The following is a 72,089-nucleotide window of genomic DNA, read 5'->3' as shown; positions in this document are numbered from 1 at the left end:
TCTCTTCAGGGTAATGCTCTAACCTGCACAACCATGAAAATCAAGTGGGGTACAAAACTTCAGTACACCTGCCCCCCTCCACACACACACTGGATACGGAAGTTGTGGTCATTATAAATGTCCACATGTCCACGTTCAAAGTCAAAATGACTTTCTTTCAGGTTGAGGAGATGGGTCTGTGCAAAATGAAAATTTTCACCCTTCGCTGAGAGTTTTTCTGGCTTTCTTGGCTCTGGACATAGTAGCAACTTTTTTGCTATTCGTGGTTTAGACTTGATTTTATTTTCACCTTTCCTAAACATTTTTACTCGTGGTCTCTTCCACACTGTCACAGACACCAAGACACAGAGGCTACAATATGGGTTCTGTGACTTCCTCCCCAAAGGCGTTTTTAACCCACTAAACAGAGACCTTCAGATGCAGCATAAGACTTGCCTCATTTTTATTTATTAATGTAGAATTAATCTTAATTGGATTGTAACTTATTTTAATTAATATAATTTAATTTTTAATTTAGTTTTTCATTTAATGTACTAAATTAACTTTAGTATAGTTGAATATGTGTTGGTAAGGTACTTAGATAAATTTATTTTATTACCCTCAATTAATGAATTTTATATAATTCAATTTTATTACAGTTTGATGTAGGAAAATAAGTTTAAGGCAATATAGTTCAAGTTTAACTGAAATTTAATTACTCAAATTAAATTTAATTTAACATAATTGAATTTGGATTTATTAAATTTAATTTGGTTTAAAACAATTTAATATTAATTTAATGTATTAAATTCAATGTCTTGTGTATTTTTTTTTTTTTTTTTTTTGCAGTACACGGGCCTCTCACTGTTGTGGCCTCTCCCGTAGTGGAGCACAGACTCCGGACGCACAGGCTCAGCGGCCATGGCTTACGGGCCCAGCTGCTCCGCGGCATGTGGGATCTTCCCGGACCGGGGCACGAACCCGTGTTCCCTGCATCAGCAGGTGGACTCTCAACCACTGCGCCACCAGGGAAGCCCTTGTGTATTTTTTAATTTCAATTTAATTTTGGTTTAATTTAGTATATCACATTTTATTTCATATGGTTTTATTTAGTTCATTCAATTTAATTTTACATATTTAAATTTTAATTCAAATTCACCTTAATTCATTAAACTAAAATTTTATTATGTAATTAATTACACTGAGTTAACTAATTTTATAGTCAATTACTATATTTTTGAAATATAATTTATTAAATTAAATATGATTTATTTAATTAAGAAAAAACAGTGACAAAACATAAATTACCCAAATCATGAATGCAAAAGAGCCATCAGTACAGATCCTACAGATATTGACTAGAGAATATTATTCACACATTTATACTGACTTAATGTAATATATTTGACTGCTTAGATAAAATGCACAAATTCCTTGTCTTTAGTAAGACAATTTACCAAAATAACACATGAGGAAATAGAAACTTTGAGTAGCCATATAGATACAAAATTATTTGAGTTTCTGATTAAAAACCATCCCACAAAGAAAACTCCAAGTCTGTCGGGAGCCACATAGGAAGTGCCTTTGAGTTACAGCACAGACGAGACCCGTAGTGTCAAGCAAAGTTGATGCTATCGGGTACAAATATGGAGAGGCAAAGTTCTCCTCTGCAAAGCTGATGCTGTCAGACACATATATGGAAAAGCAAAGCTTCCTGAACATAGGGTTTTTTACACTCCCCCTACCCTGTTGAGGCCTCCTGGTGGCTGGTGCCTTGCAATCGGTCTCTCTTGCCCAGTGTTGTAAGCTGGGCCCTCTCTGGAGGAGAAACCTGGGTTCCCGAAGACATGTGACCAGAGCCGGGGCCCCGCCAGTTGGCGAGGGAATCCCAGGGCAGGTGCTGGGCGTGGAGGCCACGGGGGCATAGGCTACCAAGGTGACAGAGAACTAACCTTCTCTGGGGGCACTGCACCTCGCACACCTCACATCTCCCTGCTTGGCCCCGGAGGATGGCTGGTTAGCCAGAGACGGGTAAGATTCCTCAGGGAAGGAACAACCTAAGACAGGCACAGTCGCAGAGGGGCCATCAGGAGAGAACTTGGGGGCCAACAGAGGTGGGGCATAGACCCTCACCCCCCAACTTTGCAGGAGCCTGAACCCTGTCCCCATGGCTGCTTCGCTTCCCACGCCCAGCTCAGATGGGAACCCAGGTAGCAGACAAGAGACCTAGCCAATGGCAACTGCTCTCCCGCCGCAGCAGGGCTTTGTTTCCCATTTCCTCCGTGGACCACAGCTTTCCTCTGTGTGGTAGCAAGGCTTTGCTCTGTGTGGTTCCCCTTGTCTTCCCCTGCCTTTGCCTAAAGTGATTTTGTAGGATTGCTATTGGGGTTGGGAAATATTCCCAGTTCCGATGGAGGGTTTAAGGAAAGATCCCAACTGAGGGAAAAGCCAAGAAGGATTGTAATCACTCCGGCTCCCTTGATGACTACACCTGAGATCCCCACTCCCGGGCCAAGGCATTGGGCTCGGGGAAATACGACAGGAATGTTTTTGTGGCAAGAACCTACTTTACAAAGTAAATTGGATGAGTTATGGCCTCCCTGGGGAGTTAAAGATATACTAGGAAATTCTTGGGTTTGGTGGCGGGGAAGGTTTTTATTACAATGGGTATATGCGAAATTAGATAGGGTAAGCTTTAAGGCAAATATATATAAGCTTTACTGCTCTTTTTATAAGAATAGATATAAGGGACAAATTATATTTTGTAAATATTTTGCAAAGGACCTTGGTGACAGATTTAAGGTACAATGCCCTCCACAAAGACCCCCTAGGGTTAGTACGTTTATAACACCTTGTTTTGATGTTAAAGGTAAAATGTTACGGCCTGAAGGCATTTACAGATTGTAAAAGAGTAATGTGTTTGAGTTTGTGTTTTGTGTAACCAGCTAACTAAACAGAACATACAGGTATAAGAACATTTACTTCTGGGAAGAATAATGGAACCGCAGATAAAGTTCCTGACCTAGATGTGACCAAGATGTACCTAACCACAGGGGATGAAAGAGACTATAGAGATCAGAAGACTACTTGACCATAAAAACCTGTTTAACCTGTTGATGTAATCTGCTGACGAAAATGACCTTTGTTTTATGGCTTTGTACCTTTGTTTTTGATCTTTGTTTTATGGCTTGTAAGGGGTTTTTGGCTAGGGAACTAAATTGTTAAGATTGAAAGTGAGATTGCCTCACAGTATAAAAGCTTCGGAATTATGAAAATAAATTTGGCAGATCCTTGCATCCTCTGAGGTGTCTTGTGTTCTGTCCACGCCGACTCCGTCTCCCCTTTCGGTGAAACCTGTTCAGCTGGGGCTGGTCCCCGGCAAGTGGCGCCCGCACAGGGACCTGAAGGGGTAAGTATAATTTTTTCTCGGACGGATAGGAGTCTCACCGTAGGGTGCTGCAGACCCCCAGTTAGGAATACTGGTTAGGAAGGTGAGTAAGGCGGTGTCAAGATGGGACACACTGAGTCCAAAGAGAGGCTCTTATTTATTGATATAGTTAAACATATGATAAATGGAAGAGGAATTAAGGTAGCTAGTAAGCAACTAACTCAGTTTTTTCAGTTTGTACAGGAACAATGCCCATGGTTTCCAGAACAGGGAACAGTTAATATAGAAACCTGGCAAAAGGTGGGACAAACTTTGCAAGTATATTACAGTCATTTTGGACCTGAGAAGGTTCCAGTAGATACTTTTACTTTATGGAACCTTATTAGAGAGAGCATTGCTCCTTTGCCTGAAGGTCAAAAGAACCCATATAAGTATCCTGCAGAAGTAATAGATGAATGTACTCCGTTATTTTCCCAAAAAATATCAAAAAAAACTGAGGTTATGGCTGCAGCTTTAAAAGACTGTAACCTTAATGATAATGACTCAGAGGAGGAAAATGAGTCACCTATTGATACTAAGTCTAATTTGTTAAAGAATCCTCCTTTTGATGATGAATTGCCTCCTGCAGATCAGGATGATTTAGATGCTGCTGCATATGATTATGAAAGAAGGAAATATGAACCCCATGGTGCTTTTTCACTGCAAGAAACTAAGAAAAATAGGCCTAATTTACAGGATATGCGCCCTTTGGGTCGTTTACCGACCGCCCCACCGGCACCTTTAAGTTCTTCATTTCTCCCTTTAAAGAGATTAGGACATTCAACTTTAAATGTTAAGGGCCTACCACCTCCACCGCCTTTAAAGGCTAGGGGCCCACCACCTTCGCCACCTTTTAATAAAAGCCAAGACAAATATAAAAAGCATAGAAGAATAAAAGGTGACGATGATGATTATGCTTTTGCCGCCTGCTTTCCAGTCATTTATGAGGATGGTTTTGATGATGATGATGTATATTGGGATCCCTTGCCTTTAAAACTTTTAAAAGAACTTAAAAAGGCCTGTGTAGATTATGGACCGTTGGCACCTTATACCATGACTCTTATAGATGCCTTGGCAAATAGATGGATGACTCCATATGACTGGATTCAGGTTACGAAGGCCTGTTTATCTGGAGGACAATATTTGCTTTGGAAGACAGAAATATAAAGAAATTTATTTAATACATTATATGGACGATATATTATTGGCTCATAAAGATAAGGCCTACTTACATCAGGCATTGCAGGATATGATGGAAGCTTTACAGGAGTATGGATTAAAAGTTGCTCCAGAGAAAATTCAAACTGAACCTCCTTATAATTATTTGGGCAGATTAATACAGGAATTTTCCATTCAGCATATACCTTTTCAATTAAGAACTGATCATTTGGTTACTTTAAATGATTTTCAAAAGTTTTTAGGAGATATAAATTGGATAAGGCCTTTGTTAAAAATTACTACTGTGGAATTAAAACCTTTGTTTTTGATATTACAAGGAGATTCTAACCCCTTATCCCCTAGAGAGTTAACTGCAGAAGGAAAATTAGCCATAGAAAAAATAGAAAAAGCTTTAAAAAATGTTTTTATTAAAAGATTGGATTATACCAAACCTTGGGATTTAATTGTTTTAAGGACTCCAGTTATTCCTACAGGATTATTATGGCAAAATGGACCACTAGAATGGATACATTTGGCAGCTAGTCCAAAAAAGATTGTTGCCTCATACCCTTTTATGGTTAGTTTGTTAATTATTAAAGGTAGAAAGAGAAGTAGAGAGTTATTTGGAAAAGATATGGATAACATAATTATACCTTATAATAAAGATCAATTAGAGGCCTTGCTGCTGTTAGAAGATTCATTAGGAATAGCTCTGGCCTCATTTAGAGGTCAAATTTTATTTCATTTGCCTAAAAGTGTATTGCTACAGTTTTTTAAGGAACATATGGTGGTTTTTCCTACATATTATAAGATAAAACCTTTGGAAGAGGCTATATTAGTATTTACTGATGGATCCTCTTCAGGGAGGGCAGCCTATATTATTAATAATGAAAAGAAGGTATTAAATACAGAAAATTGCTCAGCACAGCAATCAGAAATTATGGCAGTTATAGAAGTAATGAAATTAACCAGGGATAAAAAGATTAATTTATATACTGATTCCTTATATATAGTTAAATTATTTCCAGCAATAGAAACAGCGGCCTTTCCTGAAAATAAGAGTACAATAATTAAATTGCTTAAGAGATTACAAAAAAGTATATGGGAAAGAACACAGCCTTATTATATAGGCCACATTAGAGCTCATTCTGGATTGCCAGGGCCTTTAGCAGAAGGCAATGCCTCTGCTGATGCCCTGACTAAAATTTTTATAGTAGATGAAAATAAAGTACAAGAAGCAATAAAATCTCATCAGCTGCATCATCAAAATGCTAATGCCTTAAGATATCAGTTTGGCCTAACCAGAAAAGCGGCAAGGGAAATAGTAAAAAATTGCTCTGTGTGTCCTACACAAACTAATGTACCTCAGCAAGGAGTAAATCCTCGAGGTTTACGAGCTAATGATCTATGGCAAATGGATGTGACTCATATACCTAGTTTTGGAAAGCTGTCCTATGTACATGTTTGTGTGGATACCTTTTCACATGTAATTGTAGCCTCAGCTAGGACCGGAGAGGCCTTTAAGGATGTGTGCCAACACTTGATGTTTTGTTTTAGTTATTTGGGAATTCCCCGAAAGTTAAAAACTGATAATGGCCCTGCTTATGTTTCTAAGTCTTTTCAGCAATTATGCCAACAGTTTGGCATAGCCCATAGTACAGGAATTCCTTATAATCCACAAGGACAAGCTATAATTGAAAGGACCAATCAGGTATTAAAAAATATGATTTATAAATTGCAAAGTGGAGATTTAAAATATTTTTCTCCTCATCATTTACTTAACCATTCCATGTTTGTATTAAATTATTTAAATATGAATGATAAAGAGAAAACTCCTATGATGAGACATTGGGAGATAAATGAAGAAAATATAAAACCAAAGGTATTATGGAAGGATGTTTTAACAGGAAAATGGAATGGACCAGATACATTATTAACTAGTGGTAGAGGATATGCTTGTATTTTTCCTCAGAATTTTGATTCACCAATTTGGATTCCTGATCGATTAATCAGACACCCTGAGGTGGGGAATTTATTAAAGCATCTTTCAGAAAAAAAAAAATTTGCTGCCGAGATGGCGGAACCACAGTCACAAAAAGTGCGATCAGATAGTTCTGTGGCTGCGACGAAGCAACTGTCGCTTGAATCATCTTGCGATAAGGAGGTACAAACTTCTCCAAAAATTTTGGAGAAGAAATCTCGTTCACGAAAAAGAAGGTATGCTGTCTCCACCACTGAAGCGGCTCCGATTACCTGGGGAGCAATTAAAAAGCTTTGCCTGCATGCTGAAAATGCTGTAAATGCTCAAGGATTGCCTTTGACGACTGCTAATTTTTTTGTGGCTATGCTTAGCTTGCTTTCAGTTCAGGTAAGTGCCAACGGTACGTATTGGGCTTACTTCCCTGATCCTCCTATTTTGCATGCATGTACTTGGACAGATCCCATTATTCCAGTAACCTCCTCATTCCCTGAATTGACCGATGGCATTCGAGGAATACAGGGCTATAAACAATTTGTAATCAATTTTAATTACTCATTTACAGGTCAGACTGACTTTCCTCCAATATGTTTTTTTGTTGGCTCAGGGTCAATAGGAAATAATCAAACAAAGAATGGATGTTTGTCAGTAGTTGATGCAGGATTCTTGACAGACTCTCCTAAGAAGCCAATAGGAAGAGATAAGACTACAAGATATTTATGGTCATTGTTAGGGAAAGTTGTAGGACAAAATCAAGTTTATGTTAATAAATCTTTGCCTAAAGTTGTTCATCCTCCTAAATATGATGATTGTAATGAGACTGCAGGGGAAGCTACAAATGAATGGATTTGGATAAATATTAAAACTGGATATCCTTCATGGATATATTGTATGTATAATAAAGAGAATAAAATAATCATTCCTGGAACCAGATATTATATTTCAGATTGGAGTATTAATCTTCCTGAGGGAGATTATAGAATATATTTAAAAAGCGGCTTGATATACCCATGGAATGATTCCTATATTCCCCGTCCATTGAAGGTAAATAGATGGAATAGTCATGGATGGGTGGCTCCTATTTATACCTTTGTTCATGAAAATAAAACCTATTATCAATCTCAGCTATGGAGATTACCTTTAACCACTCATAAAATAACGCTAGTTAGAGCTACTACCCATATGGAAGAGTACTATATTCAAACCTGTGTGTCATCTCCATATTCCTTATTGCTTTCTAATGATAGTGAAAAGTTGCAGATTATGCAGTATAATATGAGGTTTTATATTACTTGTCAGCAATGTATATTAACCACCTGCATTGTTCCTGAGATGAATGTGTCAACCATAATGGTGTTAAAAAGACCAGCTTATATTATGCTGCCAGTAGCGCTTAATGAATCTTGGTATACAGATATAGGGGCAGAAATTATAAGACAGGTTGGAGAGCTCATACGGCCAAAAAGATTTGTAGCTACTTTGATTTTGGGAATTTCCACCTTAATAGGAATATTAAGCTCTTTTACTGTTGCAACATATGCTTTAGTGAAGGAAGTACAAACAGCACAATATGCTAATGATTTATCAAAAAATATATCCTTGGCTTTGGCAACTCAAGAAGCAATAGATAGAAAGTTAGAAACTAAAGTTGATGCCCTTGAAGAAGCAGTTTTACATATTGGTCAAGAACTTACCGCTTTAAAAATTCGCTTATCTTTAACATGCCATAAAAAATATTCTTGGATATGTGTTACTCCCTTAAAAGTAAATCATTCTGAATATTCCTGGGAAAAAATTCAGATGCATATTTTAAATATATGGAATTCTAGTGATCTAGGAATTGATTTGGAACATTTACATAAACAAATTCATGATATTGCAGCCTCTCAATATGATATGAACCCCTCTAAGGCTGCTGCAGAATTTTTACAAAATTTACAGAGTTATTTTAAGGGTAATTCCTTTATGCATATTTTAATAAATTATGGGGCTGCCGGAGTGGTTATAATTTTGCTTCTTATTTCTTTTCCAGTCATTATCCGATTAATTCAAACTGCCCTTCAAAGTGTATACAGAACCAAAGTGGAATTACATACTGCCTTTTTAAAAAATAAAAAAGGGGGAGATGTCGGGAGCCACATAGGAAGTGCCTTTGAGTTACAGCACAGACGAGACCCGTAGTGTCAAGCAAAGTTGATGCTATCGGGTACAAATATGGAGAGGCAAAGTTCTCCTCTGCAAAGCTGATGCTGTCAGACACATATATGGAAAAGCAAAGCTTCCTGAACATAGGGTTTTTTACACTCCCCCTACCCTGTTGAGGCCTCCTGGTGGCTGGTGCCTTGCAATCGGTCTCTCTTGCCCAGTGTTGTAAGCTGGGCCCTCTCTGGAGGAGAAACCTGGGTTCCCGAAGACATGTGACCAGAGCCGGGGCCCCGCCAGTTGGCGAGGGAATCCCAGGGCAGGTGCTGGGCGTGGAGGCCACGGGGGCATAGGCTACCAAGGTGACAGAGAACTAACCTTCTCTGGGGGCACTGCACCTCGCACACCTCACATCTCCCTGCTTGGCCCCGGAGGATGGCTGGTTAGCCAGAGACGGGTAAGATTCCTCAGGGAAGGAACAACCTAAGACAGGCACAGTCGCAGAGGGGCCATCAGGAGAGAACTTGGGGGCCAACAGAGGTGGGGCATAGACCCTCACCCCCCAACTTTGCAGGAGCCTGAACCCTGTCCCCATGGCTGCTTCGCTTCCCACGCCCAGCTCAGATGGGAACCCAGGTAGCAGACAAGAGACCTAGCCAATGGCAACTGCTCTCCCGCCGCAGCAGGGCTTTGTTTCCCATTTCCTCCGTGGACCACAGCTTTCCTCTGTGTGGTAGCAAGGCTTTGCTCTGTGTGGTTCCCCTTGTCTTCCCCTGCCTTTGCCTAAAGTGATTTTGTAGGATTGCTATTGGGGTTGGGAAATATTCCCAGTTCCGATGGAGGGTTTAAGGAAAGATCCCAACTGAGGGAAAAGCCAAGAAGGATTGTAATCACTCCGGCTCCCTTGATGACTACACCTGAGATCCCCACTCCCGGGCCAAGGCATTGGGCTCGGGGAAATACGACAGGAATGTTTTTGTGGCAAGAACCTACTTTACAAAGTAAATTGGATGAGTTATGGCCTCCCTGGGGAGTTAAAGATATACTAGGAAATTCTTGGGTTTGGTGGCGGGGAAGGTTTTTATTACAATGGGTATATGCGAAATTAGATAGGGTAAGCTTTAAGGCAAATATATATAAGCTTTACTGCTCTTTTTATAAGAATAGATATAAGGGACAAATTATATTTTGTAAATATTTTGCAAAGGACCTTGGTGACAGATTTAAGGTACAATGCCCTCCACAAAGACCCCCTAGGGTTAGTACGTTTATAACACCTTGTTTTGATGTTAAAGGTAAAATGTTACGGCCTGAAGGCATTTACAGATTGTAAAAGAGTAATGTGTTTGAGTTTGTGTTTTGTGTAACCAGCTAACTAAACAGAACATACAGGTATAAGAACATTTACTTCTGGGAAGAATAATGGAACCGCAGATAAAGTTCCTGACCTAGATGTGACCAAGATGTACCTAACCACAGGGGATGAAAGAGACTATAGAGATCAGAAGACTACTTGACCATAAAAACCTGTTTAACCTGTTGATGTAATCTGCTGACGAAAATGACCTTTGTTTTATGGCTTTGTACCTTTGTTTTTGATCTTTGTTTTATGGCTTGTAAGGGGTTTTTGGCTAGGGAACTAAATTGTTAAGATTGAAAGTGAGATTGCCTCACAGTATAAAAGCTTCGGAATTATGAAAATAAATTTGGCAGATCCTTGCATCCTCTGAGGTGTCTTGTGTTCTGTCCACGCCGACTCCGTCTCCCCTTTCGGTGAAACCTGTTCAGCTGGGGCTGGTCCCCGGCACAAGTCCAGATTACTTCACTAGTAAATTCTGTCAAATATTTAAGGAGGAAAAATATAGCAATCCTAAATAAAGTCATTCAGAAAATAGAGTAGGAAGGAATACTCCTCAATTCCTTTTAGGAGTCATTTCCCTAATACCAAACTAGACAAAGACATTACAAGAAAAGAAAATGATAGACCAATATACCCCATGAATATAGATGCTGCAAAATTTGAGGAACAGCCTCCAAGAGACCATCTTTACTTCTCACATCATGGCAGAGTTTAAGGGCCTCCAAGAGCATGCTTACTTCTGACACCAATTGCAAGTCTGGGGGTCCCCAACTAATTTGCTAGAAGGACTTACAGAACTCACTGAAAGTTGTTATATCCACTGTTACCACAGGAAGAAGATACAGATTAAAATCAGTCATAGGACAGAGTCCGGGAGGGCTCCAAACGCAGAGCTTCCAGTTATCCTCTCCATGAGGAATCATGGACAGGGTTAGCTGCTTCCAGGGACGATGTATGACAATATGCATGGAGAACTGTCTACCAGGGAAGCTCACCTGAGCCTTGGTGTCCAGAATCTTTATTGGGGTTCCATTACATAGGCACTGTTGACTGCCTGTGTGCCTGATCTCAGTTTTTAGCCCCTCAGGAGGTCAAGCTGTTACCATGTGACCCAAAGTCCTCACCCTAAATCACCCTGTTAGACTTATGGCCAGCCACAACCCTAAATCACATTGACTGTCGAGTGACTAAAAATCCGCAGGAAAACAAAGAGACTCCTGTGAGGAACAGCATTGACAGGCTTCATTAGCTATTACCACCTTAAGCCAAGGAGGGCAAAGGGCAGACCTCTCTCTGGCCAAGGTTAAATTCTTTACTACATAGGTGAAAAAGTCATTAACAAAATGTAAGAAAATTGAAGCCAGCAATTTATAAAAATGATAACACACCATGAGCAACTGTATTTATGCCATGAATGATCCCAGGAATGCAAGATTGGTTTAAGATTTGAAGTCTCTTGGAGGGATAGTTATACCACGGCACCCTGTTTACCTTCTACATCACCATACAGGCCAAGTAAGCAAAGCTTAACTGCAGTGTAAATGAGTCTTGGTAGAATGCCCTGCATCCCCCCAAACCAAGGGAGGCAAGCAGCCTTAACAGAAATAGCCAAAAGACCATATTTCATCCACCTTCTCAGTTGCAGTTGACTTCAAGACTTCATTTCTTCTCCTCTTTGGATATGGCTGCAGGTTATAGAAGCCCTTGGCTTAAGTTTAGAGCTGACTCTTCAGTGAAAGAATGACCACCGTTCTAATTATCCATTATATGGCTCCTCTGTTTTAGTGTTTTCCATGGGACTAGGGATGCAGGCAATTGATATCATGATGATTGTGCTTTTGCTAACTGCAATGAACTGTCTGAATGTATTTGGGCTTGTTGTGTCCTAACCAACTGAGTCTATGGAAGCATGGTAAGCAACGGAACAGCTATAGTAGTGATTCATGTAACCTCATTAACCACCACACTAGTGCTTAAGGAACGCTTGTCCACTTGACAGTTTGGGGCAGTGAACACTAAGACTCCCTGGGATCCAGTCACAAATGCTCTTGCCTAAGTGGTGGGTGATGGGGGATTAAGTGTCCCCCATTGTCCAACCTGTTAATGAATGTTTACAGACTGGGCAGCAAGAAGTAGGATTGAAAGAAGTCACCTGACTGGTGCTTTGGTGGTTGTTCACTCCCCTCCAGTGCAAGAGAAGAAAGCAATGTCATCAGGATAATGGGAGAGCAGACCCTGCTACCTAGGTCAAAAGGCAGTGTAGGCTATGGGTAGTGAATTAGGGGATTGAAAAACTGAAAATAGATAATGTCTGCAATGAGGATATAGAGCTTTGGGTAGACTAAGAATGTTATGAGTTTGTATGCTTAGCGTGAGCGGGCAGCTGCAAGAAGCTGCAAGTATATGCACAGCCTTGCTTACTGGTGCTGAGCTACTCTCTCCCTCCCTGATCTCTGCTTTACTCTGACCTTAGCTGCTTTAAAAGGAAAAATGTCAAGTAAACTGGGGAATTCCGGGTAGAGGAAGGACTCAAATTTTTACTGAGTTGGATTTGTTGGATACAGGTGCCCAAGTCATCATCCTACCATGGTGGATGGGGGTGGGTGGTGGTTGAGGCACAGGGGTAGCTGATTGTACCAAGGCCTGCAGGACTAAGCTGTGGCATGTGAGGAGGAAGAAAGAGCAAGCCTCGCAACCCAGGTGCTCTCCAGACACTGGGAGATACACAGGGGTGGAGGACGCATCCAGTGGGCAAGGAGCCAAAGCATAAAAAGGCTCCCCAGTTGCTCCAGCCAACCTCTACAGCCTAGCCTCCACCGTCCTCCAGCAATCCTCAGGCTCTCAGCCAGAATGTAACATGATCTCCTGATAGAATTTGGGCAAAACTTACAGTGAAAAGGGGAAAAAAAATTAAAGTTACCATATAGGTGAGGGCCCTGGGACAATTAATCTACTGTTGCTATAGCTTCCTCTGCCAAATATATAATAAAATTGATGTGTTCTATGCTTTAACTATAAATGCTCATAAACTACCAGGAAACATTCCCCCCTTCGGGGTAGAGCTAAAGGTAGAGAAGTATTATGGGACAAATTCCCCTGCCGTTGGCACCAGTGCAAGGTCAGGATATAGCACAAGTGCTTCTACCCCGATTCCAAAGCTTTCTCTTAATAGATGATAACCTGTTGTTTGGCAAATCAAAGGCTCAGTGTCAAGAAAGTCTCACTTTTGGGCTTCCCTGGTGGCGCAGTGGTTGAGAGCCCGCCTGCCGATGCAGGGGACACGGGCTCGTGCCCCGGTCCGGGAGGCTCCCGCGTGCCGCGGAGCGGCTGGGCCCGTGAGCCATGGCCGCTGAACCTGCGTGTCCGGAGCCTGTGCTCCGCAACGGGAGAGGCCAAAATAGCGAGAGACCTGCGTACCCCCCCAAAAAAAAGAAAAAAAGAAAGAAAAGAAAGTCTCACTTTTGCATGAAAACCTGGCAACTATGCTACAGCCGCTGTTAAAGCTGTCAGCTATGTAGAATCAAAAGCAGATGTCGTCACTGTGCTCCATGGGAAGAACTCAAAAGGCATTTTCATAGTTGCAACCAGTACTTCCCTTCAGGAACCCGTTTTGTTTTGCTTTGTTTACTGATTCTTGGGCTGTTTGGTCTGCCACTTAAGAGTACAGACTGGCAGAGTAAGACACTCTTCTCTGGGGCCATGAACAAACTGCAGCTGCTAATCAGACCTTCTGGTCACTCATGTAGATGCTCACAGTAAGGGATTATTCTCTGATGAGATTGACTGTAATCAAGCTGCTGATCAAACTGCACTGCTCAGATCACCACCAGGCACTGCAGTGCACCCACCATCTGGGATGGGCACAAAGAAAAAGACTTTGCCCCATCTGCTCCTGATGGATTGACTACATAGAACTCTTGACCCGCTTTTAGGGATACCAAGGATGACCCACCACTCCTGACACTTTTCAGCTTACAGTGAGATTCCAGTCTAATCAGCCAACTCTAGCCATACCATTTGGCCCAAGAATTAATTGGAACCCTCATACATTGGTGGGAGTGTAATATGGTGCAGCTGCTTTGGAAAAGATTTTGGCAGTTCCTTCAAAAGTTCAACGTAGAACTACCATTTGATCTGGCAATTCCACTCATCCAAGATAATTAATTATCCAAGATAATTAAAAATGTACGTCCAGGGCTTCCCTGGTGGCGCAGTGGTTGAGAGTCCGCCTGCCGATGCAGGGGACACGGGTTCGTGCCCCGGTCCGGGAAGATCCCACGTGCCGTGGAGCAGCTGGGCCCGTGAGCCATGGCCTCTGAGCCTGCGCGTCCGGAGCCTGTGCTCCGCAACGGGAGAGACCACAACAGTGAGAGGCCCGCGTACCGCAAAAAAAAAAAAAAAAAAAAAAATGTACGTCCATACAAAAACTTGTAGATGAATGTTCATAGCAACAAATAACCAAAAAGTGGGAACAATCGAAATGTCCATCAACTGATGAATAGACAAACAAAATGTATTATAGCTCTACAATGTAATATTATACCATTACATAAAAGAATGAAGTAGTCATACACCATGCTATCAATACGACATGCATGAACCTTGAAAACATTGCTAAATAAAAGAAGCAAACACAAATGGTCACATATTGTATGATTCCATTTATATGAAATGTCCAGAATAGGCAAATCTATAGAGACATAAAGTAAACATCTTTGTTTTGTTGCCAGTCTTGAGGGAAAGTATTCAGTATTTTCCTATTAAGTATGATGTTAGCCGTGGGGTTTTTTGTAGATGCCTTTTATCAGGTTGAGGAAGTTCCCTACTATTCCTAATGTGTTGAGTGTTTTGTTTTTGAATCATGAAGGTCTGTTGAATTTTGTCAAATGCTTTTCTATGTCTATTGAGAAGATTAATATTCTATAAGTATTGATTTATAAAGATTAATTTTTTATGTTAAGCCATGCTTGCATTCTTGGGATACAACCCACTTGATCATTGTGTATGATCTTTTTTATATGTTGCTGGATTTGATTTGCCAGTAATTTATTGAGGATATTGTGTTTTATATTCATAAGGAATCTTGATCTATAGCTTTATTTTCTTGTGATATTTTTGTCTGGTTTTGGTGCCAGAGTAATACTAGCCTCTTTTGATAAGTTGGAACTGTTACCGCCTCTTGTATTTTTTTTGAAGAGTTTGTGAAGAATTGACATTACTTAATCCTTAAACATTTGGTAGAATTCACCAGTGGAGTCATGTGGGCTGGGCTATTCTTTGTGAGAAGTTTTAAAAATTACTAAGTCTCTTTGCTTGTTATAGGTCTACTCAGATTTCCTATTTCTGTTATAGTCATTTTTGGTAGTTTGTGTCTTTCTAGGAATTTGTCCATTTCAACTGAATTATCTAATTTATTGGCAATGATTTATACTATTTTTTAAAATAATCATTTACTTCCGTAACATTGCTATTTCGCTTCTGATTTTAGTAATTTGAATCACTTTTCTCTTGGTCATTCTAGCTAATTTGTCATTAAAGAAATCTTTTCATGGGAATTCCCTGGCAGTCAAGTGGTTAGGACCCCATGCTCTCACTGCCAAGGGCCTAGGTGCAGTCCCTGGTTGGGGAACTAAGATCCCACAAGCCGTGTGGTGAAAAAAAAAAACAACAAATCTTTTCAAAGACCTAGCTCTTTGATTTTGCATCTTTATTAACTTACACTTTAATCTTTATTATCCTTCCTTCTGATCACTATGGGTTTAATTTGCTTTCCTTTTTCGATTTATTTTAATCTGAAAATCTACATTGTTGATTTGAGTGTAATGGACTCTAAAAAGAAAAACTATATAAGTGGGCAATCAAAACTCAGTTTCCAGTAAAGCACACAATAAGATAGGCAGTAATGTGGAAATTCTAGGAAGCATGCCTCCAATTTGATAGAATGCTCAGCCTCATGGTTGGGTAGGGGAATAAAAGACCCAAGCTGGCTCTAAGAGACCCAAACCACATTATTAACTCACTCTTCTTTTACTTTCCATGCTTACCCCTGGGAAACTGGGCTACTGGAATTTAACCGTGGCAAATAAGAGCAAGGTGTGGGTGAGGACTCAGATCTGGTGCTTCCTTTACCAGCTGGCTATGTTGTCCGATTGTGAGCAGTTGTGGGTATTGTTGACAATGATCATGCTTATGAAAGCTCTAATTTTATCATTGGCAACAAATGCCATCAACTGTTTTATTTGAAGTGATGGTCTCACTATTGTAGATTGTTTATTGATTATTTGCCTCTGACAGTTTTGAAAGCAGGAAGTGTGAGTCCGCCAACTTGTTATTCTTTTAAAATATTGTTTTGGCTATTCTGAGTTCCTTAAATTTCCATACAAATTTTATGATCAGCTTGTTTAATTTTTCAAAGAAGTGAGCTGGGATTTTGATAGGGGTTGTGTTGAATCTGTAGATCAATTTGGGGCAGTACTATCATAGTAACAATATTAAGTTTTTCCATCTAGAAACATGGGATGTCATTCTTTCCCCTTAACGTGAGCCCTGACTGCAGGTCCAGCTGGGCTAGTCTGGGCCCAGGAATTGGAGGCAGCTGGACAACTTTCTAGGGTCTAAGGCCCAGGTCATTAACTCCCTTCTTTCCCCTTTCCCTTCCCATGTCCAGCTCCCTGCCCCCCAACTCCTCAATTGCCAGGGTTGCCAAGTAGAGAGTGTCAGGCCTTTCACCCCCCTGTGCCCCAGAAAGCCAAAACGTTATCTTTACATTTTCAGAGCCCCTGGTACGTCAGCCGCCGCCACACTGGCAGGATGTCACAAATTGCAGCGACCAGTGAGGAGCTTCAAGGTTCGGCGTCCTGGTTGCCCCGGGCTACCAGCTCCAAGAGGAAGGTGTGCGGCGCTGTGTCTGCGTCTGGCCGGAAGTGGGCAGCGTGACCATGGGAACCTAGAACGCCGAGACCAGGTACTTCCTCTTGGCTCGAGGCTTCGAGATTCTCTCCTCCACCTCTCTGGATATTTTCGGGGTTCTGCCCGGAAGGCAAACCATGTTCTAGTACGTCTTTCCCCTTGGCAAAATCGAAGGTCTAAATACAACTCCAATTTATACAACTAATTGTATCTTATAATAGGTATAAAGGTTTGGTTAGATCGCACCTGGTACCATGAGTGCACAGCTCGGGCTTTCTTAGCACGTCGGGAAGATTTGTGTTATTTTGTTGTTTATTGTACTGGCTTAAAATGGGGGTGGGCGGGCAGGAGTGCCCCTCCCGGATCAGGCGGAGGAGAGCGAAGGTCGTGGTAGCATCCCTTCCCCGCCTCCCACAGCAGCCGCGGCTCCTCCCCCCGCCGGGTCCCCTCCGCTGCCTGCGGGTGCCTCGGCTTTGGCATCGGCGGGAGGGGCCCCAACCGGAGACCTCGGGCACTCCAAGAGCTCCACAACACGCCAAGGAGCCCCGGAAGTCGAGTCCCGCGTGAGGTCCGTCCGCCCTCTGCAGGTTTGTCCAACGTCTGAAACCGCTCCTGGGAGGATGGGTCTTCATATTGGAAATCCTGCATCCCCCGGCGATCAGCGCGTACCTGGAGCTGGAGGGGCCTCGGCTCAGCGACAGGAGGCCCGGGCTGTGCCCGAGCCCGGCACTCTCCTGGGGAGACTCTTCCAGACACTACCCACCGGCAGGGTAGCTCTCAGCCGAGCCCCGGGGACCGGGTGGAGGCCGGGCGTCTTCCTGGCCGGGTCTGCAGCCGGCCGCCGGGCGCCCTTCACTCTTACGGAGAAACCCATGTCGACATAACGGAGAGTTTAACTGAGCTACTACTCCTGGGTATTGCTGCCTCCTCATCCATTTTGTTTGGCCAAGTGGTTTGCAGGGACCTTAAACTGACACTAGCCCCCTCATGCAAGCGCACACCCTCCATGGCAGCCACAGAGTCCCAGGCAAACAGAAGTTCCTGGTATGCCTTCCCCAACAGCTCTTTTGATCAACAGTCTCCCCCGCTTCCCAGCGCCTGTATGCCTTATGCACCCCTTAGATAGAACTCCTGCGGCTTACCAAAATTCTGGTTTGAATTGACCTATCGGATCCTAGCCTGGGAAGCCCAAAGCACTCCACCCAGGGACCCTAGCAAGGGCATGTGCCCCCGTGTCCTGCCTTCTTGCACTCTGCCTTGACCTGACAGCTGCTGTAGAGATGAAGTGTACTTTCTCCAGGACCTGTGAGTAATAAACTTCTCTAATTATTCTTGTGGTCCTGTTGTCACCAACCTGCACCCTGTGCCTCACTTAACAAATGTTAATTTAACAAAGTCACAAGACAGTGCCACTCTCACCCCCGTCAAGGACTCACCCCTCTGCCGCTGCCTAGGGAGAGCCAGATCACAGAGCCCTGGCCCAACCAGTTCAGATCCGGCGACAGGCGGCATGAAGAGCATGTGGCTTGGGAACTGGGTTGACCTCAGTAAGCCAGGAAGTGCATCACGGGTCCCTGGGGACCGTGACACAAGGAGAAGCAGGAGTCAGAAAACCTGCATCACTGGCTGGCTGGAGTTTGCAGCCCATCAGGGATAGGTGTCACCTGGACAGGGGACGTGAGGCTGCTTCCTTGGGTGTCTGACTGCGTTTGTCAGCCGCCATCCTCCCTACCTTCTGTGGGCCATGAGTACTAGGATAGAAAGAGGAATCTCATCAGCAGTGGGAGATCTGCTGGAGGCCGCTGTGTGATAATTGTTATTCTCTCCCAGGCACCACCTTTCAAACCACAACTGAATTAAAAGTTACTATCACCACTTGCCAGATTGTCTTTTTTTTCTAGTATTGTGATATGACTTTGTTTCCCTCCTGTGTCCCCGACTGACCCTTTTCTTCTCTTGATGATTTAGGAAGATAAAACAAATGTTTGCAAGTTTCAGAATGTTTATGGTAGGCTACCATGTTATGTCTCTGCTTTGCGCTGTTTTAAAAAGTGTAATTGTCCCAACATTCTTTTGATCTCAAGCATAACAGGGAATTGTGTGAAAACAAAACAAAGAACAAAAAAAAAATTCTTGTAATTTCTTTGAAATAGTTTGGAACAGTTTTTACTGTTTTATCTTAATATAGATAGTGTTTTTGTTTGCATTTCAAAAAACAAATGTAGCTATAAAACATTGTATTGTTTGTTCTTAAATGTATTATGTAATCTTTATGAATTTACAATATATGTGCTTATATTTGCTCATTAAATAAAGGATATTTTGAAAAATCATTTGTAATACTACAAAGAAGAATGGCAAATACAAAGGTTACTGTTTTCATTTCATAAATATTTTCCTTTGATCTGACAAAAACGGGAGAGGAGGGAAGTCACTGACGTTTTTTCTACCATTATAGTATTTTAAGATTAGTTACAACTCTTCCTTGATAAGGTAACTGTTTTTAATCTCAGCATTGTACAAGCAACTTCTTCAATCCATCAGGAAGAATCTTTGGGCCAGACCCTTCCTTTTAGGGTGTTTGGAACTCCTTTGTTGCAACATGTTAATAATTACACTATTTATAATTTCATCTTTACCAAAATGTCATATAAAAGGAAACTTTTTACATGGGCCTCTTTCACTTGGATTAATACTTTTGAAATCCATCCAAGTTGTTGCATGTATCAATAGTTCCTTCTTTTTAATTGTGTTAGTATTCTTTGTATGAATGTACCATATTTTATCTATCTACTGAAAGGCATTTAGGTTGTTTTCAGGTTTTGGTGGTTATGAATAAACTTGCTATAAATATTTGCATACAATTTTTTACGTGAACATAAATTTTCATTTTTCTTGAGTAAATACCTACTTGGGATTGTAGGGTGATTTGGTAAGTTTTTTAAAACTGCCAACTTTTCCAGAGTGGCTGTACCAGTCTCATGAGCAATGTATTTTATTTATCTCATTGTTTTTTGGAAAACATCTTTATTAAGATATAATTCACATGTCATAAAATTTACCTGTTTACAGTGTACAATTCAATGTTTTTTGTATATTCACAGTTGTACAACGATTACCAAAATCAATTTAGAACATTTTCATCACCTCAAAAAAGGAACTCTGTACCCATTAACAGACATTCCCCACTTCCCTTCAACCTCTCCATCCCTAAGCAATCACTAATTTACTTTTTGTTTCTATAGATTTGCTTAGACTGGACATTTCATATTAATGGAATCATACAATATGTAGACTTTTGTGACTGGTTTCTTAGCAAAATTTCAAGGTTCATTCATGTGGTAGCATGTATTAGTACTTCATTCCTTTTTATAGCCAAATAATATTCCATTATTTGGATTACCACATTTTACCACTCATTCGTTGATGGACATTTGGGTTGTTTCCACTTTTTTAGCAGTTATGAACCGTGCTGCTATGAATATTTGTGTACAAGTTTTTACATAGACATATGTTTTCATTACTCTTGGGTATATACCTGGGAATGGAATTGCTGGATCATATGGTAACTCTACCTTTAATCATCTGATGAACTGCAAGGCTGTTTTCCAAAGTGGCTGCATCATTTTACATTCCCACCAGCAATGCATGGGATAATTGTGACCTCCTGTGTCTTCCATCATACTGTACACATTGCAGAATCAATGTGGGGCTAAATCAGTATGTCTGTAATTGCATAAATGCAAATGGAGGGGTTACTAGAGTGTTGTACTGGTTAGGCAGAAACAAAGGAATTTGGGTGCTTATACCAACAATTCTACAGTGCTATGCAGAAATTATCAATATTCTATGGCAAGCAGCATTCCTTCCTCCAGTTTCCAGGTCTGCAGGGTCAGTTCCGCCAAGCATCTCTCAGGGTAGAACTGGTCACATAAAGCAGTCATAGAAGGCTGAGGGACATAGGCATGAAATCCACAGCTCCATCACATACCACAGACCACACTCCAAGAGATGCAGAACTAGTTCCATATCTCAAGCTGGTTAACAGCCAGCTCAGAGCCCAGATCTCCTGCCTCTCAGCCCTGTCTCTTGGGACATAACCTCTCAGCCCTGTCTCTTGGGACATAACCTATCACAAGTGGACAGCATCCCCGACCCCCCTCCCCGATGTACCTTGGACACTGAAGGACATTCAAGACCTCAAATTATGATTTTCCAGAGACATAATTTATATGTTGAGTCTGACTAGTGGGGTATATTTCTTAGGAGTAGGGTACGTAGTGAACTCACCTGCCAAACCGCCCTAGTGAACCAGAGCACAGTCCCCTCTTAACTGGAGCCCTGACTGCGATCCAGTTGGGTGCGCTAGGTTGGGCCTAAGGATGGGGAAAGCCGGAGAAATCTAAGGGTCTCGCACACTCCCGCCAACCCCCGAGTTTTACCATGATAACCATTGGGAGTGGGGCCCTACACCTCCCGCTGCAGGACGCCTATCAGCGCCCTGCGCTCAGAGGGGATACTTTCCAAGTAAGAGACCGGAAGCGGCTCTGTCTCCATGGGAACCGAAGACTCCAGGACTCGCGACTTCCTTGAATGGCTGAGTCTGCGCAGTTCTCACCTCACCATTGGTCACGCCCATAGGCTCCGTTCCTCGCTTCCTCTCAGGTTCTGATGGAAAGGTGCAGACGCTCAGGAAATCGATTATGGTACTACCATAACAGTCCTTTCCCATGAGAAACTCACGATGTAGTTGGAGAGACGATATAAAAGCAAACACTTTCATTAAATTGTTAAAAGCGCATCAATAATAAAGGAACGCAAATTTCAGAAAAATATGACCTAGTCTAAACGGATCAAGGAAGATTCCCTGCAGAGGTAATTATTGACTTAAATTTTGAAAGATGATTCGAATTATTCACAGAGGATAAAAAGATTTTGTGGGCCGAAGGATATTCTGGACAGAAGAACGTGTTGAACAGAAACTCAGAGGTATCAAAGAGCATGCTTGTACTGGTAGGGTGCGGTTGGAGGCACACAGAAGTGGCAACCTCCAGAAACAGCTGTTCGGGTGGGATTAACTGCTTGGCTAGAGAGGCTGGTTGCTGAGGTAGGCAGGAGCCAGGGCAACCGGTATGTCATACCAAGGAACCTGGGCTTTCCTTTGAAGATGATAGGGAGCCATGAAGGCACTTTTTTCAGGGGGAAAAAAAAAGTGAGTCCTGCCACAATCACCGTGCTCACCCATGACCATTGTGTATCAGACATTCCTGATCTGGTTCCCCTCCTGTCAGCTGAACTCCAATTCTGACCCTGTTTTCCGTTCTTTTCACTTAAAAATTTTTTTTATTTATTTTATTTAGTTTTGGCTGCATTGGGTCTTCGTTGCTGCCTGAGGGCTTTCTCCAGTTGCGGTGAGCAGGAGCTGCTCTTCCTTGCAGTGCTCAGGCTTCTCATTGCAGTGGCTTCTCTTGTTACGGAGCAGGGTCTCTAGGCGCACGGGCTTCAGTAGTTGTGGCGCAGGGGCTTAGTTGCTCTGCGGCATGTGGGATCTTCTTGGACAAGGGCTCGAACCCATGTCCCCTGCATTGGCAGGCAGATTCTTAACCACTGTGCCACCAGAGAAGTCCCTGACCCTGTTTTTCTAATCAATAACAAATCTGAGTGTGATGAGGATATTGTTGTCAATTCCAAATTTGTCATGAACATCTATGCGGCAGGCCAGATGAAAGGGCAGGACCTCCAGGAGCTGGTCAAGAACAGAACAGCACAGTAGATCATGGGCCAGATAATCCAGACATTTCATTTTGGATGATAAATAGCTTAGCAATAGAATGTACAGGGATAGCGGATCCTGTATTGCACTGCCCTGTGGGACATATTCCCCCAGCTGCAGGTAGTGTTGTTAGAAAATTCACCAAGAGGCTTTATTGAGGGTCTAAAACATGCACTGGGAAAAATGTTCATGGAAAACAATGCTAAAAGCAAAATGATTAAAGGCTGGGATATTTAGTTGTATAGAATGATTTACTGATTGGCTGATTAATTGATCTGAGCTGGGTTTTTGTTTTGTTTTTGTTTGTTTGTTTTTTAAATTCAAGGGGGAGGAGGTTAATTACATAGGAAACAGAGGGCAGAATCTGATGGGCAAAGTCCAGGACAATGAGGGGGACGTTGGTCCTTAAGGGGAGGTTGTTTGTTTTTTTGCTATTGAGCTGCATGAGCTGCTTGTAAATTTTGGAGATTAATCCTTTGTCAATTGCTTCATTTGCAAATATTTTCTCCCATTCTGAGGGTTGTCTTTTGGTCTTGTTTATGGTTTCCTTTGCTGTGCAAAAGCTTTTAAGTTTCACTAGGTCCCATTTGTTTATATTTGTTTTTATTTCCACTTCTCTAGGAGGTGGGTCAAAAAAGATCTTGTTGTGATTTATGCCATACAGTGTTCTGCCTATGTTTTCCTCTAAGAGTTTTATAGTGTCTGGTCTTACATTTAGGTCTTTAATCCATTTTGAGTTTATTTTTGTGTATGGTGTTAGGAAGTGTTCTAATATCATTCTTTTACATGTAGCTGTCCAGTTTTCCCAGCACCACTTATTGAAGAGGCTGTCTTTTCTCCATTGTATATTCTTGCCTCCTTTATCAAAAATAAGGTAACCATATGTGCGTGGGTTTATCTCTGGGCTTTCTATCCTGTTCCATTGATCTATATTTCTGTTTTTGTGCCAGTACTATACTGTCTTGATTACTGTAGCTTTGTAGTATAGCCTAAAGTCCAGAAGCCTGATTCCTCCAGCTCCGTTTTCCTTTCTCAAGGTTGCTTTGGCTATTCAGGGTCTTTTGTGTTTCCATACAAATTGTGAAATTTTTTGTTCTAGTTCTGTGAAAAATGCCATTGGTAGTTTGTTAGGGATTGCATTGAATCTGTAGATTGCTTTGGGTAGTATAGTCATTTCACAATGTTGATTCTTCCAATCCAGGAACATGGTATATCTCTCCATCTGTTTGTATCATCTTTGATTTCCTTCATCAGTGTCTTATAGTTTTCTGCATACAGGTCTTTTGTCTCCTTAGGTAGGTTTATTCCTAGGTATTTTATTCTTTTTGTTGCAATGATAAATGGGAGTGCTTCCTTCATTTCTCTTTAGGATCTTTCATCATTAGTGTATAGGAAAGCAAGAGATTTCTGTGCATTAATTTTGTATCCTGCTACTTCACCACATTCATTGATCAGCTCTAGTAGTTTTCTGGTGACATCTTTAGGATTCTCTATGTATAGTATCATGTCATCTGCAAACAGTGACAGCTTTACTTCTTTCCAATTTGGATTCCTTTTTCTTCTCTGATTGCTGTGGCTAAAACTTCCAAAACTATGTTGAATAATAGTGGTGAGAGTGGACAACCTTGTCTTGTTCCTGATCTTAGAGGAAATGGTTTCAGTTTTCACCATTGAGAATGATGTTGGCTGTGGGTTTGTCATATATGGCCTTTATCATGTTGAGGTAAGTTCCCTCTCTGCCTACTTTCTGGAGGAATTTTATCATAAATGTGTGTTGAATTTTGTGAAAAGCTTTTTTTGCATCTATTGAGATGATCATATGGTTTTTCTCCTTTTTTTTTTTTTTTTTTTTTGCGCTACGCGGGCCTCTCACTGTTGTGGTCTCTCCCGTTGCGGAGCACAGGCTCCGGACACACAGGCCCAGCGGCCATGGCTCACGGGCCCAGCCGCTCCACGGCATGTGGGATCTTCCCGGACCGGGGCACGAACCCGTGTCCCCTGCATCGGCAGGCGGACTCTCAACCACTGCGCCACCAGGGAAGCCCCGGTTTTTCTCCTTTAATTTGTTAATATGGTGTATCACATTGATTGATTTGTGTATATTGAAGAATCCTTGCATTCCTGGGATAAACCCCACTTGATCATGGTATATGACCCTTTTAATATGCTGTTGGATTCTGTTTGCTAGTATTTTGTTGAGGATTTTTACATATATGTTCATCAGTGATATTGGCCTGTAGTTTTCTTTCTTTGTGACATCTTTGGTTTTGGTATCAGGGTGATGGTGGCCTCGTGGGATGAGTTTGGGAGTGTTCCTCCCTCTGCTATATTTTGGAAGAGTTTGAGAAGGATAGGTGTTAGCTCTTCTCTAAATGTTTGATAGAATTCACCAGTGAAGCTATCTGTTCCTGGGCTTTTGTTTGTTGGAAGATTTTTAATCACCGTCTCAATTTCAGTGCTTGTGATTGGTTTGTTTATATTTTGTATTTCTTCCTGGTTCAGTCTCGGAAGGTTGTGCTTTTCTAAGAATTTGTCCATTTCTTCCAGGTTGTCCATTTTATTGGCATAGAGTTGCTTGTAGTAATCTCTCATGATCCTTTGTATTTCTGCAGTGTCAGTTGTTACTTCTCCTTTTTCATTTCTAATTCTATTGATTTGAGTCTTCTCCCTTTTTTTTGAGTCTGGCTAATAGTTTATCAATTTTGTTTATCTTCTCAAAGAACCAGCTTTTAGTTTTATTGATATTTGCTATCATTTCCTTCATTTCTTTTTCATTTATTTCTGATCTGATCTTTATGATTTCCTTCCTTCTGCTACCTTTGGGTTTCTTTTTTTTTTTCTTATTTCTCTAATTGGTTTAGGTGTAAAGTTAGGTTGTTTATTTGAGATGTTTCTTGCTTCTTGAGGTAAGATTGTATTGCTATAAAGTTCCCTCTTAGAGCTGATTTTGCTGCATCCCATAGGTGTTGGGTCGTCGTGTTTTCATTATCATTTGTTTCTAGGTATTTTTTGATTTCTTCAGTGATGTCTTGATTATTTAGTAGTGTATTGTTTAGCCTCCATGTGTTTGTATTTTTTACAGTTTTTTTCCTGTAATTGATGTCTAGTCTTATAGCATTGTGGTCAGAAAAGATACTTGATATGATTTCAGTTTTCTTAAATTTACCAAGGCTTGATTTGTGACCCTAGATATGATCTATCCTGGAGAATGTTCCATGAGCACTTGAGAAGAAAGTGTATTCTGTTGTTTTTGGATGGAATGTCCTGTAAATATCAAGTAAGTCCATCTTGTTTAATGTATCATTTAAAGTTTGTGTTTCCTTTTTTATTTTCATTTTGGATGATCCGTCAATTGGTGTAAGTGGGGTGTTAAAGTCCTCTACTATGATTGTGTTACTGTCGATTTCCCATTTTATGGCTGTTAACATTTGCCTTATGTATTGAGGTGCTCCTATGTTGGGTCCATAAATATTTACAATTGTTATATCTTCTTCTTGGATTGATACCTTGATCATTATGTAGTATTCTTCTTTGTCTCTTGTAATAGTCTTTATTTTAAAGTCTATTTTGTCTGATAATGAGAATTGCTACTCCAGCTTTCTTTTGATTTCAATTTGCATGGAATATCTTTATCCATCCCCTCACTTTCAGTCTGTATACAGCAGATATATGGGTCATGTTTTTGTATCCGTTCAGCCAGTCTATGTCTTTTGGTTGGGGCATTTAATCCATTTACATTCAAGGTAATTATCGATATGTATGTTCCTATTACCATTTTCTTAATTGTTTTGGGTTTGTTATTGTAGGTCTTTTCCTTCTCTTGTGTTTCCTGCCTAGATAAATTCCTTTAGCATTTGTTGTAAAGCTGGTTTGGTGGTGCTGAATTCTCTTAGCTTTAACTTGTCTGTAAAGGTTTTAATTTCCCTGTCGAATCTGACTTAGATCCTGGCTGGATAGAGTAATCTTGATTGTAGGTTTTTCCCTTTCATCACTTTAAATATGTCTTGCCACTCCCTTCTGGCTTGCAGAGTGGAGATAAATGAAATATAGAATAGAAAAATAATAGAGAAAATCAACAAAAATAAAAGTTAGTTCTGAGGAAAGATTAACAAAATTTAGGTAGAGAGTGTGTGTGTGAGAGAAAGAAAACACAAATAACTAAATCAGAAATGAAAGTGGGGACCTTACCTCTAATCTTGCAGAAATAAAAAGGGTTGTCAGAAAATACTATGAACAAATTTACACCAACAAATTAGATAATCTGTATGAACTAGACAAATATCTACAAACACAAAAATTACCAAAATATCTCAAGAAGAAATAGAAAATCTAAAAAGAACTATAATAATTAAAGAAATGGAATGAATAATTAAAAAATCTCCCAGGTAGTTGCCAGCCGCTGGGGAGGAAGGGAATGGTGAGTTATTGCTTCATGGATGCAGAGTCTCACTTTGGGAAGATGAAAAAGCTCTGGAGATGATGGTGGTAATTGTCACAGAATAATGTGAATGTATTTAATGCCACTGAACTCTATATTTAAAAATGGTTTAAATGGTAAATTTTATGTTATGCATATTTTACCACACAAAGAAAGTGTGAAAATTCTTTTTAAAAAGTTTCCCAACAAAGAAAAGTCCAGGACCACACGATTTCACTGGTAAATTTTACCAAACTTAAAAGAAGAATTAACACTAATTGTTCTCTAACTCTTCCAAAAAATAGAAGAGGCAACACTGTCTTAGTTATTTGTGCTGCTATAACAGAATACCATAGACTAGGTGACTTATAAACAATAGAAATTTATTTCTTACAGTTCTGGAGACTGAGAAGTCCAAGATCAAGGCACCAGGAGATTCTGTGTCTGGTGAAAGCCTGCTTCCTTGTTCATAGGTGACAGTCACCATGCCGTGTCTTTACATGGTGGAAGGAGCAATGGCACTCTCTGGAGCCTAAGAGCACTAATCCTGTTCGTGCGGGCACCACCTCTTGATCTAATCACCTCCCAAAGGCTTCATCTCCAAATATTGTTACATTGGGAATTAAGTTTCAAGATATGAACATTAGGAGGGACACATTCAGTCTATAGCAACTTCATAACTCATTTTAAGAGGCCAGCAGTCCTGATACCAAAGTATAACAGGAAAAGACATCACAAGGAAACTACATACCAATATCCCTTAAAAATATAGATGCAAAAAATCCTCAACAAAATACTAGCAAACTAAATTAAACAGCATATTAAAAGAATTATACACCATGATCTAGTGGGACTTACTCCAGAGATGCAAGGGTGGTTCAACAAAAGAAAACCAACCAATGTAATATGCCACATTAATAGAATGAAGAGGAAAAAATGGTCATCTCAATTGATGAAGAAAAACATTTGACAAAATCTAACACTTTTTAGGCTTCCCTGGTGGCGCAGTGGTTGAGAGTCCGCCTGCCGATGCAGGGAACACAGGTTCGTGCCCCGGTCCGGGAAGATCCCACATGCCGCGGAGCGGCTGGGCCCGTGAACCATGGCCGCTGAGCCTGTGCGTCCGGAGCCTGTGCTCCGCAACGGGAGAGGCCACAACAGTGAGAGGCCCGCGTAACGCAAAAAAAAAAAAAAAAAAAAAAAAAAAATCGAACACATTTTCATGGTAAAAACACCCAGAAAACTAGGAATAGAAGGAAACTTCCTCAACATGATAAAGGGCATAGCTTTGAAAAAAATCCACAGCTAGTATCATAGTAAATGGTGAAAGACTGAAAACTTTTCACCTAAGATCAAGAAGAAGACAAGAAATGGCCACTCTCACCACTGTTTTCAACATTCTACTGGAATTTCAGAGTTATTAGGCAAGAAAAAAAAATCCAGATTAGAAAGGAAGAAGTAAAACCATCTCTATTCTTTGATGATACAATGTTATATATATAAAATACCAAAGAATTCACAAAAAATAAACTATGAGATATAATAAACAAATTAAGCAAAGTTGCAAGGTACAAGGTACAGGATCCACTTTTTAACCTGATAAAGTGCATCCATAAAAAAAAATCTATAGCTAACACCACACTTAAATAGTGAAAGACTGAATGCTTTTTCCTTAAGAACGGGAACAACGCAAGGATGTCTGCTGTTGGGAAACGCAGTCACGTGCAGCTTCTTGCCCCTTGCACAGTTGTATAAGAGAGGCCTTTGACCTGGAACATTTCCTAGCAAAGAGATAAAGAGCCCTCACAGCCCAAGCTAGGCATATCTCTTTGCTTGGGAATATCTTTCCCTGTTCCTGGCTTAATGCGTACATCTTTGTTCTGCTTATGGGTGTGTGTCCTATAGCACCTGGCCAACCCCATTGCTATATCTGTTCTTGGAGGGGAGGTAATGGATTCCAGCACAAGAGGGGTGCATGCAGACCATTTCCTTGTGTCAGCTGCTGGGCAAGCCCTGCTGGCTATGAGGGACAGACACTTACTATTGAAGCTGATCTTGCTCTGTCTCTTCTCTACGTGAGGAAAGCATTGTTCCATCCGGCGCCTATGAGAGTCATGTCTTTCTCTGCTATCCTGACATTTGCAAACCATGAAGGGTTGACACCCTGGGATTTTTGCTGCTAGCCAACAGGTGTCACTTGCTCAACATCTGCTCTTACCATTCCTGTTACACATCATACTTACAGCCTAGTCAGTAAAATGAGAAAATAAAAAGAAGTAAAAGGCATACAGATTGGAAAGAAAGAAATAAAACTTCCCTTATTCTCAAACAACATGATTTTCTATGTAGAAAATCCAAAAATAACTTTAAAAAAAGGCTTCCATAACTTATAAGTAGTTTAGTAACACTACAAGATAAAGGGTCAACAGACAAAATTAATCGTGTGACCATATGAACATCATACCAACTTGAAAGCAAAAAAATTTAAATAATACCATTTAAATAACTCCAAAATAATGAAACACGTAGTATAAATCTAACAAAATATGTGCTGTATCTGTATGCTGAAATCTACAAAGTGCTAATGAGAAAAATAAAAGAAGATGTAATTAAATGGAGAAACATGTCAGATACGTGGGTTAGATAATTCAATATATTTAATATGTCAGTCATTCCCAAGTTGAGCAACACATTTAACACAATTCCAGTCAAAGTATCAGCAGAATTTTTGGTGTATATATACACAAATTTATTTAAAAATTTTATGGAAACAAAGGAACTAGAATAGCCAAAACAATTTTTTAAATTTATTTATTTTTGGTTGCATTGGGTCTTCGTTGCTGCGTGGTGTGCGGGCTTCTCACTGCGGTGGCCTCCCTCGCTGCAGAGCACGGGCTCTAGGTGCTCAGGCTTAAGTAGTTGTAGCACGTGGGCTCAGTAGCTGTGGTGCTTGGGCCCAGCAGCTCTGCTGCATGTGGGATCCTCCCGGACCAGGGCTTAAACCAGTGTCCCCTGCATTGGCAGGTGGACTCTCAACCACTGCGCCACCAGGGAAACCCCAAAACAATTTTTAAAAGAAGAAATTTGGTGGGTTCACACGACTTCATTTTAAGACATGACACTATAGTAATTCAGACAGGATGGCATTAGTGAAGGGATAGACATATACATCAATGCAACAGAATAGAAAGTCCAGAAATAGACTCACTCAAATACAGCCAATTGATTGTTTGCAAAGATGCAAAGGCAATTCAATGGAGAAAAGATAGTATTTTTCAACAAATGATGTTGGAACAGTTGGACATCCACATGCAAAAAAAGAAGAACCTCAGCCCAAACCTCACATCTTATGCAAAAAGTTACTGAAAATGTACCATACAACTAAATGTAAAACATGAAACTATAAAACATCTAGAGGGAAACATAGGAGAAAATCTTTATGACCTGGAGTTATGCAAAGAGTACTTAGACATGACATCAAATTAAGATCCATTACATAAAAATGTAGAGAAACTGAACTTCATCAAAACTCAAAACTTTTGCTCTGTGAATGACATTGTTCAGAGGATGAAAACACAAGAAGGGCTGGGAGAATATATTTTAAAAACACATATCCAACAAAAGACACCTATCTAAAATATATAGGGAACTTTCAAAACTCAAAAGTAAGAAAAGCTAAACAACCCAATCTTAAAACACAGGCAATAGATTTGAACAAACATTTCACCAAAGTTGAATTTCTCTGTGACATCTCCTCAGGTGTCAGTGTTTCACCTGTATTTTAAAATGACTGTTTTAAAATTAAAAAATTTTTTTCCTCGTTTGGTACCTACTGCTGCTGTTGTCACAAGATTTGGTATCCATGGTGAGTACTATGAATGGTGACTGTATCCTTTCACCCACAGTGCCAACAAATTTCAAAAAATAGCCATTATATATTTAAAAGGGAGATTATGGTTTAGGTAAGGTTGGATCAGAGCTGGGATTATGGTTAGGTTTGGGTAAAAGTCATAATAAGTGAGAGAAGAGGAAACCATGAGCAGAGGGTGTTTACAGAGAATGCTGGAAATGGTCCACATTTACGCATTTTATCCTAGGAGTAAGCACGTGGACCTACGTTTGTTTCTGACAGGTGGAGTAATGAGAGTTTTCATTTTATTCTTTATACTCTTCTGTGTTTTTCAAATTTTCAATTAAAAACATGTGCTCCTCTTATAGTAGAAAAAGCGAGTGCTAAAAAGGAAGATAGTGAAGTTTAATTTCATAAACTTTTAGAGCATGTTGACTGCCCATCTGTGGCCAAGATTCCCTAAGTTTGCATTATGTTTTGCTGATGCCCTCAAAAGAACGGTGTGCCCTGACATCTAGTGACCATGTGGCAAGGGAGCCTTCCAACCAGCATTCCGGTAAAGCCAAAGTCTGTTTTATCAAGTTTGAAGAAGACAACAAATATACTGTGTTCTAGGTAAAGCTTTGATTTGGTTGAAGCCTTAGTGATACCAAACACAGATAAAGTATTCTGTTTTGTGATAATATCTCATCTTTTTTGCATCATCTGGGAATACAGTTTTCCACTCAAAGCTTAACTCTACATTACTACATAAACATTAAATGAACATTCTCACTCAATTCTTAAACTGAATATATTGGACACAACAACCTATCCTCTGGAGTTCAGGGTCTTTTGAAATGATACATAGCTCCATCATCAGGAAGAACCCAGGCTTAGTTGTAGCTAATCAGTAAATCCAGGGCATGGCTGTAGCAGTTTCTTACAGTTACGCCCTGTGTTGGTTTGCTAGAATTGCCATAACAAAGTGCCAGGCTGGGCGGCTTAAACAACAGAGATCTGTTGTCTCGCAGTTCTGGAGGCTGGAAGTCTAAAATCAAAGTGTTGGCAGGTTTGCTTCCTTCTGAGGTCTGTGAGGAAAGGATTCCTTCCATGCTTCTCTCCTTGGCTTGTGGCTGGCCATCTTCTACCTGTGTCTCTTCACTTCATCTTCCCTTTCAAGGGATCTGTGTCCAAATCTCCCCCTTTTAATAAAGAAATCAGTCATATTGGATTAGTGCCCACTTAATGACCTCAGTTAACTTGGTTACCTCTGAAAGACCCTATCTCCAAGTAGGTCACATTCTGAGGTAGTGGGGTTAGGACTTCAACATATGAATTTGAGGGGTGGGGTACACAATTCAACCCATGATACCTCCCAATGTTACATTTCAGAAGGAGACCAGTTAGCCTCAGGTTGGTACCTGCAAATCCTCAGCTCCTTGGTTCTTCCCCTCTTCCTTTTCTTCTCCCTCAATAGTGTTTAACCCTGAAGCACATTAAAATTATCTGAGGAATTTTTTAAAAATTCTAATCATGAACCATACCCATAGATCAGTTGAATCAGAATTGCTGGAGGAAATTTGCAAGGAAACCTAACCCAAATGAAGGGGTTCAGGAAGGCTTCGGATAGAAGCGGATTTATCTGCTGAATTTTGAAAAATGAATGGAAATGCTTGAGGTAGAAAATAAAGAGGGACATAGCCAAGAACATCGTGAGCAAAGACAAAGGGGGTCAAATAACACGGATGGGCTGGCAGGGTCTGCGGGTGTCTTGGCAGGGCGCATACACAGGGGCACGGGTGTATCCCTACAAACAAGAGGTACTGGGAGATGAAGCTGAGGAGGCAGGCAGGGCCCAAGGGTGGACTTGTGCATCAATTTCAGCATTTCAGAAAGGGAGCCTTGAGAGCCACCATGATCACTGCGCTCACTCCTGACCATCCCGTCCTTGCCTCCTCTATTTGGCTGCCCTCCTGTCAGCTGAATCACAGCTCTGATTCGACTTTTGTAAACAATAACAAGTGTGAGTCAAAAGATATGAAGAAGAATGCTGTTGTCACATCCAAAGGTGCCATGGATGGCAGTGAGTCAGGGTAGAGTGGAAGGGGCAGGACAACAGCTGGGCAAGACTCATGGAGCATAATGGATGATGGGGAGATCTGGACCCAGACAAACAATGGGGTGGATAGTGCAGAAATGCATTGTGTGGAGGGGAGAAGGAAGGTGAACAGCTGGGTCCAGGCATTGAGGTTAAAGACATGATAAGGACCCATGCTGGGTACAAGGGAAAAGGCAGAGGGGAAAGTCTGGGCTAGTGAAGGTCCTGGGAGCAGCTTCATTGGGATGTGGTGAAGGGGAGTAGAGCCACCCCACTGATGAATGCACAACTGCTAAGCTCTGGAGGGCCGAGCTTTGCTGCTCCAGGCACTGGCGTGGCGCAGGCACACGTGGGCTGGCGTGATTGTGCTGCTTGCTGTGAGTGCGGCCAGGAGCCCTCATCTGCAGTTCAGACTCCTGAGTGACCTCTCTCTCTCTCCTGAGTGAGAGATTCCTGGTGTAATTTGACCATTTTCTAGATTATCCAGGAAGTTTATCTGGAGGTTTGGGGGATATAGTAAATCCTAAGAGTGCTCTGATGATTTCTGATAAATCTTTGAGGCAAAGATTGAAAACTTTGCAATTTATTATAAGCACCTTTGAAATGCATGAGTTATTATTAATTTAGATTTAAATAAGGCTTACACAAGATTTGTAAATGTACCTGTTATACAGAAGGTACTTCAGTATGTTTGGTTGCATCCACGCAGACAGAAGTTTTCCAAAACATGGCAATTACCTCATCATACAGACTTGGACATCAAAATGACAGTTAATAAAATGAAATTCTAACTGAGTTTTCCTTTTCATTGCTACGTTTTTCTTAAGGAGAAGAACTTTCAGAAGGTAAGCAAGAAAAACACCTTAGTTCCAGGAAATTAGAACATATTCAGCAAAATGAACACACTGATATAAATGATACCCAAACAGTCTTTTCTGGCTTTCCTGTGCCCTGTTATTAGAGATCTGATCGGCAGCCATTTCCACAATTGATTGATTCTGGAAAATGTGGCAAGATTTACTCTTCTCTATCTCAAGAATCGGACAACTGCCCACTTTGTAAATATCAATATAATAATATCCTTTAAGTGCTTTGGGGAAAGTGTCTATCAAATAAAAGATACAGTTATGTAACATTACAGTACCCAATTTCAAATATTTATATATAAATATTGATGCCTGTTCTAAGAAATATTTTACCAAATTCACAAAGTATGTCAATATATGAATGCCGTAATCTAACTATGTCCTGACTGCCTTCCGCTTGCCCCTCAGTAACCACTCTCCATGGCCTTCCATCCAGCCCTGGACCCAGGGGGCCTGACCTATACAGACTACTTCAAGAGTTTCCTTTGCTTTCTGACTTCAGGATGGATGTAGCCAATGGGGCTGGGAAGATCCACAGGTGGGAGGACAGTAGAGGCAGGTACTTATTCTCCCAGCTTCCTTCCTGCCACGTTCCTGACAGGTGTGCTCTGAACCTAACCAGAGGCCACAGCTCCTGCCTGGTGGCACCTCCATAGAACTGTCTCCCCAGGCTCATGTGACCGTTAGTATTCGTGCTTAGAGATAATAACTGGTCCTTGAGTTTGTGAACGCCAGGGAACCTCGCCGTCACTTGTTACCTTCTGTAATCTCTTTTGCGGTACGCGGGCCTCTCACTGTTGTGGCCCCTCCCGTTGCGGAGCACAGGCTCCGGACGTGCAGGCTCAACGGCCATGGCTCACGGGCCCAGCCCCTCCGCAGCATGTGGGATCCTCCCGGACCGGGGCACAAACCCGTGTCTCCTGCATCGGCAGGCGGACTCTCAACCACTGCGCCACCAGGGAAGCCCTGTGGGTAGCTTTTTAATTAAATTCTTCTCCAATTACCCCGTTTGCGTTTTCAGTCTGATTCTTGCCAAGGTATTGAATGATACAATGTGGTTATTCTCCTCCTCTGTGTGAACTAAGCATATGCCCAAAAAAGTGCTAAAACACAACCTCTAATTGTGAAAAACTGGAGAAATTGTGTACTACAAATGTGCTCTATTAATATTTCTCTCTTCTTCCTTTTAAGTACTGATAGAAACCAATGCTCCAATTTCCAGGCAGCTCTGAGTCTCTCTTGAGGTCAGGTCACCCACAGCCTACCAGGATTCAAGGGATTATGCATACATTGCTAGTGTTTGCATTGGACATTTTATACCCCTGTATGCAGCAACCATTCTCTAGAATATGTGAATGAGAAAGAGGATGGATTTTCTTATTATTGAAAAATTATTAAGTAATATCTTTCATTTGTGTCCTTGTCCCTTCCTCTAAATAGGCAGCTGATCCTCTCATCTTATCCTACTATTACATATACACATTCTGTCACATTAAAATGCTAGAATCTAGGGATTTCCCTGGCGGTCCAGTGGTTAATACTGCACTTCCACTGCAAGGGGCGCAGGTTCGATCCCTGGTCTGGGAACCAAGATCCCACATGCTGCAGCTGAAAAAAAAATAATAATTAAAAAAATTTTTTAAATGCTAGACTCTAGAAGCCAGAGATATAAAAGATTAGCTTCCTAGTCTCAGTTGGAGACTGCCAACCTTGCTATGGACTGAATTGTGTCCCCTGAAAATTCATATATTGAAGCCCTAACCCAACATTGTGACTATTTGGAGATATGACTTTTAGGAGTCAATTAAGGTTAAATGAAATCATGAGGCTGGGGAGCTTAATTTGATAGGATTGGTGGCCTTTATAAGAAGAGGACGAGATGTCTCTCTCTCTCTCTCTCTCTTCCTCTCTCCCCATCCCCGCCCTACCCCAACCCAACCACTCCTGCCACTGGAGGACACAGAGAGAAGGTGGTTGTCTACAAGCCAGGAAGTGGGTTCTCATCAGGAAGCGAATCAGCTGGCGCCTTGATCTTGGACTTCCCAGCCTCCGGAACTGTGAGAAGTAAATGTCTGTTGTTTAAGACACCGAGACTATAAATTTTGTTAAAGAAGCTCAAGCTAAGACCGTGCGTCCTTTATTTATGTGTATTGAAAATGCAGGGACAAAAATCCTATCACAGCAGTAACAGTGGCTATAACCACTGCTAGCCTACTTGACATATTTGCTTCCAGTCCAAACCCCACCCTCACCCCGTTTAAAGAAAGCCCATACTGGTTTACTTTTTCATTAAAATGACAGATGCTTACATATAAAGATTTAAAGAGTACATCAAAAGGCAAAAGTGAAAATTAAAATGTTACACAAAGGGCAAAATCTCGAACCACTACTCTGGGTGCTGGGTGGGGTCTTCGCGGCTGGCCCCTCCCAGCATGGACCCTCTGCCCTGTGAATGAGCTGGAGGAAGGGCCATTGGGGCCCTAGTAGTCTCAGCCTGCCAAGCCTGGGGTGGAGCCTCTTCGTAGGGAGGGGCTGCGTAGAGGAAGGGGATCCCCCAACTTTTTGGTCGCTCTCACCAGAAATTCAGCCTTTTCAACTCAGAGCTGGAGGGAATGAGCAATACTGGTGGCTTGTCCTGCTGGTGAGATACTGCGTTCCCTGATAGAAACCCGAGGGGAGAGCGATCCCCACTGTCTTCTTGGCCACAACTGCCTGGAGTAGAGCTTCCATCAAGCTGAGCTGGAGCTGGAAAGACAGGAAGGAGGTGGTGGCTCAAGGCCCACAGACTTTCACTGGTCTTAACTAAGTATTAGAAGGCTTTATGAATAAATATTTCTTAATTTTCTGTATGCCCTTCAGACAACTTCCAGACATTTTAAATGGCTTTTTTTCCCTTCACAGTCTACACTAGTTATGTTTGTTCTGCTGGGGAGCAGGTCCTAGGGGCTCCCCACATTGCCATCCCAGGAGTGAAACCCTCACGTATTTTATAATTTCACCTGAGACTCCTTTTTTCACCCATGTGTTGCTGAGAAGTTTGTTGTTTAATTTCGAAATATTTGGGGAGTTTCCAGCTATCTTTTTACTATGGATTTCCAATTTAATTCCATTGTTGTCTGAAAACATACTATGTATTATTTCTATTCTTTTAAATTAGTTAAGGTATATCTTATGGCCCAGAATGTGGTCTCTCTTGGTGAATGGTCCATTCAAGCTTGAAAATGATGTTTATTCTGCTGTTTGATGGAGTATTCTATAAATGCTAATTAGATCAAATTGATAGTGTTGTTCAGTTAAACCATATCCTTAATGTTTTCTGCCTGCTTGATCTATTGGTTATTTGACAGAGGGTTTTGGAGTCTCCAACTGTGAGAGTGGATTTGTCTATTTTACCTTTCGTTTCTATCAGTTTTTGCCTCATGTATTTTGATGCTGTTGTTAGGTGCATACGTGTTTAGGATTGTATGTCTTTTTGGAGAATGACCCCTCTATTATTATGTAGTGCCTCTGTTTATCTCTGATAATTTTTCTTGGTCTGAAGTCTACTTTGTCCAAAATTAATATAGCTATTTCAGTTTTCTTTTGATTAGTGTTATCATGGTATATCTTTACCTCTCTCTTTACTTTTAATCTATTAGATTCTTTATATATAAAGTGGGTTTCTTATAGACAACATATAGTTGGGTCCTCTGTGTGTGTGTTTTTTTTTCTAAATCCAGTCTGACAATCTCTATCTTTTAATTGGTGTAATTAGACCCATTCACATTTAAAGTGATTATTGGTATATTTGGATTAATACTAACAATGTTTGTAACTATTTTCTATTTGTCACCAGAGGCTTATTTTCCTAACTTCTCTGGTTTTAGTTGAGCATTCTCTATTAGCAAACAATTATTCTTCTTTTAAAAAATTTTGGGGAATTCCCTGGTGGTCCAATGGTTAGGACTTGGTGCTTTCGCTGCCATGGTGCAGATTCAATCCCTGGTTGGGGAACTAAGATCCCGCAAGCTGAGCAGTATGGCCAAATACAAGTGGTTTCCCTAGATTTTGCAATATACAATAATATTTCTGAAGTACATATATATCACAATATGGCAAAATATTAACATTTGAAGAATTTAAGTGAAGGATATATGAGTGTTTGTTGCTCAACTGTTTCGATTTTTATGTATGTTTGAAATTTTTCAAAATAAAAAGTTAAGTGCAGTTATCTGAGGCACCCTGATATTTTCCCTTCTTGTAGCCGATTTGCTTTTTACCTTAATGCTTAAAGAACTCTTTATCTTTAAAGTTGAATAACTTAACTTGAATATTTCTAGCTGTAGAGTATCTCTTAGTAAATTTTCCTGGAATGCAATCTAGAGGCTCAATGTTTTCCCCCCCTAGGTAATCACCTTTATTACATCTTTTGGATTCTTCTGGCCCATTTTTGGTGAACTTTACATTTCGGACACCAGTTATCCTCATGTTGGATCATTTCTATCTTCTGTTTCTGTGGGCTTCTTTGTATGTACTTTACTTTCTTTTCTTTTTCAACTGCATGTACTGTAATCATCTTAAACTTCTCTTTTAACTTAATTTTCAATGGTGTCTTTTCTATTTCTTGCTCTTTGTACTTCAATATACTAGTTCCGTAATGGTGTTGTTTGGACCCTCAATTTATATTTTTAAGTCTAATGCTTTCCTTACATCTTTTTCTTTTGTTTCTGTTTATTCTCTTTTCTATGAGGTCTTAGTTTTAATTAATTAATATATATACAATTCATATGGATATAAAATTTCTTCCATTCCTTTAAATATGTATTCCTGTAGGTCATTTTCTTTATTTTCTTTGCATGGTTTCTTCCTTCCTTGCCTTCCTTTCTCCCTTTTTTCTTTCATTGTTAGACACCCTAAACCAATGTTCTGCTTTTCACAATTTCAAGTAATAGTCCATTGCTTTGAGGAATAGCTCAAACTTTGGATCATTTTCCAATGGGAAACTAGACTCAGTTAGAGAGAGAGCCATGGCCGAGAAGAGGGAAAAAAGAAAGACTATCCCTCAGGTGGTAATCTTCAGATTTCCTTCAATTCTCAGATATGTAGGTTCTCCAGTATGATTTCTGGGGTGGTGGTGTCATTAGAAGCCAGGCCATGCTCTGCTTCTTCTCTCTGCTCCAGAATCTTGTTTCCCTCCTTGACATCAGTTTTAAATGTTTATTACCTTACATTATCTCTCTTTCTTTGTCTACAGTTATTAGTGGTTCTTTGGAAAGGGGTTTTCTTTTTTTAAAAAAAAAACTTATTTGAGGTACATTTGTTAATAAGTAAGGAAAGGAAAATCCATGGGACAATCTTAGTTCTCTTTTCTAACTTAAAAGTCTATTATCCTTACCTAGTCATATTTATATTTAAAAAGCAAGTTACAGAAAGAAAGAAACTTTTTTTGAAGAAAAAAATGTCTGATGCTTTGAGCCGGATGTGATCTCAGAAGTGGTTCATTTCTCAAGTTCACAGAGCCAGTTAATGACTGAGCTGGGACTATGAAAAGGTCTCCTGATGGTTTTGTTTTGCATCTTCCTCTGTCTTACTATTGGGTGGAATTTTTAGATGAGAGAGAGAGGGAAGTTTTCTTGCTGGGGACTTTCCTTTCCTGCCTCTAATCACATTACATGCCTCTGGGCCTTTGTTAAGAGCAGCCTTCTGGCACAGAAATTGCGGCTTGACTATAAAACTAAAAAATTATACATAAGATAAAGACTCAATAAAGTTAAGAAAGACCACTGGGGGAAAGGGTAAGCTTTTTTTCTGTTTCCTCTCCTCTCTGGTTTAAAAAAACTCCCCTATAAATCATTTTAGGGCATGAAACATTGTAAAAGTGACAAGTTTTGATTTTCTGGGATGACCTCAGCTGCTATGACAGCTAATGAGAATTGAGAAATAGTCCCTGTGGGATCTGTATTACAAGTACATGCTTTGGATTTTAATTTTTTCATCTAGAAAATGGCTTTTAAAAACAAGGCAACAGGGAATTCCCTGGTGGTCCAGAGGTTTGGACTTGGTGCTTTCGTTGCCGTGGCCTGGATTCAATCCTTGGTTGGGGAACTAGGATCCTGCAAGCCATGCAGGGCAGAAATAAATAAATAAATAAATAAATAAATAAAACAAGCTAAAGGAGAGTATTTTAATAGGTAAATGTAAAAACATAATCTGTCTGGATGTTATAACTCCTTAAAAGGTCAGACTTATCCTGTGTGATCAGTGAGGCATCTCAGAAAGGAAGACCCATCAATGCTAGAGAGCTATGAACCTGTCCCAAAACTTATTGGACCCACTGGTCACTAGTCATCGGTCAAAACCAGAGGAATAAATATTTCCCAAGTTGCCTAGAAATGCAGAGGCCTGTTGCTTAACGAGATCTTTGATCTCTAGTCTACAGTGACAGTTTAGGGACATCCAGAGGTTAAGCTCGACATTTAGCTGCAAGAGAAAGACAAAGAGAAGTACAAAAAGTATGAATAAAGTCTTTTCTGTCAAAGTCAATTGGGTATCAAAAACTTCAAATTTATAGGTAATCTAAAATTGCTCATGTTGTGATATGTCATGAGGGAATTAAACGATGATGGAAGTCTATAGGTTCAGAAACACAAAACACGGGAGCAAATGACCCCTTTCTCCTGGGGAGGCAGCAGAGCATCATGGTAAAGAGGACAGTTCTGAGGTCAGGGATCCACTTTGCCATTTATTGACTTGGGCTTATAATTAAGTTACTTAATTATAAGCCTCAGTTTCCTCATCTGTAAAGTGCAGATCATAATTTAAGTATTCATAAATTTATTACAAAGGTTAAACAGGATAATTTATGTAAAATGCCTGAATTAGAATAAGTACCCAATAAATGTTAATTGATGTTATTGTTATTACTATTTTTCTCTGAAGACTAGGGTTCACATTACTTTTCCTCATATTTCTTGCAAGGAACAGTCCAGCAATTTCTTACATCTTGCTCTTTTCATTTTTTTCCCTCTCGTCATATGACTGTCCAGAGGTACTTCAACAGGAAAGGGAAGATAGGTGCAGGTCAGGACATTGCTATCCTGGAAGAAATAAATTATTGAGATTCCAAACACAAATAACTTTCTCTCAACCAACCATCTCAGCTTGAAAAAGAATGAAAAATAAATCTTCTTGACATAATGAAAGAAATGGAGATGAGAATGGATGAATATATAAAGGATTTAGAACTTGACAATATCAGTATCATAAGTAAAATCCTTCTCAGAACACTATGGAAGTGAATAGTGAATTGTAGCAATGGTTCTGGAATTTTTCCAAGGAATTATATCAGCAATACAATCACTCCAATGCAGAATAGCTCTCTTTCCTACTTGTAATTTGTGGATGACAATGGAACATAGCTTCTCTGTGGAAAGAGATGGGATACCAATAAATTTTAATTCCCCATAACATAATTTCTGTGAGGCAAGTTGTCTCCTTCACCTTGAATGAGTCATAACCCTGAAGAAGACAGGTTTTTGTTTTGTTTTTACTTCTCCCTGTCCCCTTTGTCTCATAAAAGCAGCTAGATTTTCCTGAGAAACTACCTGTGTCCTACTCTCAGACTTTGTGTTTTGGGTAGGGCTGTCCTGGCTTCCAGCTCCAGGCTACCTAGCGAATCAGACCATTTCACCCCTCCAAATTAGACTGATTGATTCAGAGTGGGCAGATGATCCAAGTCAGGCTGTTGAGATTCCATCCTGGGGTTTTTGCTAGATCTCTTAGGAAAGCAAGAACCGCTAACCATTGAGGTATAAGTCTGGCGGTACCAGAGGTCACCATAGGGAAAAGGCCGCCTGAGAATGGAACCAACAGGGAGGAACGCATAACTGAGAGATGGGGATGGCTTCCTAATAGTATTCTTGAGTACCTGGGTTCAGCTGTAACTGAACACGCACACACACACACACACACACACACACACACACACTTTACAGTTTTATACGCCATATAAAGTCTTTTTCCTTGCTTAAGTCAGTTTGGATAGAGTTTCTGTCATTGCAGCTGAAGAAGTCCTGCCAAGTAAACCAGTCCCAGAAGGAAATAAGAAGTAGGCAGTGATCCAACTGCTCATTTCTGTATTTTTTCCACATTTCCCCCCTCTCGTCTTGTATTCAGTGCCTTTAGGCTCTCTTCTTCTTGTTTATTTTCTCATGGGAAGTAATCTGGTAATGTTTGTCCTTGATGCTGCAGGGTGAATTTCTGTTATTATGTTATTTTTCATAGAATGTTGACATTTTAAGCCTTACATTTAGTCCTACAATGAAAGGCTTCGTTTCTGCTAAAAGAATTTAGCTCTAAATAAGTAGGCCTGTTGCAATTAAAAGAGATTTAAGAAATGTATCAACCAAATAACAATGTGTAAATATTGCTTGGATTCTAATTCAAACAAATCAACACTTACAGAGTGTCTGAATTCACTGATTTGAGGTACGGCTTAGACACTGGAATTTGTAAAAGCTGCCCTGGTGATTCTAATGTGTAGCCAACTTGGAGACCCACTTTAAGCTCGCGATTTGATCCCCCGAGCGCTTGGCCCTGGCTGCTGGACGGTCAGGATTGGGTGACCGACTGAAATCACCCGTTACGGCACGGAGTAGGAGGGGCATTTGTCGCGGCAGCCTTTCGCGCCCGAGCCAACCCAGCCCCGCCTTTTCCCCGGCCCGGCCCCGCACCACTGCCCCGCCCCTGGCCCCGCTCAGCTGCGGCCCTGGGTAAACCTGGAAACGCAGGAGGCCTCTAAGCAGTGTTCCGCGAGCGCTGATGTGCGCTTGCGCGGTACCAAGACCCGGCGGGCAGTTTGAATTTCGCTCCCGGAGCCGGGTCTCGCCATCCTGGGCTTCCGGTGGAGACTCTAGGGGTCTTCTCGCCTCGCGACCGCACTGAGTGGGCCCTTTGCTCCTGGATCCGCATAAGGTTGGAGTCTGGTGTTGAGGATCCCGCCTTCGGAAGCGGGCGGAAGGCATTGCTTGGGCGGGGTGGGGGGCTCGGGGCGGTGCCGCGTAGGGCGGAAGAGAGGGCTTGACCTTGCTTCGCCCGGTTAGCCGGGGTGGATGCTTTAGACCTCATAAAACCTCGGAGTGAATAGTACCTGATTTCTTTCCTCCCTTCCCTCCACCTCCTTACCGACCCCAAATAGTAAAGCCGCAAACCCAACAGCATGGGAGAAATGCTTATCTGGACTCGTTTCTTTGAACTTACTGTGTTTTTCCTTAAAATTCTTGGGTCTTTAAGTTTTCAAAGAAAATGCCAATGTTGTCTTTGTGTGTAAGTAAAGGCATTTGTCCCCTTAAATCTATAAGGAAATGACACAGGCTTATCCCCTGTACCCTGGTTTGGGATGCATTAACTACAGAAAGCTCTAAGACAAGTCAGTGCTGGACTTTGGACAGAAACTGAATTTTGTAGAATTGAAAGATATTTCTCTTGAGTTTTTGTACTTTCTTTTCAGGGAGATGTGACTTACTGGGTATTTACCATTCTTGGATTTTGAAAGTGAATGTAAATTTGTCTGGCTTCCCTTTTTTTATAAATGTATATCTTTTTCTTCAGAGGCTTAAAGGATGGCCTCCTCAGATCTGGAACAATTATGCTCTCATATTAATGAAAAGATTGGCAATATTAAAAAAACTCTGTCATTAAGAAATTGTGGTAAGTAAAACAGATTCCACTGACTTTGTACATACACAATGCATTATGATTATTGTCCCACTTTGATATCTTATGCCTGGTTAAGTGAATGTATCTTAGAAAGGTAATTTTAAGTTTTGAATGGTGATTCTTAAAACAGTCTGCCCTCAGTATTTTGAATATTGCAGAGGATACTAAAATGTAAGTTACATTGAACAATGAACTAGCTATTAATTATATTTATTTACTTATGTTTTTCTGAGACACACAAGGCAGAATAGTAAGATTTGAAGGTTATTTAATGTTCCTAGTTTGAGAGCTAAGTAGAGATACTAAAAGACAAGGAAAAAACCAGAAGTGGAAAAGATCCACAGAGATAGAAGTAGCCCATAACCCATCTTACAGACTGCTTTGGAGGAAGCTGATCAATATATATCACTAGGAAACAACTAACTGAAAATGAAGTTAATTTTTTAAACATCCAGAAACTTGTAAATTGTAACCATCTTCCAAGATATTTTGAAGTGCTGAAAGTGGATGATGCAATGGAAGTGCAGAGAAGGAGGAGATCCTTGTGAAGTCTGGAAAAATATTGTTTACAAAAATGATGTACTTCCCAGCCGTATCTAGGAAAGCTAAAGATTTATTGATAGGTGGAATTCCATCTGCTGGGAAGATCCTGTTGAACTTTTATTGTAGTTTGTATTATGAATTGATAATTTAAAAAAATTCAAATATGAAATTATACTGTTGGAATGTCCCTTCAAATTATACATGTCCTTCTGAGACTTTGATATTATCCGCCTCTTGTTGGGAACCACTCATAAAGGGCCTCATCCATTTTACCGTTGGTGGCTGACATATTCTGTAGAAAGTTAAAGCTGAAGGGACTGTGGGTTCATCTTCTCAAGCCCCCTGGTCTCGCACATGAGGAAACTGAGGCTCAGAAGTCAGGTGACTTGCCCCGGTCCCCCAGCTCATGGGTAGTCAGTTGGAACTACAGGTTTTGTGTCCCGATTCCCAGTGTCGTACTTGTCTACTTCTATGCCACTTTTATTGAAAAATCTGAAAAAGGACATTTAGGTTTTTAATAAGTACTCTTCTTCAGATTCTCTTTCTGAGGGCATGATTACTATTGGAAAAATATAATTTAGAGATCTGTTAACGATCAAACCTTGAATTCAAATGACCCCATCAAAGCATGAAGCCTGGATGAAGCAGTCTGACCTGTTAGATAACTACACACTGGGTAACCATCATTTGTACGTGGAGAGAACAATTTGTCTGTTTGGTTCCATGGCCTATTTAGGAAAGCCTAGTAATTTGTTTGCCACTTTGGCTGCTGTAATTTACTAGATCACTACTATCAAAAGTAGTGAATTTATTTTACTATAAATCAGCAAACAAGGCCCTGAAATTTAGATGACGAAGTTATTTGAGATACCAGTATATCCAGCTAGTTGATTTACCCCCTGCAATTAATCTCAGCAGAGACATCAATACTCTAATTTACTTGTTAATTTCTTTTAGTTGTTATGAACCTACTGTCAAATGCAATTTGCATTGCTTTATTAGATTACGTCGATTAATAATAGTTTGCCTTTACTGAGTGCTTTACTAGGTTCCAAGCACAGTGCTCACCCATCTTATATGTACTTTCCTACTTCCCAGTAACCCTCTGAGGGCAGGTACTGGTGTCTCTGACTTCAGGCCTGGAGGCTTTAGCCATTTCACTCTACTGCATCTGTAATCTATAGATGTGGTCACAGGATGTTTTCAGTTATGTGTATTTCATGATTTGGTTGCTAGAAGTGAAGATGGAAAGATTTGATTGTGAGGATAGTTTTCCTTTTTGTGCTTTTGATCTGCCCTTAAAAATTCTTTTTTTTACTACTTCTCTTATTTCTAGGGCGGAGAGGACTCTGGTTTTCCCATCCTCGTATCTAGGAAGCTAGAGAGAGGGATTAGGAGGTGGGGTTGGGAATTTGAGAGCAGGCTACTCTCCGTTGCCTCCCACCCATTCTTGCAGGCCAGTCCAAACATAAGCTTATCTTCCTGGCCAGTGATTAGAATTTTTCAGGTTTACACATTCACTGAAGATACAGCCCATGAAGAGGGATCCTGGCCTCGTTAGGGATTCTCACTTTCAGCATCCTGTGCTTTGAAGTCCCAAAGCCTTGGCTCTTATCCCCATTAAAACCAAATATATTAGGTTGCTGAGAGTGGCAGCCTCCTCTCTCCAGCATTCCTCTGTACCTCGTCCCCCACCCCACCACCATTAGGGCTGCTGCAGCATCAGCTGACACGTACTGCCTGGTCTGTGGTTCGCTCTTCATGTGGAAGCCCTTGGTGATTTACCTTTTTCTCATAAGAGCTCGATTATGCATGTAAAGGAGTGTGTATTTTATCTAGCATTTCTAGGTGTTTTATTAGTGGAACAGTTCTCCAGAAGCAAAAGATTCAGGGGAAACAGTGTAATTATCTCTCCCTTCCTTTTTTTTCATATTACTTAGAAATGAGTTCTTAAGATTATCCATAGAGACAGTTCCTAGGGGCTGAAACAATAGTTCTTTCTCAACCCTCAGTGTCTCTTTAAGGTAGAGCTCTGTCCCAAGAGTTCAGTTGGATACATGTATGCTTTTTGCTTTTCTATACATTTTATTTTCCATTTTATCTTTATTAATAGGGCAAGAACCTACCTTGAAGACTATATTAAATAAAATAGGAGATGAGATCATTGTAGTAAATGAACTTCTAAATAAATTGGAATTGGAAATTCAGTATCAAGAACAAACCAACAGTTCACTCAAGGTAATGGTTTTCTAGTGAAAAAACAAAATAAAAAGGCGATAGATACAGACTCCCTAATCACCAGGGAATTCTTAAGGATTCTTTAAGTTTATAATGTTCTTAGCTTTGTAAGTTATTATTAACGGTAAAGAGTGCCATTTGCATTTTATTTTCCCAGTATAAAGGACTCCAGAGTTCCAGATGTGTTTCTTCCTCCATGCTGGTAGCCAGTCTATTTACTAAAAAGGAATATTTCCTAAATAATTCTTTTTTTCTTTTTTTTTTTGGCTGTGTTCGGTCTTTGTTGTGGTGCGTGGGCTTTGTCTAGTTGCGGCAAGCGGGGGCTACTCTTCCTTGCAGTGCGCAGGCTTCTCATTGCGGTGGCTTCTCTTGTTGTGGAGCACGGGCTCTAGGCGTGCGGGCTTCAGTAGTTGCAGCATGAGTGCTCATTAGTTGCGGCACGCAGGTCCTAGAGCATGCGGACTTTAGTAGTTGCGACGCGTGGGCTCAGTAGTTATAGCGCATGGGCTTAGTTGCTCCGTGGCATGTGGGATCTTCCCAGACCAGAAATTGAACCCATGTCCCCTGCATTGGCAGGCAGATTCTCAACCACTGCGCCACCAGAGAAGTCTCTCCTAAATAATTCTTGGTAGGTTTAATTTAAATAAATGATCTCCTGGGAGCGTGGTGTAGGAGGAATGCCTGCCCTGGGGTTTGGAGATGTGGATTCTCACCCTGGCTCCCCGAAGCACCTTCTGCCACCCTGAGAAGGTCATTTTTCCTCTTGGGGTTTCAGTGTCCTCACTTGAAAAGTAATGGGTCATACTGAACTATTTCTTGGGTCCCTTCTATTCTGCATTTCTCTATTTCTATAGAATATAGTATAAGGATTCTCAAGCAAAGAAAAACTTGAGCCTCATTCACATTTTATTCTAAATAAGCCTTCACCTAATCAAAGTGCTAGTGTACTTTCTGATGGGATGGGAAACTATTCAATCTGTACCATAATTACCTCATGCTCTTAGAGCCATTGATATGGTCAAGGTGGCCTCTCTGGTCCTTTTCAAGCCTTATAATCTTCAATGTGTGTAAAGATTTTTCAGCTCTGGGACTGGGCATGATTGTGCCTATCCTACTATCAGTTGAAATGAAATTAGTATCTCTGAACATCATTCATCTCTTTAAAAGAAAGATGTTATACAAATTCAAAACAGAAACCAATAATGGTTTCACTTCTACCCTGCCCAAGAATGCCCAGGGTTAGGTGTGGGTTTCGAGAATGTTCAACTCAGGATTAAAGACTATTTGGAATTTTTGTTTACATTATGATTGAAAATCAGATGATGGGAATCCGAAGGTACAGAGTATTTTTCTTATTAAATTTGCGTGAGTTCATAACCTCAAGTTCTAGAGAAAGTTAAATAAAGACAACACAAAATGAAAGTGGTTATGATCAAGTAGGAATTTTCATTAAGCTGGAATATATGAAAGCCATTCCAAGCAGTATCTCATCGTTGTGTTCTGGGAATGCATTCTCACTCTGGTGCTGGGGAACGTTTGCTAAGTCAACAAAAGCACTTTACCAGAATGAGAAACATAAATCTTTCATATACTTTTCAGTTGCTTCCCAAGGTTAAAGTATTTTAGAAAGACATGAATGTCAACCCTGCCTGTTGTAATGTTATTCTAACAATTGTCCTCTGAAAAAATCCAGTAGAGAAAAATAATATATCGCCATCCAAAATCAGCTCGAGAACCAAAGGGCTCTTTTTAAATATTGCTGTATTCAGTGCTTTTTCACCGCTCTGCGTTTTGAATACTCAGAATCATTGTGATTGTGGTACGTAGTCTTTCATGCTCTTTTTTTAAAAAATTAATTTGGCTGCGCTGGGTCTTAGTTGCAGCATGCAGCATCTTCGTTGCCGCATGCGGGATCTTTGTTGCGGCATGCGGGCTCTTAGTTGCGGCATGCGGGATCTAGTTCCCTGACCAGGGATCGAATCTGGGCCCACTACATTGGGAGTGCAGAGTCTTTACCGCTGGACCACCAGGGAAGCCCCTTTCATGTTCTGTCTAACATGTTAAAACACACACAGGCAGGACAGATGCTTATTTGTGAGCTTTTTCTTTTTTTATTTTAGGAACTCTTTGAATGTCTTGAAGAAGATTATAAAGATGTGGAACATCTCAAAGAAAACATTCCTCCCCATTTGCCTCAAGTAACAGTAACCCAGAACTTGTAAGTATGTTTATAATTATTTTTACTATCTGGTTTTATCAAACTATTAAAACAAACACTTCAAATCTTTTTGCTTTTCTATATGCTTGCAATTTTGTTAGTGATTATCCAGGGTTTTGTTTTGTTTTGTTTTGTTACTTATACAAGAAATAGTCTTTCCCCCATCTTTACCAGTTTTCTTATCCCACAGTCTCTGGGAAAAATGTCCCCCCTCTTTCCCAAGGGTAAGTCTCCTCTAGACTGTCTTTTTCTACTTTTTCTCATTTCTTTCCCTTAGAGCAGAGTTTGTCAACCTTGGCTCTATTGGCATTTTAGGTCAGATAATTCTTTTTTGTGAAAATAGCATGTTTAGTAGCATCCCTGCCCTCTTCCAACTAAATATCAGTAGCCTCCTCTATCCCCTCCCACCTCCACCCCTCCACCCAGTTGTGACAATGAAAAATGTTGCCAGACATTGCCATATGTCTTCTGCGGGGCAGAATTTCCCCTGACCCTTGAGAACCACTGCCTTAGGGTAAAACTAAACTTAATGAGCTTCCCATCTTAAAAACAGCTCACGGAACAAAAACTTAGCTCTATTTTTACCCTCAAAGTACTGTCCTACCTCTGTCTGTTCACTGCCAGTGTATGTTCGTGCCTGCCCTTTTCCTGAAGCCCCTAAAACCTAGCCTTTGGCTGTTAATTACTACCATACTTATGAAAATGATTGTTTGAAGGTCACAAAGAGGTAAAAAATACCTCTTCTGCCCTGATTCTTCTCACATTTTATTTTGCTGCCCATCTTTTTGAAATTCTGTTATTTGCACTGCCACTGTGCTTTCTTAGTTGTCATCCTACATCTTCGACTAGGCTGCCTCCTTTTTCTCTGCCCTCTTTTAAATTACAAGTGTGTCCTAAAGCTCTGTTTTACTCACGCTTAAACTTAACACCATTATTAATGCTCTCAAATGTCCAACTCTGGCCTTGACATGGCATCTAGTTCTGTTTTAATCGCTTGCTGGGAATCTCATGAATGAGCTGTTCTCTCCTCCAGCTTTGCGTGTCTAAGACTAAACTGTCTCCTTGTTACCCACCCATCACCTAGACAGGAACTCGGCATCTTCAACCTGTCTCTCTGTCTCGTAGCCCCAGCCGTCCATTCGGCCTCTGCGGGGTTTTGTCTGTCCCTGCCCTCCCTCTGATTGCCTGGCTCCACGAGATCTTCCGTCATCTTTTGTCTTCATGATTGGGGAGCTCCTGTGTTTTGTCTTTCCAGTATGTCTCCACTCCCATCTCTCCAGTCCTCTGCCCAAAACTGTATTTCTTTTTTTCTTTAACTTTATTGAAGTATAGTTGATTTACAAAATTGTATTTCTAAAAGGGGGCTCCAAGTATGTAAAAACATTCCATGGCTAACTTAACTTTTTAACTTCCGAATGTATCGTATATACAGAAAAGTAATTAGTGTAAATTAAAGTAATTAGTGTAAATTAAAGAAGCATGGTAAACATCAGCGTATCCACCAGTCAGATTAAGAAATAGGACACTCCAGTACCTACAGCACTTTTTCTATTGCAGACCCTCCCTCTATCAAAGAGGTAATCATCCTGGAGTTTATGATAATCACAGTTTTGCGTATGTGTTTACACAAACAACATACTGCTTAAGTTTGAAAACTGAAAGGAAGGCACGAACCTTGCTGTGTAGGAAAAGAGCCATGTTGCTGCTGATAGTTGAAGGTCTCCAGGAACAGATAAGCTCAACAGAGTCCCTTGTATGTCAGGATACCTTGGAATTTCACTCCAAGAAGAGAAAATTAGTGGGCAAGGTCATGAATAAATGCTAGGAACAGAGGTCATCATAGGATATCTGCCAGGGTTGTTGGGCTGGACATTGGCTCCCCAGCAGGAATATGGCCCGAGGAATAGGAGGAATTTTCTTCTAAACTCACTATGGCCTAGCATCAACTTTTAGGGCCAGGCCACAGCAGAACCTTTCTATAGGTAGAAATGGTTATTTTCAGTTGATACACACAGCAGGGCCTAAAGATAAGCAAGTACAGGTAAGAATCAGCCAGGCTTACCGTGGAGTCTCAGGTTAGGATTCATGTAAGGATCGTGCTACCATAACATTGGGCATCTTCTTCTTGACAACCCACCACGTGGCCGTATCCTCATCACACCACCTCAGTCAGGCCTGGTTGCTCTCTGTGTCTGGTACTCAGCTGTCATCTTGGGATCTCACTTCCCTGTCTTTCCTGGGATTCCCTTCCCTTGCTCCTGGGTTGGATCTTCTCTTTCCTGTATTCCATCTCCATTTATCGCTTGACTTGCTGCTGGCAACAGGGCTCCATTCCTTCCTTGGCAGTTAAACAACCTAAAGATACAGCCTATTTGTAGACTCTATTTGCTTGTGGGTAGGAGCTATATTAGGCTTCTCATTGACTCCAGAAATTGGGCAGGACTGAGCCAAGCGTGACCCATACTCATTGCTGGCAACTAAAATGAGTCTGTAGCAGGCAGGATTGATATAGTAAGTCCTTACTTACGAACCTTCAAGTTGCAAACTTTCAAAGATGTGAACATGCTTTCGCATGTCCAGTCATGTTAGTTAGTTCATGTGTCTGGCGTACGTTGCCACATGTGGGCATTGTCACATGTGTGCATCCTCTACAAGTGGTTGTGCTTTTGTGTACTTTGCTGTACAGTATTGTATAGAGTACAGTAGTACAGTATCTTTATTTCAAGCCCGGGATATCCAGAAACAAGAGTAAAAGCAGCGGTGATGTAGCTGGTACTGCTAAGAAGCGTCAGCTGTTGTATTGCACGACTGTACTTTTCAAGGCACTGTACTGTAAGATTAAAAATGTTTTCTTTATTTTTTGTGTGTGTTTTTTAGGTATGGTCTGTGTGAAAAGTATATAAACCTATTACAGCACAGTACTATATAGCTGATTGTGTTAGTTGGGTACCTAGGCTAACTTGTTGGACTTAGGAACAAATTGGACTTAGGAACGCACTCTTGAAACGGAACTCATCTGTATGTAGGGGACTTATTGTACTAGCAACCAATGGGATAAATTAGAAAGATAGAAATGTAAGGTGATTGATGTTTCCATGTCCAGAAATAGGGAAGTCAGGAAGAAAAGCCATTTAGAAGTTAAATTCAACTTTACGCATATTGACTTTGAGGAACCAGTGGGGTAACTGATGAAGATGTTTGGCGCATGTTCTACTTACACCATGTTTTGAGTGTGTAAACAACAATTATATTACTGAGGATTTAGGGACTTGCTTTTTTAACATTCTCACTATTCAGATCTTCATGAGCATTAGGGGTAGGGATAGAAAAAAAGGTTGGCTATAAACTTATAACAAGATGAATCATGTGTTTGATACTGATCATTTTCAGTTGCAAAGCTTTCTGGTATGCTGCAGAATTCTGACGATTACCTGTACATCTGTGCATCTCTATTCTGTAGTGTTAATGGATCAGATCTTGACCCTGAAGAACCCGTCAAAGTTGAAGAAGCTGCACCCACAAAGAAGCCCTCCAAAGAACAAAAAAATGTTAAAGAAATGCCATTTGTAACTTCTGATGAGTTTAGTGGCATTCCTGCGTAAGTATTTAAGATAAATTTTAAGATAAATTCAACTCTTTAATAATCAACATACATGTTGATAAGTATAAGCCTTGATTATATTAATTGTAACATGCTGTGTTCCAACATCGATCTTTTCTAAAATAGTTTTACATTGTACTGCGAAAATGCAGGAAATCTTTTGTTGAAGATGTTTAAAACTATGTTTTTTGGGATTCCCTGGTGGCGCAGTGGTTGAGAGTCCACCTGCCGATGCAGGGGACATGGGTTCGTGCCCCGGTCCAGGAAGATCCCACATGCCGCGGAGCGGCTGGGCCCGTGAGCCATGGCCACTGAGCCTGCGCGTCCGGAGCCTGTGCTCCACAATGGGAGAGGCCACAACAGTGAGAGGCCCGCGTACCGCAAAAAAACAAACAAACAAACAAAAAAAACCTATGTTTTTTGTTTAGTTGTAAAACCTTTTCATAGAGAGATCTAGAGATGGATCAATTTGTTGTTGAGTCCTCTCAGGGTCATTTTATGATACAGATTTATCCAGTTACATTTCGGAAGTAGCTTCAGTTTTGCTGCAATTTTAAGGAAAGTGAGTGTGTTGTATAGGTTTGAGAATTAGAACAGAGAGTGCTGTGTTTGTTCGGTTTCCATTTGTCCATTAACTTATGCCACACACTTGTTTGAGTCTGTGCTGAGGAAAAGAATACAGGGTGAATAAGACAAGATGCCTCCCCTGAGAGAGGGCTCCTTTGCTCTTCACAGATGACATGGGGAACCAATTATGGAAATCCGTGTTTTTAAACTCTCATAATTCCAGGGCTTTACTTAACTTCTGGCTTTATATTATTACATTCCTTGTTACTTTCTTATACAAATAATGCACGTTGTTAGAAAATGTTTGTTGTTAGAAGATAACTCATCTGTAATTCCACCACTCAGACAAGAGAGAGTATTTCCTTCTATATTTTAACTTCACCTACATAACAAGTTGTTTCTGATTGTCATTACAACAATGTAGTTATTCTGTGAATATAGTTTACTTACTTTTTTTTTATCATGAGCATTTTTCCATCATTAACTATCATGGAAAACTTGGATTTTAATAGTTGTATAATAGTTATTAAGTATAAAAGTTATTAAGTATTTGGGTTGATTGCATTGTTATGAAGAATGGTGCAATGAAGTTTCTTTTGAACAAGTCTATTTTATAATTCCTTATTTCCTTGAGATAGTGTCCTAGGAGGAGAATCCCTGGGGCAAAGGGCATGATTATTTTACTTGTCTGAGAGTTGTCCATCTGGATTTTGTTGTTTGTTTTTTAATTAATAGACTTCATTTGTTAGAACAGTTTTAGGTTTATAGAAAAATTGAGCAGATAGTACATTGTTCTCATACCTGAAAACAGTTTCCCCTATTACTAACATCTTGCATTAGTGTGGTACATTTGTTATCATTGATAAACCAGTCTAGATACTATTAACTAGATGTTAACTAAAGTCTGTAGTTTATATTGGGGTTCACTCTTTATGTTGTACAGTCTATGGATTTTGACAAATGCGTAATGTCATGTGTCCACCATGATAAGAATAGTTTCACTGCCCTAAAAATACCCTGTATGCCACCCTTTCATCTCTCCCCACTGAGCCCCTGGCAGCCACTGATCTTTTTACTGTCTCTATAGTTTCCCTTTTCCTGGGTGTCCTATAGTTGGAGTCATACACTGTAGCCTTAGTAATATGCATTTAAGGTTCCCCTCGTGTCTTTTCATGGCCTGATAGCTCATTTCTTTTTATCACTGACTAATATTACATCGTGTAGGTGTAGCACAGTTTGTTTATTCATTCATCTGTTGAACAACATTTTGGTTACTTCCAGTTTGGGGCAATTATGACTGAAGCTGCTGTGAACATTCACGTGCAGGTTTTTGTGTGGACATGTTTTCACCTCACTTGGGTCAACACCTAGGAGTATGATGGCTGGATCCTATGGTAAAACTGTTTAGCTTTGTAAGAAGCTGTCCAACTGTCTCCCAGAGTGGCTGTACCATTTTGCATTCCCAGCAGAATGAGAGTTCCTGTTGTTCCCCATACTCACCTGTATTTAGTTTTGTCCGTTTTTTTCTATTAGCTATTCTAGTAAGTATAATGTACCTGATTGCTTTACTTTTCAGTTTCCTGATGACATAGGATGTTGACCATCTTTTCAAATGCATAGTAGCCACTTGAAAAATATCTGGCAGTTTTACTGTTCTGAGACTAGGAATGAGGCTGACAGTTCTCTTTAGTTTTTTTGTTTGTTTGTTTGATTTGGTCACTTGGTCCTTTCCTTTATTGACAGCTTTATTGTCGCTAAAATTCTGTTTGATGCTATTCGGTTTTTTAAATTGTCGTTGTTATTGTTGTTGCTCATCGGCTGAGCTAAAGGGAAGAACAAATGGCTGTGAGAACATTGGAATAGAAGGGTCTTCAGAAAATGCTTCCTTGAAGGAAGGATATTAGAATAGTCATGGTAGAGTTTTTTTTTTTTTTTTTTGCGGTATGCGGGCCTCTCACTGTTGTGGCCTCTCCTGCTGCAGAGCACAGGCTCCGGACGCACAGGCCCAGCGGCCATGGCTCACGGGCCCAGCCGCTCCGCGGCATGTGGGATCTTCCCAGACCGGGGCACGAACCGGTGTACCCTGCATCGGCAGGCGGACTCCCAACCACTGCGCCACCAGGGAAGCCCTAGAGTATTCATTTTTAAACTAAGGAGTTATTTAACGAATGAGAGAAGTTAGAAGATTAGGATAAGGAAGAATGTGTTCCAAGCATAGGACTTTATTTATCTTTAAAAAGTTAATACAGGGTTTTCCTGGCGGCGCAGTGGTTGTGAGTCCGCCTGCCGATGCAGGGGACGCGGGTTCGTGCCCCGGTCCAGGAAGATTCCACATGCCACGGAGCGGCTGGGCTCGTGAGCCATGGCCGCTGAGCCTGCGCGTCCGGAACCTGTGCTCCGCAACGGGAGAGGCCACAGCAGGGAGAGGCCCGCATACCGCAAAAAAAAAAAAAAAAACCAAAAAAAAAAAGAAAAGTTAATACTGAGATGGAATTAAAGTAGAAAACGTTGGCACTTGTTTTGAGGAAATTAGGAAATAGTTCACATGATTTAAAGGAATTGCATTGTGTTGAGCTGTGGCATCAACTGTGGAAATTGCGGTTAGAGAAGGGTGAGCTGTGACAGGGCGAGAGAGAGTCATGGGCATATCCACACTAACAAACGCAGTAAGGTAGATAGCTAGTGGGAAGCAGCCGCATGGCACAGGGATATTGGCTCGGTGCTTTGTGACAGCCTGGAGGGGTGGGATGGGGAGGGTGGGAGGGAGGGAGACGCAACAGGGAAGACATATGGGAACATATGTTTATGTATGACTGATTCACTTTGTTATAAAGCAGAAACTAACACACCATTGTAAAGCAATTATACCCCAATAAAGATGTTAAAAAAAAAAAGAAAAATGAGTGGTGAAAATGAATCTAGAAAGGAAGGGAATAATGAAAATGAATGGGTTTTGGTCAATATGAACATTTTCCTTTAAACATATTTATGTATTATTTTATCTTAAGGAAGTTTCGATTAGAAAACTGCCCCTTTGAATAGAGGCAAAGGACAGAGTTTAACATAATGAATCCATGATTTATTGAAGGGAAAAATTGAAGCAGATCATGAAAATTTTGTTTTTGGTCTGTACAGACCACTCAGAATCAAGGGTCTCCTATTCTTATATTCTAAGACCCTGATGACTGGGAGGATGGGCAGGAGGGAGATTGGATTGGAAGAATGGGCTTTAGTGTGAAAGAGACAATGCTTAAGGGCATTTGAGTTCAGAATGAATAGTGAGCTGTCCGTCGAGGCTGCCTGTAGTTCTCCTCTGCTGGCCAACTGTGCAGCTTAACTTCCGGGCCCTTTTGTCCCTTTGCAGCCCCTGCACCATCAGTTCTTCTTCGTCTCGATCAGCATGGTCATCTTTGTTGTCACATTTGTCATCCTTCATCTCCTCTTCCCCCTCTTCCTCCTCCTTTTTTCTTTTTCTCTCTGAACAGATCCATTTTTGCAGGAAACTAGAGTGGTATGAGTTATATAATTTATTAATATTTAAATTTTTCTTTCCCTTGCTCACAAACATTTAAAAATATTTCAATAAACTTCTATTTGCAATTAATCAGTCTATTTGAATCAGAGTTTGAAAGCCTATTTTAAATTGTAATGTTAATTCTGTAGGTGGAGAATAGGAATTTATGTATCCAGACATAACTAGGGAAGATAAGCACTAATATATTGTGGTCTCTAATATTTCAACGGTTGAGATGTGTCTGGTTTATTTGGAAGTTGGTATAAAATTTTTTATATAGAGTACTAATAGCTTTGCTACTGTATAAAGTCATCATATGTAAATGTTTTGCAAAGAAAACAATTGTGTATGATGATTCTTTAGAAAAATTAATCATTTTCTTTGTTACAGGTACATGAAATCACGCTTAACCTATTGTCAAATTAATGATGTTATTAAAGAAATCAACAAGGCAGTAGTTAGTAAATATAAGATCTTACATCAACCAAAAAAGTCCATGAGTTCTGTGGCCAGAAATCTCTATCACAGATTTATTGATGAAGAAACGAAGGAAACCAAAGGTAAAATGAGGGTATATATATGTGTACATGTCAACTGTTTGGAATGTAACTAAACATGAGAAACAAGATTAATTCCAGAAACTTCTAACTCTAGAGAGGTAGTTCTCAATCAGGGGCAGTTTTCCCACCAGGGAACATTTGGCCATCTCTGGAGACATTTTTAGTTGTTATAGCTGGGGTTGGAGGTGCTGCTGGCATCTAGTGAGCAGAAACCAGAGATGCAGCTGAAGTACCCTATAATGCGCAAGACAGCCCTGACAAAATGAATTATCAGCCTAAAATGTCTGTAGTGCCGAGGCTGAGAAATACGGCATTAGAGTCTATTATGGAATGATATCCAATATTTTCAGAATTAGAATAGTAATGATGACGGTTGTTCATGCTTATACTATAGCGCTTACTGTGTGCCAGATAGTGTACTAAGGGCTTTAGTCCTCACAGCATCCTTATGAGTTGTGTACTATTATTATTACTGTTTTTCAGAGTAGGCAAAGAAGGCTTAAGTTACTTGCCCGAGGTCATTCAGTTAAGTGATAAAGCTGCTGTGGGTTTCATTCTCTTAACCACTACCATATCGCGTCTTGAAAAGTGAATTGTTCAGAAGATACCAGCAGATAGCCAGTGATATAATAAGCAGGGCTACATTTCTGAAATGCTACAGTAAACATTATGCAACTTCAGTTTAAAGAATAATTATTATTTTAGCAAGAATACCAGTTCTCACTGTGCTTGGATAATGATAGGAAAAAGTGATTAATGCCATTCGTAGTCATAATGTAATACATTAAAGACTCATCTTGAAAGTTGTCCTAATAAAAATTAGCATTAATATCTTTATTTTCAGGCCATTATTTTGTAGTGGAAGCTGACATAAAGGAGTTCACAGCTTTGAAAGTTGACAAGAGATTTCACGTGATACTGAATATTTTACGACACTGCCGGAGGCTATCAGAGGTCCGAGGGGGAGGACTTACCCGATATGTTATAACATAAGGCCCTTGTGAGCTTTTGAACCAGCCAACAGTAGGGGATAGAGGCTATTCCTATAGTTTCCTTATATGTAATTTCTTTATATATAATTTCTTTAGCCGTTTCATTTTCATTTTCTTTGTTTCTTGTAAAAATAAAACTTAAAAATAAATAAAGCATGTATATTTTAAAATCTACTTCCTTACAGTAAATATTTAATCACCTACCATGTGAGCCTCTGTTCTAGGCATAAAAATGTTCATATTTAGTTTTTGTGCTTAGTGACAGTGCTGCTGACCCCAGTAAGACGGTTGCAAATGTGATAATAAAAGTCAAATTTCAAGAAGATAAGATCAAGGATATCCAGGCTCTTTGGAATTAAAGGTCATTAGTGTCTAAATTCCACTAATGATATTTCAGTCAATAGGCAAAAGCTGGATTTGGAGGCAGCCCATCCACGTGGTTATTCTGCTTTCCCATGTGTGGTTAAGGAACAGCTTACCTGAAATGCGTTCAGTGTAAATCAGTCTGTAAACATTGGCCTGTAATGAAATTGTAATAAAAGTATTTTGAGATGAAAAAGATGATAAAATAAGACGTGTAAGGTCATGGAAAATGAGTGGGTGGATTGTAAGAATTTAATGGAGTTTCTTTTGCGCACTTAGGGAGGTTGTTAGTCTATGTCTTAGTGAGCATTCTCCAGAGAAACAGAACCAAAAGGCTATCTATCTATCTATATCTACCTCTATATCTATCTATCATCTATCTATCTGTCTTTTTATCTATCTATCATCTATCTATTGACTGTCTCTTCTATCTCTATCTATCTATCTAATTCTCTCCTATCTCTTCTATCTATCTCCCCAATCTATCTATCTCTCTGCCTATCCATTCTATCTATCTATCTATCTATCTATCTATCTGCCTATCTATCTATGGAGATTCATTATGAGGGATTGGCTCATGTGATCATGGAGGCTGAGAGGCCCTCAGGTCTGCTGTCCGCAAGCTTATGGATTATGGAGGCCCAGGAAAGCTGGTGATGTGATTCAGTCTGAGTGTGAAGGCCTGAGAACCAGGGGAGCCAGGCCAGAGCAGATGAGACGAGATGTTACAGCTGAGCAGTGAGGCAGGAAAAAAGAGCAAATTCCTCCTTCCTTCCTCCTCCTTTTGTTCTGTTCACGTCGTGGATGGACGGGAGGACGCCCACCCACACAGGGGAGGGTAGTCTGTTTCACTGAGTCCACTGATTCCAATGCTTATGATTTGGTTTAGCTGTACCATCTGGTTTGTAGGAAACACAAGGAATAGAGAAAAAAGTTAAATGTTATCATGAAGAAGCAATCAGACAAATCCAGATATGACATAAGTAAGGTGATGTCTTAAACACAAGTCAGTAACAGAAAAGAATAAAGGGCTCCTGTTCTAGATTAAAAGACTAAGAGCTTAGTCAAATATAAACCGTGAACCTTGATTCCGTTTGAAAAAAAGATTGATGGACAATTATAGAAATTTTAATATAGGTTGTGTATTAGATGCTGTGAGAGAACTAGTATCCGTTTTCTTAGTTATGATAATAGTCATGGTTATGAAGGAGAGTATCCTTATTTTCTGCAGGTGCATCTGAGGTATTTATTTAGGGATAAAACAATATGCTTTAAAATGGCTAAGCAATATAATTGGATACATACATACACACATAGAGCGGATATGGTCAAGTGTTGTTTGATCTAGCTGATGGTTAGAACAGCATTCGTTGTATTATTCTCTCTAATTTTATGTGTTAACATTTTTTTCCTAATAAAATTTAGAATACTTGTGAAACAAATGTACTGAGTAGATATTTACATTTCATGAAAACACAGATCAGAACTTGCAGGCTGGTGACGTGAAGCTGCGAAGGAAGGATTGTGAGCCATCAGTCATGAGCTCATGTGCCCCTTCAGGCACTTGTGAACTTCAAGTTCCTGTATCCATGCTTCCCAGCACTGCTCACTGAGCCCAGGCTGGGTGTTTGAACTTGATGCGTTAGATGAAATTTCTTGAATTATGCTGGATGTAAATATTATTATGTTTACACACAAAGCAATGTGTTGGGCATCTAACTTCTGCACTGAGTAATAATGATGCACAGTGTACAAAGCTTGATACCTGGGAAATGTGTAACTTTTAGTGAACCATGTTTTCAAATAAGCTTAGGCAGGACGTATGCTCTGCTGTGATGAACATGGACAGATGTTCATTTCTAATGCAGGTTTAACTCGATGAACCTACTTGCCTGTCTTTTTAACAACTGTAGTGCAGTTTCAGACTCATATTTTAAATCGAGGATCAATGCAGCAACTCACAAAGCTCAAGTAATTAAAATTCCCTTCCTCTGATGGGTCAACATGACAAATGTGGACACTTCTAATTACAAAAGTTTTCTTGGCAGAGTGATTGTGAGCTGTGCCTCAGCTGTATACTAAAAATTACAACTCTAATCCTTAATCGTGACTCAGAAATCAGATTATTTCTTGGGGATACTCTCTTTAACTTTACCAAATAATTCAGCAACATGGTGCATCAAAAAGAAAACTTAAGCCTCAGAAACCTGGTTCTAGTCCTACCTCTGCCATTTGCTCTCTCTTGGTTCTACCTTCAAATATTTGACCCCTTCTCAGGGACTTCCCTGGTAGGGCAGTGGTTAAGAATCTGCCTGCCAATGCAGGGGACATGAGCCCTGGTCCGGGAAGATCCCACGTGCTGCGGAGCAGCTAAGCCCGTGCGCCACAACTACTGAGCCTGCACTCTAGAGCCTGCGAGCCACAACTACTGAGCCTGCATACCACAACTACTGAAGTCTGCATGCCTAGAGCCCGTGCTCTGCAACAAGAGAAGCCACTGCAATGAGAAGCCTGCGCGCAGCAACAAAGACCCAATGCAGCCATAAATAAATAAATAAATGATATAATCATACTTCAAAAAAAAAAAAAAATGACCCCGTCTCACAAGCTACCACCCTGGTTCCAAACATCTCCCCTGGATTAATTCAAAGCTTCCTAACTGGTCTCTGTGTTAATTCTTGCCCTGTTGCTGTCTATGCCCAGCATGAGTCTCCCCAGACCTTTGCACTGGCTGTTGCCTCTGCCCGGAAAGTTCCTCATCCTTCACCCATGTGACCCTCCCCCTTACCTCTTTTATATCTGCTCAAATGTCATTTGATCCCTTAGGGCTTCTTGGACTACCTTACATTTATATTTACATCTCCCTCTGCAACACTTTCTCTCCTTCCCTGCTTTATTTTCCTTCCTAGCACGAATGTCTATCTCACGGTTTATATATTTTACCAATTTATTTGTCTTTCTCTTCCCACTAGAATATAAACTACAGACACTAGGAGTTTTTGTCCCTTTTATTCACTGTGGTGTCCTCAGCCACTTTCACAGGGCTTTCCAGTAGAGGGCGCTAAATAAACATTTCCTGAACACACAGTAACTGGCACTGTTTGTGGCCATGGGCAAGTGATTTCATCTTTCCAGGCTCCAGTTTTCTCCTGTATATATTGAGATGGTTGAACAAAAATTTCTCTCACGACCTTCTAGTTTTAATATTCTATGGTTCTAATATTCCCAGTTACTTCTGGGAAATACACTTATGATGAAATCCTTCTCTCTGACAGGATTATAAAAAATTGTAAAAAAAAAAATTCTGCTGATAAGTACATGGAACGCTTATCTTTTACCCAAAGAATCTGTAAAGTATTAAGCTTCAAGAAATGCTGAAATTCTAAGTTACTAGTTAAATAATAAAAAGAAGCTTCCATTGACTAAGGAAATTTATTAAAATTTTTTCGGCCAACATCTTTAGTTTTCTAATTAATTTTGCTTATTAGAAATAGTTTTAAGATTTCACAATTTATAAATGTTACGCTTGATCATAATGGAAACTTCTGTGGTATGTTGAATAGACCTATATGTTATAGAACGCAGTTTTGCTTCATAATATTAAAATTTTTTTTAAAGTTTTCTCCCTTTTTAATTTTTTTTTTGGCCATACCACGTGACGTGTGGGATCTTATTTCCCCAACCAGGGATGGAACCCAGGCCAACTGCAGTGGAAGTGCAGAGTCCTAACCACTGGACCACCAGGGAATTCCCAAATGATTTCTTTTATGAAACATTCCATCTCCTAATAAATGATTGCCATTGTTCCATAAATATATCTGTTAATACAAGTGGCATACAAGAAGTGTTACTCAAGATATTGAGGACTCTTCCTGGATATATTTCAAACAGTATTACTCAAACTGGTGCCAAGACTATATGCATGATTAGAAAGTAGAAATAATTTAATATAGTATCAGTTGGAGTTTGTTCAAGTTAAGTCTCTAAGGAACACACACGAGAAATATTTATCAGAAATTATGGTATGGGCTTCCCTGGTGGCTCAGCGGTTGGGGATCCACCTGCCAATGCAGAGGTCACGGGTTCGAGCTCTGATCCGGGAAGATCCCACATGCCGTGGAGCAACTAAGACCGTGCGCCACAACTACTGAGCCTGCGCTCTAGAGTCTGCGAGACACAACTACTGAAGCCTGTGTGCCGTGCCTAGAGTCTGGGCTCTGCAACAAGAGAAGCCCGAGCACAGCAATGAAGAGTGGCCGTTGCTTGCCACAACTAAAGAAAGCCTGCACTCAGCAACAAAGACCCAATGCAACCAAAAATAAAATAAATTTATTTAAAAAAAAGGAAATTATGGTATTTAGCAAGTTGTACCTCAAATTCTTTACTGTGAGCACCCTTTTGCTCTGCTGTATTAAAAAGTAGTAAATTAGGTGGTTAGGAAGCTACATCATTTCTTTAAAATTGAGATTAAATTCACCTACAGTAAAATGCACAGATCTTAAGGTTACAGATCAGTATCGACCAGTGCATATACCCATATAAACTACACCTGTATCATTTTTTGTTTTTTTCTTAAACTTTTTATTTTGAGATAATTATAGGATCACATGCAGTTGTAATAAATAATACAGAGAGAGCCCTGTACCCTATACTTTTTACCTGAATAGTAACATCTTGTACAATTTTTGTACAATATCAGAACCAGGATATTGACATTGATACAGTGGAGACACAGAACATTTTCATTACCACAAGGAATCCTCACGCTGCCCCTTCATAGCCACACCCACTCCCCTCCCACCATCACCTCCTCCTTAGCCCCTGACAACCACTCATCTGTTCTCCATTTTTTGTAATTTTATCACTTCAAGAATGTTATATAAATGAAAGGATACAGTATGAAACTGTTTGAGACTGGCTGTTTTCACTCAGTATAATTCTCTGGAGATTCATCCAGGTGGTTGCACATATCAACAGTTTCCCTGGTTAAGAATCTACCTGCCAACGCAGGGGACACAGGTTCGATCCCTGGTCCGGGAAGATCCCACATGCCACGGAGCAACTAAGCCACAGTAGTTGTGAGCCACAACTACTGAGCCTGCGCTCTAGAGACCATGCGCCACAACTACTGAGCCCATGTGCTGCAACGATTGAAGCCCATGTGCCTGGGGCCTGAGCTCTGCAACAAGAGAAGCCACCACAATGAGAAGCTCGTGCACTGCAACGAAGAGTAGATCCCACTCGCTGCAACTAGAGAAAGCCCGCATGCAGCAACGAAGACCCAACACAGCCAAAAACAAAAAAAATAAAAGTTTAAAAAAAACCCAAACAGTTGTTCCTTGTTATTGCTGAGTAGTGCTCCCCGGTGTGGATGTACCATAGTTAGCTTAATCGTTCCACCTGTTGAAGTATAGCTGCCTTGTTTCCAGTTCATAGTTCTCATGAATTCAGCTGCTACAAACATTCATGTACAGGTTATTGTGGGAACGTAAATCTTCATTTATCTGGGACTGCAATTCCCAGGGGTTCAATTGCTGGATCCCGTGGTAGCTGCATTCTTAGTTTCTTTTTTTTTTTTTTTTTGCGGTACGCGGGCCTCTCACTGTTGTGGCCTCTCCCGTTGCGGAGCACGGGCTCTGGACGCGCAGGCTCAGCGGCCATTGCTCACAGGCCTAGCCGCTCCGCGGCATGTGGGATCTTCCCGGACCGGGTCACGAACCCGTGTCCCCTGAATTGGCAGGCGGACTCTCAACCACTGCGCCACCAGGGAAGCCCATGCTTAGTTTCTTGGTTTAGTTTTTTTTTTTAACTGACAAATTGTCTCCCAACTGACAACTTGTCTCCCAACGTGGCTGTATTGTTTTAAATTTCCCTCTGAGCACTGCTTTCACTGCATCCCACAAATATTGGTAAGTTGTATTTTTATTTTTCTTCCTTCAAAATCTTTAAAAGTTCATCAGAATTTCTCTTGAGACTCCTTTTTTACCCAGATGTTATTTAGAAGTGTGTTGTTTAATTTCCAAATATTTTGTGATTTTCCAGCTATCTTTCTGTTATTGATTTTTAGTTTAATTCCATGTTAGTCTGAGGACATACTTTGTATGATTTCTAGTTTACAAATTTGTTAAGGTGTTATTTATGGCCAGGGATGTGGTCTATCCTGGTGACTATTCCATGCGAGCTTGAGAAGAATATGTAGTCTGCTGTTGTTGGATGAAGTATTTTATAAATGTCAATTAAATCCAGTTGATTGATGGTGCTGTTCAACTCAACTATGTCCTTACTGATTTTCTGCCTGCTGCATCTGTTGATTACTGAGAGAGGGATGTTGGAAGTCTCCAACTATAATAATGGCTTTGTCTATTTCTCCTTGCAGTTCTTTTTGCCTCATGTATTTTGCTGCTCTGTTGTTGGGTGTATACACATTAAGGATTGTTATATCGTCTTGGAGAACTGGCCCCTTAATCATTAATGCCTATCTTTTTTTTTTTTTTTTTTTTTTGCGGTACGCGGGCCTCTCACTGTTGTGGCCTCTCCCGTTGCGGAGCACAGGCTCCGGACGCGCAGGCTCAGCGGCCATGGCTCACAGGCTCAGCCGCTCTGCGGCACGCGGGACCCTCCCAGACCGGGGCACGAACCCGTGTCTCCTGCATCGGCAGGCGGACTCTCAACCACTGCACCACCAGGGAAGCCCATTAATGCCCATCTTTATCTCTAGTAATTTTCCTTATTCTGAGGTTGGCTTCGTCTGAAATTAATATAACTACTCCACCTTTGCTTTGATTATTATTAGCAAGGCATCTCTCTTTCTACTCCTTTACTTTTATCTGTCTTTATAATAAAGTGGGTTTTCTGTAGACAACATATATAGTGGTATAGTTAGACAATTCACATTTAAAGTGATTATTGATATATTTGGATTAACATCTGCTGTACTTGTTACTGTTTTCTATTTGCTACATTTGTCTTTCATTTAAAAAAAAATCTTCTCTTTTTTCCTGCCTTATCTGGTTTTGAGTGTTTCACATGATTCAATTTTCTCTTCTCTCTTAGCTTGTAAATTATACTTCTTAAAATTTTTTTTTTTAGCGATTGCCCTAGAATTTGTTAACATACATTTGCAACTAATTGAAGTCCACTTTCAAATAACATTGTAACAGGTAGTGCACGTAGCTTATAAGAGAATATTTCCAATTGCTCCCTCCCATCCCTTATAACATTGGTGTCATTCGTTTCACTTATCCATAAGTTATAATCACCCAATACATTGTTGTTATTTTTTTAACATCTTTATTGGAGTATAATTGCTTTACAATGGTGTGTTAGTTTCTGCTGTATAACAATGTGAATCAGCTATACATATACATATATCCCCATATCTCCTCCCTCTTACATCTCCCTCCCACCCTCCCTATCCCACCCCTCTAGGTGGACACAAAACACCGAGCTGATCTCCCTGTGCTATGCAACTGCTTCCCACTAGCTATCTATTTTACATGTGGTAGTGTCTATATGTCCATGTCACTCTCTCACTTCACCCCAGCTTACCCTTCCCCCTCCCTGTGTCCTCAAGTCCATTCTCTATATCTGCATCTTTATTCCTGTCCTGCCTCTAGGTTCTGAAGAACTTTTTTTTTTAGATTCCATATACATGCATTAGCATACGGTATTTGTTTTTCTCTTTCTGACTTACTTCACTCTGTATGACAGACTCTAGGTCCATCCACCTCACTACAGATAACTCAATTTCATTCCTTTTTATGGCTGAGTAATATTCCATTGTATATATGTGCCACATCTTCTTTATCCATTCTTCTGTCGATGGACACTTAGGTTGCTTCCTTATCCTGGCTATTGTAAATAGTACTGCAATGAACATTGTGGTACATGACTCTTTTTGAATTATGGTTTTCTCAGGGTATACGCACGGTAGTGGAATTGCTGGGTCATATGGTAGCTCTATTTTTAGTTTTTTGATATTGCTATTTTTATTTGAACCAACAGTTATCTCTCAGATCAGTTAAAAATAAGAAAAATATAAGATTTTATCTTCATTTATTTCTTCTCTAAAGGCTCTTCCTGTCTTTATGCAGACCTGAGTTTCTGACCTGTATAATTCTCCTTCTCCCTGAAGAAATTCTTTTAACATTTCTTGCGAGGTTGGTCTACTGGCAACAAATTCCCTCAGCTTTTGTTTGTCTGAAAGAGTCTTTATTTTCCCGGACCGGGTCACGAACCCGTGTCTTGAAGGATAATTTTTACTGGTGTTTTTTTTTTTTTCTTTAAGCCATCCCCTTAAATATGTCACTCCACTCTCTTCATGTTTGCTTGGTTTCTGATGAGAAGTTCAATGCAATTCTTATCATTGTCCCTCTCTAAGTGAGGTATTTTTTCCTCTGACTCCTTTCAAGATTTTCTCTTTTCTTTGGTTTTCTGCCATTTGAACGTAATGTGCCTGGGTGTAGATTTTGGGTATTTATCCTGCTTGATGGTCTCTGTGGATCAAGGATCTGTGGTTTGGTATCTGTCGTTAATTTTGGAAAATTCTCATGAATTATTACTTCAAATATTTCTTCTCTCTTTCTTCCCCTTCTGGTATTCCCACGATGTGTATGTTCCCCATCCGTTCACTCATTAGTCCTGTTTACTCCTAAGGCCCTTTTGCCGTTTCAATGGAAAGCTAGCAACGTTTAGTAAAGCCCTCTAACCCAGGAAGATTCAATATCCAGCTCTGTCTCCCCTTTATGAGCAGCAGCTGATAGCTTTACTCGACTTTTTCATCCTTTCAGCTGTTGCTGCCCACGTCCTCGCAGATCCCTCCTTTCCTCAGTGCACAGCAAGTGCTTGAGTGAAATGTATGAGTAGATCTGGGGACTTCTCCCTCTGTGGCTCCTTCATTTCTGGGATTTCACCCTTTTATTTCCAGCCCCTCTGGCACTCCCAAATTCCTTCCTGTGATACCTTGAATCAAGAAAAGGTTGCAGCTTTCTATGTGAATTTTAGTTTACCTGCACATAGATGGGGAATACCTTCGGGGAAAAACCTCTCTAAATATGGAAGTTACCCAGTGCAATTCCTTTTTTCCAAGGGGCATAGTCCTTCCACTTCTCCCTGCTTTTGGTCATTTTCCAGAGCCTTCAAACTCTTGCTTTTCTTTAAATAACTTGAATAGAGTTGACTATTGTTATCTGTGGGAGAGTTAGTTCATTTTATTCCTCCATTACTGGAACTAGAACCTAGGAAGCTGTCTCGACCGTTTTGATGAGAACAGCAAGGTAACCTTCTAGGATATAGACATATTACATGTATTATTTCCCTGGATCACTAGTAATAAAAAATGTCATGTGCCTGCTGTGTGCTCTGAAGGATCCATTAATATTTTCCTACTGAGAGTAAAGAGTAATGAGAGCCACAATTTTCTGTTTTAGACATGTGTATTTTGGATTTAGGAATTTCTTCCAGCAGGACACATATATACCTAGACTTAATCCTGGCCTGTTTCTACAGCTTGGAAGAATATTGACAGAAGTGTGCTTCTGTTTATACTTTTATTATCAACTCTAATAATTGAGGAATGTACATTTGCCAGCTCTCTCTTCTTCTCTGGTCCTTTGTGTTATCAGAAGCAGCTCTTGGTATTAATAAGCTAGAAATAATGATTCATTTCTGTTAATCCTTTCCAAGTTGGAGACCATGATAGATCACACAATCATTTGTTTCCCTAAATTGGAACACCCAAGCCTTGCTGTTTTGTGTGGGCAGGGCATGGAAGTGGGCGGTTCTCTTCTATTCTGAGGTTCTCCTCGGAGGTGGGGTTGGATTCAGAGACGCTTATTCACAAACACCATTGCCATTTGTGAGTGTGAGCTGACTTCTGTCTTGGGGGAGTAGTGAGAAGGGCATTTACCCTTTCTGCCTCTTTGACCTGCTCTGAGTCAGAAGAGACTCCATGCCACGTGAACTGCCATGTTTCCAAGATTCTGAAGCCCAGAGCACCAGTTCTGAGATGAGTTAACAGCCGTGTTCTGACCCTACAGGTTGGGAATTCATGAGTCAGATGTGATTTTCTGCTTGTGTATACCACCAGAGCAAGGACACAATGATAAAAACAATCTTCGTGTTTTTAAAATATTTGTTCACAACATTAAGAGATCGGACCCCAAGAAACTTGGTGGAGTATAATGTTTAATTTTATAAAAGGTGGACCTCCTCTAGGTGACTATAATCTTAGATGGTGAAATACGTCCCCTGCCATAGTGGATCATGTGGATTATTTATGAGGATGGAAAGTGATTGCCCAGTTTTCCTAGCTACTAATTTCTCTTTGTTATCTGATTGGATCTCCTAGCTTGGCCATCTCTGAATCATCTTTTGTATCTACCCTTTCGCTCACTCTGCATCTATTCCTAAACCCAACCTTATTTTCAGCCTGTTCCGGCTGCATGTGGTCTGAACCCTTAGCCTCTTGAGGTATGCTCCCTCATGCCCCTTTCAGCCAGTATGGCTTCTGTGGAAGATCCTGCGAGAAGCTTTAGCACAGTGGTCCTCCATCTTTTTTTTCCCAGTCTGATAGACAAGATAGATCCGCTTCTCCAGTTGACAAATATTTATTGAACATCTACTTTGACTCAGATGTGTTAGAGCCTGGAGATCAGTGATACAAAAAAAAAGATATGAGTTTTTGCTTCCGTGAAGCTTATATTCTAGGAGGGATTACAGCTAAGTAAGTGAAAAATATTAGTGCAATGAATGCTTTGATGTGCATGTACAGGATATTGTAGGGACACACAGAAACACCAAACATAAATGTATAGGGATCAAGGAAGTGTTCTGGGAGGAGTGATATCTAGGTCAAGGCCCAAGGGTGATTAGGAGGAGAGGGATCCAAGCAGAAGGATCATGCACATCCTCATGTAAGACACATGCCCATGAAGGATCCAGGGGTAATGCCTAATCTCCAGCTACCTCCTCTACCCACCCTTTTCTGTCCTGCTTAAGAGAGTACATAGACTACAAGGGGAGCAGTAAAGTCATTGTGGGGATAAATCAGAATCTGCTCTTTTTAAAAAGATAAATCATAAATTATTTACAAACCGCCTGCTCACTAGGAGTCCAGGTATGATCCATAGTTGAGAAATGTACTTCAGAAATGGTTTAATGTACCAGATGTGGTGCCTTACACATAGCAATTAGTAAAGAAAACAAGAAAAGTCATTAGAAACTGCACCCCCTCCCAAAGATAAACACTGTTAAGAGTGGGGATACATTCTTCCAGTTATTTTTTTCTTTCCAGCTATATGTTAAGTGTATAAAAGAGTCTTGTGCAATATATGTATAATTGGTCCTTTTTATTGACTAGATCATAAGTATTTTCCAATGTTGTTAAATACTATCCTACAACATCATTTAAGTTAGGTACTCTTTCATATGATGCATTTATTTAATGAGTTCCGTATTGTTTGGCATTTGGGGTGCTTCCAAATTTTTCTAAACAACATTATAGTATCTCAGAAAAGTCTGTAAGCTATGTTGCTAAATCTTTTTAGCTTTGGAACTTCTATAAAGTGATTCTTCCATTTCTTAAGTTAAATGTGAGATTCACTCATCATACAATGGGGTGAGTGATACAACAAAAGAGGTTTTTTTGTAATTTGAGAAAAATTGGTTGTGAAAGCTGCAAGATTAAAGGAAGCATTATGATTTTCTATTTCATAAATCTAGATAAGGTTCTCAATCTATGTCTGCATGACAACTTTATCATTTGTTGATGATATTATTTACCAAGTTTCTATAGAACTTTGAGGAATAAAATGAAAAGCCATGGATAATGGGTTTAAGCATACAATTAAAATCATAATGTTTTCTTAAAATGTTTACCATCAAAAACGTAAGGGGGGCTTCCCTGGTGGCGCAGTGTTTGAGAGTCCGCCTGCCAATGCAGGGGACGTAGGTTCGTGTCCCGGTCCAGGAGGATCCCACATGCTGCGGAGCGGCTGGGCCCGTGAGCCATGGCCGCTGAGCCTGCGTGTCCGGAACCTGTGCTCTGCAACGGGAGAGGCCACAACCGTGAGAGGCCCGCGTACCGCAAAAAAAAAACAAAAAAAAACAAAATAAACAAAAAAAAATGTAAGGGGATAATTAAAGAAAATTGCTTTCGTAACTTGTAATCAAATTTGGTAGAAGACTAATACTTCACGTAAATTCAGGGGAAGGGGGGCTTGAACCCCTTCTAAGATCAGATTAGTTATTTTTTTAAAATATAAATTTATTTATTTTGCTGCGTTGGGTCTTTGTTGCTGCGTGTGGGCTCTCTCTAGTTGCGGCGAGCAGGGGCTACTCTTCGTTGCAATGCGCTGGCTTATTGTGGTGGCTTCTCTTGTGCAGAGAATGGGCTCTAGGCGCGCAGGCTTCAGTAGTTGTGGCTCGTGAGCTCAGTAGTTGTGGCTTGCGGGCTCTAGAGCACAGGCTCAGTAGTTGTGGTGCACGGGCTTAGTTGCTCCGTGGCATGTGGGATCTTTCCAGACCAGGGCTTGAACCCATGTCCCCTGCACTGGCAGGTGGATTCTAAACCACTGCACCACCAGGGAAGTCCCAGATTAGTTATTTAAGGCATTTTAAGCTACTTAAACTTATTACTGCTTTCCTTATTATAATACTATCACTGATAATGTGAGTTTATAGTCATTGGCGAATTCTCAGTTAAGTCATAGGGATTTATGAATCCTTTAAAATGTTAATTTTAAAAAGCTGAAATATTATTATCTTGTTAAAGTCCACCTGATTTTGAATTTCTCTTAAGTCTCTGTTTCCTCCAAGAACCAATATGGTTTATACCACCTTGAGATCATTAGTAGTTAGATCAAAGAAAATTTCTTGCAACATAGATATTTGATCATCTAGAAGCACCTACCAAGAAGCCATATAACGTACTTAATTTTGAAGGAAGTGCTAAACCTTTCATAATTCTATCTGGGTCCACAGTTTTTCTTGCTGGAGTTAATAGGACTGTTTGGCAGTCATAGCCGGCTTATTACAGGTTGATTCCAGGCTGGCCCCTGCTTTCCTCTCTATCCTATTTTCCAGACTCCTCTCTCTCTCTCTCTCTCTCTCTCTCTCTCTCTCTCTCTTTCTCCACCCCACTCTCTCCCCCTCCCTCCCTCCTCCTCTCTCCTCTGTGGGCTGTTCAGACTCAGCACAGAGGTCTCTCCATCCCCTGAAGGCTGGGCTGGTTATCAGAGATTTGTGTTCCCACAGGACACCTTCTCACTGGCCTCACTGTTGTCACTGCCCCCGGGGCCCGGAGCCATGGAGCAGGTGGCAGAGGGTCGATCCTGGGTGACAGTGGAAGGCACGACCATGGGGGCTGAGGCTCCAAGTCCCTGGCACATGCTCCCCTGTCCCATCAGACTTCACTTACAAACCACAAGAAAATCAAAGATAAAATCGTTAAGAATTCCAAGATGGCAATGGGGGAGGGTGAGTGGGCATTAAACCTCAAGAACGAGGCCTTTCTGAGGAGAGGTAAGGGGGTCTGTGAGACTGTACTGGTCACAAACCAGTGAAGCTGGTCCTGCATGTGTAGATTCATTTCATCCTCCTTTTACGGACGTGGAAAACAGTGCACTGAAAGGCTGAGTTACCAGCCAGTTACCACGGAACTGAGATTTGAACTTGGGTGATTTATCCTTGTAGTTTCTGCTCTTAACCCGTACGCTGGCCTGTGATATGTGAGTCAAGGCCAGGGTTCACGCTGTGGGAGGTTGGAAGAATATATGTGCTGCTTAGGTGGGTGAGTCTCAGTTACCTGGGTCTCTGGTCCCTGCTGAGGATGGATGGCGTCTCACCTACTCTTTATATT

General features: G+C 40.6%; 1 protein-coding gene across 3 annotated transcripts; it reads left to right on the top strand.

The window, feature by feature from the left end:
* The first annotated feature begins 21,591 nt into the window (after nucleotides 1-21,591).
* Nucleotides 21,592-58,042, top strand: SKA1 (spindle and kinetochore associated complex subunit 1). Of its 3 annotated transcripts, XM_049697898.1 has the most exons (8): nucleotides 21,592-21,828; nucleotides 25,916-26,003; nucleotides 43,528-43,626; nucleotides 46,292-46,416; nucleotides 48,537-48,634; nucleotides 52,095-52,232; nucleotides 56,707-56,876; nucleotides 57,721-58,042. In XM_049697898.1, exons 3-8 carry the CDS (start codon nucleotides 43,539-43,541, stop codon nucleotides 57,867-57,869), a joined length of 768 nt encoding a protein of 255 aa, XP_049553855.1. In that variant the 5' UTR covers nucleotides 21,592-21,828; nucleotides 25,916-26,003; nucleotides 43,528-43,538; the 3' UTR covers nucleotides 57,870-58,042. The 3 variants fall into 3 exon arrangements, with proteins under 3 accessions (XP_049553855.1, XP_049553856.1, XP_033277319.1); XM_049697899.1 differs by lacking the exons at nucleotides 21,592-21,828; nucleotides 25,916-26,003 and adding an exon at nucleotides 35,916-36,003; XM_033421428.2 differs by lacking the exons at nucleotides 21,592-21,828; nucleotides 25,916-26,003 and adding an exon at nucleotides 42,677-42,891.
* The last annotated feature ends 14,047 nt before the right edge of the window (nucleotides 58,043-72,089 follow it).

This window comes from Orcinus orca, chromosome 15 (genome assembly GCF_937001465.1).
Source record: "Orcinus orca chromosome 15, mOrcOrc1.1, whole genome shotgun sequence".
Lineage (NCBI taxonomy): Eukaryota > Metazoa > Chordata > Mammalia > Artiodactyla > Delphinidae > Orcinus > Orcinus orca.
This window is presented reverse-complemented; position numbering and strand designations above follow the sequence as displayed.

Bases quoted from the DNA above. Each gene is read 5' to 3' on its own strand.
- SKA1 (XM_049697898.1), top strand. From the start codon at position 43,539: ATGGCCTCCTCAGATCTGGAACAATTATGCTCTCATATTAATGAAAAG. The intron at 46,417-48,536 runs GTAATGGTTTTC...TTTTTATTTTAG, and splicing joins AAACCAACAGTTCACTCAAG to GAACTCTTTGAATGTCTTGA. The intron at 56,877-57,720 runs GTAAAATGAGGG...CTTTATTTTCAG, and splicing joins AGAAACGAAGGAAACCAAAG to GCCATTATTTTGTAGTGGAA.